General features: G+C 31.1%; 3 protein-coding genes across 4 annotated transcripts in view; 2 read left to right on the top strand and 1 right to left on the bottom strand.

Moving 5' to 3' along the window:
* Positions 1-1,097: 1,097 nt before the first annotated feature.
* Positions 1,098-12,368, top strand: LOC111699530 (carbohydrate sulfotransferase 11). The gene is made up of 13 exons (XM_023470221.1): positions 1,098-1,173; positions 1,897-2,089; positions 3,505-3,627; positions 4,001-4,058; positions 6,556-6,640; positions 7,475-7,528; positions 7,985-8,047; positions 8,971-9,054; positions 9,621-9,687; positions 10,338-10,409; positions 10,868-10,914; positions 11,110-11,169; positions 11,542-12,368. The coding sequence occupies exons 1-13, from the start codon at positions 1,160-1,162 to the stop codon at positions 11,597-11,599; spliced, it is 978 nt and encodes a 325-aa protein (XP_023325989.1). The 5' UTR covers positions 1,098-1,159; the 3' UTR covers positions 11,600-12,368.
* A 7,277-nt stretch (positions 12,369-19,645) lies between these two features.
* On the top strand, positions 19,646-33,125 carry LOC111699560 (probable glucan 1,3-beta-glucosidase A). Of its 2 annotated transcripts, none has more exons than XM_023470262.1 (13): positions 19,646-19,726; positions 20,946-20,986; positions 23,231-23,337; positions 23,803-23,917; positions 25,586-25,688; positions 26,106-26,222; positions 26,867-26,989; positions 27,889-27,998; positions 29,758-29,891; positions 30,691-30,771; positions 31,155-31,288; positions 31,564-31,655; positions 32,972-33,125. In XM_023470262.1, the coding sequence occupies exons 1-13, from the start codon at positions 19,695-19,697 to the stop codon at positions 33,094-33,096; spliced, it is 1,314 nt and encodes a 437-aa protein (XP_023326030.1). In that variant the 5' UTR covers positions 19,646-19,694; the 3' UTR covers positions 33,097-33,125. The 2 variants fall into 2 exon arrangements, with proteins under 2 accessions (XP_023326030.1, XP_023326029.1); XM_023470261.1 differs by lacking the exon at positions 32,972-33,125 and adding an exon at positions 31,913-32,066.
* Positions 33,126-51,211: 18,086 nt separating this feature from the next.
* Positions 51,212-61,461, bottom strand: part of LOC111699563 (irregular chiasm C-roughest protein) — a 23,240-nt gene continuing 12,990 nt past the window's right edge. The window contains exons 10-13 of the mRNA XM_023470264.1: positions 60,221-60,283; positions 58,131-58,233; positions 52,562-52,704; positions 51,212-52,214 (exon numbers count right to left, since the gene is read on the bottom strand). Coding sequence (XP_023326032.1) covers positions 51,572-52,214; positions 52,562-52,704; positions 58,131-58,233; positions 60,221-60,283 — 952 coding nt within the window. The 3' untranslated portion in view covers positions 51,212-51,571. The remainder of the gene's footprint in view (positions 52,215-52,561; positions 52,705-58,130; positions 58,234-60,220; positions 60,284-61,461) is intronic.

Genomic DNA, 61,461 nt, shown 5'->3' with positions numbered 1-61,461 from the left:
ATATATATATATCCTAATATAAAACAAATATATATATTTCCTAATATAAAACAAATATATATATTTCCTAATATAAAACAAATGATTCATTTTCTTTTTAAAGTAAGAATACCAATTACAAAATAAAAATTCAACCTCTCAAGTCTCAAGGTTTAATTTATAATCTTCTTTTTTGAGACAGTTTTATGTTGATCGGACATACCACTTGTACCATCCATTTAAAGAATACGATTGTTCATTTTATTGTTTAAAACTTTGCTTAAATAAAGACGACATTTAAAATTGAAGAAATTGAGTTTTAAACTCAGTACTCTCCCACAAGCTAAATTTTTTGAAAATCAAACCTTAAAGTCGTATGATATTGTATACCAAATCTACACTGTTCTCATAAAACTGTGGAATCAAAAGACGACGTTTAAATAATCTGATGTGCTTCTGATTAGGTTTTCAAACAAAAGGTTTTAAAAGTATTGTTTGAAAATAAACTTGTAAGAAGAAATGCACAATGGTCAATTACTGTTTCATGTTAATTGGATTCTTTGAAATCATACAACAGTTATCTTCCTATTCCATCGTTTAATTAAATAATGTGTAATCAAATAAAATTTTCAAGTCGTCATTCCTTTCTTTTTATTTTTGGTTAGCCTTGTATGATACAGCTGTTTATAAACACTTTCTTGAATTGTTGAAAAACTAAGGATTAAAATGTCCCCTAGGAAGTTCAGAGTTGCCTAAATCTGAACGAAATTCTTCTGTTACTTAAATACAAAGAAAATTGGCAGAATACATTTTGGAAATACCAAGACTAGGAGTATTTAAAATAATTATTTTAAGAATTCTACTTCTCAAACTAGGGTTAAGAAGACGATCTTTATGTCGTCTATCTCAACTGTCATGTGTCCATGGGACACCCTGTTTTTTAACAATCCGCTCATTAGAACAATAAACACAAGCTAACTTCTATTTATTTAGTGAATGTATTCTGTTAATACTGGTTGTGGTATGGACAACTCTTACTATACAGTACAGTACAGTACAGTACAGTACAGTACAGTACAGTACAGTACAGTACAGTACAGTATAGTACTTCTATTTATTTAGTGAATGTATTCTGTTCCTACTGGTTGTGGTTTGGACAACTCTTACAATACTTGATTTCATGCAGTTCCCAATGTAAGCTTATTCTACAAGGTTAACTAATAAGCATAGGAATTAATCCTATAAAGGCTGGGGGTCTTAATCTTAGTGCAAAGACCTACCCCCCTCCCGCAACCTCTAGAAAAAGAACCTGAGTCAAGATATAGGGTTGCAATGCATGATCATTTTGTTCTTAATTAATATTAAGATAACGCACATGTTTTTACAATCATTGTTCAAGGGCTTTACAAAAATGTAGGCTTTAGATCAATAGCAGAATGATAAAGGAGAGTAGCGAATTTTTAGTTACAGGGTTTCACATAAACATGGGAATTCAATGACGAATTTCAAAAAATTCTATGATTTAGTATAGTGATACCTACTGAGAAAGCTGTAATCTGTAAGAATTTTGTCTGCTTGTTCACATTTTGTTTGTTTATATTTTGACTGCATAAGGGTGTACTTAGTAAAACAAAAAATTGCAGTATACAAACAGAGTAAACTTGTCCGTCTTCACTGTTCATCTTGCGGATAAATTTTAGCAGACATAATAATATTATGGCTGCTGAATATAGGTATTACAATGCTAATTCATAACAAAAACGATATCGAATTCGGCACTGAATTCCAATGTTTTTTGGGACAGCCTGTACCTGAACATTTAATTTACAATGATGCATTTTTTATTCTTTTATATATTCGTTTTTTTAGTGCTTTTTATTATAAAGTTTTAGATAATTAAATTATCTTTTTTTTTAGTAGAGAATCAATGTTTCGGAGATATGTCCCAAATCAATCAGAGGAATCAATCAATGGGGAATTTAGAGCAAAATCAATCATTAAGCCAGCATCATTTGATCAGTCCAACAGATCAAATATTCAAACCAATGGATCAAATAATAAACCCAACACATTATCTGAATTTAATTTAGAGAGTTGGTTACGCACACAGGTATTTATGAATGTGGATCAACTACAGGGTGTTCAATGGAACATGACAATTGTTGAATAATTTTAGATGTACTAAAAAGAATAATACAAAATATCACATGGCTGTCATTATAGTAAATTTTATTTATAATAGAAATATTTATTTGAGTATAAGATTTTCTCATCAAAATAATCTGCAAAAAGTCTTTAATATCTTATATAGTACATATGAGACAACTATTTACCAACTCATGATTCGTGGGACACCCAGTATAACTAGCTTGTGAAACCTGGAAAGTGCCGTGGACAGTTTTTAAATCCACCTAGGTCCATAAGAAGAACAATTTATAAGAAAAAGCACTTCAAGAAATCCATTAAACAGTAAAATAGGAAGACGACATAATACCAATGCTTAGGGTAAAGGTTTTGATGTTGTTATGAATGCATCAAAATTTCCAAACCAAACCAAGGTCAGAAATCAACATGTTACGTGAAATTGATCTCTATTGCACAAAGAATTGCTGTGTTGGATCGCAGTTCGGTTTCAGGATTTTTGGACTGTTAAACGGTTCCACAAAAATATGAGAGATCATACAAACTTTAAAACTGTTTAGTCTCAACATTTATATTCAAAACAATTTAAAAAACGATTGTGTTCTAACGATCGTAATTGTATTGTTTTTCGTTTATATTTTCTCTTTAGATAAAAATATTGCAAAGTTTGATATAAAAGCAACTTAAACAGAAAACACTGTAATAACTTATTTTTAAATTAAAAAAAACGAACCAGAAATATCAAAAAACTAACCAGAAATATCAAAAAACGAACCAGAAATATCAAAAAACGAACCAGAAATATCAAAAAATCCTAATTGATGGTTTAATATTCTGCTCTTTGAACAAACCTATATTTCATGTTCATTGGACCATCTAAATCATAACTTTGGTAAAATTGTCTACTTCAAACAGTTTATGCAGGACCAACTAATTACTATACAACATCTCACTCATAAAGGAACTGAGTTATTGCCACAAATTTATAGAGGTCGTAAGGACGGAATCTAATAATACACAGCGATATCTTATACCAATACATATTTTCGTAAAACAAGAACAAGGGTTTGAACTACATCAATCTGTTTATATCTTGCACGAGGTAATAAAATGCTAGAAGCTCCGTCTTGATCCGAGTCTTGGCTGTGGAACTCTTCTAAGGAGGCCGATAGTCGTCTTCCCTAATCTATGCAACATAACCTTTGCTATTTTAAATTAGACTATTTAATCTGTATTGAATTATTTTAAATCATCAAAGATCTAAGACAGCGGGTTGCAAAGATATGGGGATAAAAACTCGGAGTTGGTGGCAAAAACTAAGTTCTGTTCCTTTCCTATTTGATGCCAAATTTCAAAACACAAATTATTTTTTGTTTTCTTTAGTCTGTTCGGACAAGTCTAATCCACGAAGTTTGTAAGAACCATTCTGATCTTATTTACATACTGTACAACGATAAGTTTATGTACGATGATAAGCACAATCTATTGTACTGCAGACAGGCAAAGGTAAAAGCTTTTCCGTTGAATTTTTTAAGGCGGAGAGTTCAGAGTCATTATTTGGGTTCAGTCGTGACATTGAGTATCCGGTTTGTGCAATAAACACTGTTTAAAATCTTTCTCTCCTGAACTTTGGAGGATTTTGTTTGATTTAACATTTTTGAAGATCCACTTAAATATAAAAAAACCATCAAAGCTATTTATTATTTTCTCAAATTTTATAACAAAAGAATAAAAAGTATATTACATGCTCTTAAAAAAACTGAAACAGGCTCAAGCGTTATATGAATTAGCAATGTCAAACAAAGGGTAAAAGCGCAGCGAAACTTTAAAGTCGGGCTCGTTACAAAATTTGCCGCGTTTGTAAATTGTTTTTGTTTAGGTTGGTACATCAACATGGTTAAGTTTATTTCTTGATCTTTCAGATAGTTTACAAGAAGGTAAGATAAACTCAATGATTCCCAAAATTTCCCTAATTTAAAATTTAGAAATAGATGTAGATTTTTGCGTCATTTTACGTATTGTTATTTTTCTTAATAAATAGCCAACTATTTATATAGAAGTTACAATTTCATTAAATGGTATATATGATTGAATATGTTTGTGTTTTTTTCTTAAAATCATGCTTATTAGATCGTTTTTTTTACCAATCGGTAACTCTAGTATCGTGACTCAGCCCTTAACAAGACCTGTGATTCTGCGTGATTGAAACTGTGGAATAGGAAGACGAATGTCAGTAAAAAAGGATGATTTTACATAAAAATCCAGGAATTGTTCATTGCAAACACTGCACACGTTAAATATCAATTTGACTTAATAAGTAAATTTTCTAGCTATTGCTTTAACTTTAAATTCTTTATTAGAACAATGGCTTGAAAACCCGGCTTTGCACGGAAGCTAAGTTTCCTTAAACCAAATTAAACCAAATTACTTTAGGATTTATAATCCATGCTGAAAACATTTCTAACTAGTTCCGAAAGCTAAATTTGTGGCAAATCGGTTAAGAGGTGTATGGGTTAAGATCGGATGTACAAGCAAAAACACAAACAGACAAAGAGAGATTGGTATCCACTGGAGGGATTCAGATATCCTTCCAAGGGGTTTATAATTCCACTGGAGGGATTCAGATATCCTTCCTGGGGGTTTATAATTCCACTGGAGGGATTCAGATATCCTTCCTGGGGGGTTATAATTCCACTGGAGGGATTCAGTTATCCTTCAAAGAGGTTTATAATTCCACTGGAGGGATTCAGATATCCAGGCTGAACAGGATGAAAAAAATGAGTATAAACTAGAAGGAAAGACGGATGAGAAGTATGGAAGGTTAACAAGAATGATAAACCCCCTGGAAAGATATCTATATCCCTCCAGTGGAATTATAAACCCCCTGGAAGATATCTAAATCCCTCCAGTGGAATTATAAACCCCTAGAAAGGATATTTGAATCCATCCAGTGGAATTATAAACCCATAGGAAGGATATCTCAATCCCTCCAGTAGATTTATAAACCCCCTGGAAAGATTTCTGAATCCCTCCAGTGAAATTATAATCCCCTTGGAAGGATATCTGAATCCCTCCATTTGAATTAAAAACCACCAGGAAGAATTTCTGAATCCCTTCAGTGGAATTAAAAACTCCTGGAAAGATATCTGAATCCCTCCAGTGGAATTATAACCCTCAGAAAGATATCTGAATCCCTCCAGTGGAGTTATAAACCCCTTGGAAGGATAACTGAATCCCTCCAGTGGAATTATAACCCCCCAGGAAGGATATCTGAATCCCTCCAGTGGAATTATAAACCCATAGGATGGATTTCTGAATCCCTTTCATTTTTCCTTTACAGTGCCTTTAAGAAAGTTGTTTAACATTAATCCTTGAAATATAATAACACAAATTGATGGGCTTTTGTGGCTTTTTTATCTTTTCTATTAAAAAATTACTAATAGCAAGTTTTCGAATACGAAAATCAGATGGATCTTGAATTTTACGAAAATTTGGACAATTTAGAGACCGGAAGCTTAGGAAAGGTTTTAGAGTAAGAAAAATCAATTTGTTGACTTTAAAAGTCACTAAAATAAAACAAAGATATCTGAAATGGATATTTCCTAACATTTATTTAAAAAACGAAATTGTTTTGAAATATAAAATAAATGTAACTAATGGGGTTTTAATTTAACAAAGAGTAAAACAAATTCGAAACTTCAAAATCCAACCAACCAAGATATAACCCGCCCAGATATCCATATTTCAAAATGTTGACTTTAAAAGTCACTATAATAAAACAAAGATATTTGAAATGGATATTTCTTAACATTTATTTAAAAAACGAAATTATTTTGAAATATTTGCATAGGACAAGGTTAAAATTGGTTGGTTCAGAAATTAACAAAGGAATAAATGATGAATATTTGTGGGCACTTCATGGGTGTGTTGTAGAGCTTCATGTTGGTGGAGCAGATCAACAGGAACTGGAACAACAGGGCTTATCCAACCTAGTAGGTAGAGATTGCGGCTTTATCATGCTGGATTTGAGCGATTATGTTGTCTCTGGAATGCATGATGAACTGGGAACCCTCGGGTAAGCACGCCTGCTGCTAGCTGAGTATCTGTATCATCATCATGAAGGAGTCAAGTGGCTCCTTGTGTCGGAGCTGTTACTAGCTCAACTCTCCTACTCTGACTGAGGGGCCGGGAGGTGTAGAGGTGTGGGGGGGAGGGGAAGGAAGGGCAGGGGTGACATGTGGGCGGAAAAGGATTCATGCATCTTGAAAACAAGCAACGGCATCGGAGTCGGTAAAATCGTCTTCCTTATATTTCGAATTTGTGTTAACACAATTATTCTTAAAATGGAAAAGTTATACTGTGAAGAGCGTTGCTTGTAGATAAATCCTTTCTCAAAAAATTCGACCTCACCTCATTATTTCAAATTTTTTCTAGAGAAAGATGATATTAGCTTTACAAGTAAAAGATTACATGCTAAAGTGCCGAATATGTTTCCCCTTCCACCAAACCTAGACGTCAGGTAAATAAAAAACAAAAAAATGATGAATAATTGTTCATATATCAAATAGAAAAGAATAACATTTTAGAAGAAAGGTCCAAATATTCCAATATAACAAGCCACCAATATTGCAATAATATTAGTATTTACTTTAACCCTACTGTCCCTATGATGATTGTGGGGGGTTGGGCGAGGGGGAGGTCCCCCTGAAGTTTTTTCTTAATAATTAAAAACTTCTTAACTTTTTCAACTTTATTCTTGGGAACAAATTTTGCTAATTTTTTGTGATGCATAAGGTAGGGTGAATAGTGGTTAATAAAGTAACAGATCGTAAATATATTCATTTGAAATGCTCTTGAAAATGGATGTTATACCCGTGTCACATATCAAAAGTAAAAATCAACATTTTTCCGACGCATCTTTTGAACTTTTTTTACACTCATATTAAAGTCTTTTTGTCAATGATCAGGCCTTGAAAAGTTGGACTATGGGCATGCATCAGTTTGTTATGGTTTATTTTTTAAAGGGGCTGTTTAAAAATTTCAAAGCGATCCAGCTTTTGAAGGATCACATGCCCAGTTAACAACGAAACCAGTTCAATCATAAATCTAAGTAACAATTTACTTTTACATAACCAGGAATGAAATTCGATCAATCGCATAGGTCTTCATTTATAATTCATTAATTTAAAAATTTACAGAGTTGTCTTATTAAACTTTATTATAAAAAACAAAGAAGAAAAGAAAAGAGAAAACCAATTTCAGTATAATAGGTCAAACTATAACTGTTATCATTAAGCTAGCTCGGATAAGGATCGAACTATTAACTATTAGACATAATTCATTTCTTTTTTAGTGATTTAAGTGAGATATCCGTCTCATTCTCCATGGTTCGACATCCGTTAGAAAGGTACTTTTCAAGCATCTAAAAATAAAATTTTAAAAGTGAGCAATTCACATATATTTACATCGAAAGTTTTTTTTGTCTAAAAAGTTATTTGTTTGAAAATCAAGGACGAAATTGTGAAAGTTAAAGTATCACATATTCATTATTCCGTGAAAGTCGTCTTCTCTCAGTCTGTTTAAGTTTATGTCTCTAATTGCAGATAAATGATTGTCAAAAAAGTTACAAAAACTTTTTCCATATATTAAATCAAATCATACATATTTCTGCAGTAATAAAGATCATAACTGCAGTTATCAACAAACATTAGTACATTAAATATAACATAAAACAACTGGACAGCTTTCACAGAGCTCTCCTGTGATCCTGTTAAGATATTCATTTTATAAGAAGGTTAAAGATATTCTTTTTTTTTTAAATTCATTATAGTTTTTTTCGATTCTGATGGATAATTTTTTTTAGGCTTGTGTCAGCATATTTGGATAAAATGGTCGACAAAACAGATTTAGGATTCTTAAATTTAAGGTTTTTTCAGAAACAACATATTATACTTCAAGCTTTTTCATTAGAAGAATTCAAAATTGTAAATGATATGCTTACTTACGAACAATTTTTTTTTGAACATTTTATAGATTTTAAAATTTTGTGTCATAAATTAAAGAAAAATAGAATTCTGGCCTGACTTAAACCTCTCAAAATTGGGTCAGCTGGGTGGTCTTTTTTGTATTCAATTGTTAGATTCTTGGGAATGATTTATTTTTCTGTTTCATAAAAATTTCTAGGTTATAGTTATAAAGCAATACAACCAGAGAGAAGGATGTGGGGTACTGTGGAGTATCAGGGGGGGGGGGCGGTCAGCCAAAATAAGTTTATTCCATAAACCTTGTATTTACGCCATATAAGGTTTGGCCGCTTAAGAATTTTTAAAGTTGTTTAGATTTTATGTTTTTGTTAAGAAGTTTAACCCGCTATTTCATTGGAAACTCTAAAAATATGATTTTTCAACACGCTCCTCTGACAAAATCAAGGTTATGGCGTGCTGCCGACGCGCCTAGATCTTTTTTATATGGGTGTTTATAGAATCGAATTTTTTTTCTTTTGCTATTAAATTAAATATATGTTTTTCTTCCCAAAAGCTCCCTGTAACAAAGACAACATCTATATATTATATCATTATAAATTGAAATCATTATAAAACAATGGAAGCTACAATTGCTACAATGTTTGTTTATAAAAAAAATTTCAGAATATATTCGTTTTGTCCATTCTCACCATGCATTAAAATTGCATTTTAAGAGGCGTATTTTGATAAAAACCAGTCAACGCCCCCCCCCCTTGATAACCTATAATACCCCACCGTGCAGGGGGCGCCAACACCCCCTTTTTAGGTTAGACTGAAGAAAATCAAGTCGTGATCTTTTAAGATTTTTCTTTATTTTTATATTTAGGGACAGAATTATTGAAAAATATGGAAATGTTAATTTTGAATCTTTTGTCAGACATATTGTGGACTCCAAATCCTTTTTGTGCAGGTAAGCATACAGTGAGAACCAGAAAACTCTGGATTGAATATCGTCTTAGTTCTGCGTTTTTATTAGAACTGAGAAATGTTGCAACTGATATATCAAACAAAGAATTAACTAAAAGGTTCTCAAATATGCGACCCCAAAAGCTGAATGTTATATCGTCTTGGGATACTAAAAGAAAAATTTATTTTCCTACAAACATTCGTGGATTTTTCAAAAATCTATTTCACAAATTCTAGGACGAAACCTTTTTTTCTGGCAAAAACTTATTAATTATTTTGACAGTTTGCATTTTTTTGAGCGGTGAGACCAAGGTTGTATAATAAGTAGGGTTGCTCTTTATGCGCTCCAATGTACGGAAATGTCGTCTTCTAAGATAGATAGATTAAAACCTCTATGACGTCACCCTCGACTCCATGATCAGTAACGCCATATGAGGTTTTTATTTATCTATCTTAGGATACGACATTTCCCGTACATTGGAGCGCATCAAAAGTAGCCAACTTATTATACTTATTATACAACCTTCGCTATAAGATTCAATTTAGGTAATAAATCTCTGATGATTTTAGATCGATCTCATCGTGTCATTATGATGTTCATTGGCTCCCTCAAGTAGCAAGATGCTTCTACTGTCAGGTATTTAATCAATCAATCAATCAAACAATCAATTAATCAATCAATCAATAAATCAAACAATCAAGCAATAATTCTTTTTAAATCAATCAATCAATTATTCTTTTTGCAACCAATCAAACAATCATTGAATCAATCGAAGATCCTTCGATTGCTTAATTAATCAATTTCTGTTCAATTAATAGATTATCAGTTATTTAGATAATCAATCAATCAGTTAATCATTTAATTAATCAGTCAATCAGTCATTCAAATAATCAATTAGTTCATGAATTTATAAATTAATCAAATCCTCAATAAATCAAATAATCAGGTAATAAATAAATCAATCAGTTATAAAATCAATCGATCAGGTAAACAATCAATTAATCAATGATTTATTAAAATGATCGAGCACACAATAAATCAATTAATCAATTAAAAAATCAGCTAATCTATCACTCAATCAAATAATAATTCAATCAATCAATTAATGAATAAATAAGTCATTGATCAATCAATTGATCCATCAATCAAATAATAATCAATAATAATAAGGCAATCAGTCAATTATTTAACCATTAATCAAATCATCAATCAATTGACCAATAAATCAAATGAATCAAACAACTTCTACTTTTTGAAATAAACAATACGTTTAAACTAACTTTTAGGTTCCGTATAAATACATTCTCAAACTTGAAACATTCAAAGACGATCTTCAAGGAATATCGTTAGTATCCAACGTAAGTAAACTTAGAAGGGATTATATCGATGTGTTAGACCTATCAAACACTCTGATACAAATTTCGAATGCAAAATTTCTCCATCTGATTTGTTAAAGGGCTGTATACACAATTTTGAATATCACAAAAGTTTCGAAAAAATCTCATTAAATTTTGTCAAAATGCTTGAACAGCTTAAACAATCCTTTCTAATGCATTTATGCTGCACAATAATTAAAAATTTTAATAAAAAAAAATCAATTTGTTCTAAAATGCTGCATAATAATTAATTACCATTTTGGGCATTCGATAACTGTTTTTTACTCATCTTTAGATGCACATTGCCATTTTTCGCAATCAAATTGAAACACATTTTTGCAACACATAGGAAGGTTGTAAATTATGATATAATTTACAACCTTTTTACAAGTTTGATATATCTTATAATTATATGTGAAAAATAAAAAAAATCTTTTTAGATAAAACTTCCATTAATAAGAAAACATGTGAGCAGTGGTAACACAAGGTAATTTTTTTTTTTAAATATATCATAAAAGATAACTTAATTAAGGGGCAGTAGGGTGTTTTCGTACAGGAGGGAGGGGGGGGGGGGCACTTCCCCCTTTTCAGGAAGCTAAAAAAAGACATCCCACCCCCCCCCCTTAGTTGCACCACCAAATATTTAGGTTATAAGTTTTAAGAACATTTAGTTTTTTTTCAGAGAATTGACAAAAAGATATATGAGATCTCTTCCTACTAATCTAACAGAAGAAATATTAAGGTTTAAAAAAGTTATAAAAATAAAAATATTGATCTTTAACTATTTAATTCATTACCACATTGAACTATTGAACTTTAACTGTTTAATTCATTACCACATTGAACTATTGATCTTTAACTGTTTAATTCATTACCACATTGAAATATTGCAGATCTTTAACTTGAACTATTGATTTTTAACTGTTTTATTCATAACCACATTGAACTATTGATCTTTAACTGTTTTATATTCATTACCACATTGAAAGAAGGTGTTTTATTAATAAGTAAACAATAATAAGTAATAATAAGTAAAGACAGAAAATGATCCATTTTTTCTTTCAAATAAAAATGTTGTTATTTCTGTAATATTTTATTTACAATTATATTTCAGGGTCTACCGGGAAGATTTTGAGATGTTTGATTATGATCCAAATTTATATTTAGATTAAGAAATTAGTTGATTCTTATACAGTGGTAGGCGATTATATCAATACAAGGAAGACGAATTTCGAATTCAATTTAGATATAAATTAAGCTGTTAAACAGCATGGATAGACAAAAACATAGAAGTCAAGAGAACTTGTCATTTAATAGATCTTCTCTTCGATTACATATAAACTTGTAATTCGAAAAAAGCGTGCTAATTGTCAAAACCTAAAAAAAAAAGTCGTTTTCATTGTAATGTATAATCGTTTACCACTGTACTATACCACAGCATTTCTTAATTTCTTAATATTTAGCTTATACAAACTTGCAAAGCGCTTCTCGCCCCGGTTTTTCTTCATTCAGTATCACATTTTTAAATGTTAACCCACCATTTAGGCACAAATTTTACTTATTGCATTTAAAATTATAACAAGTCAATATTTTGTAGATTTTTTGTTTATTTTAAATGGTGGAATTACAAAAAAGAAAAGGAACCTCTTCCATAAACTCTGAACTTCTAAATCCTTTTCTCTTTTTAACCTGATGTTGTATACCTTCCATATTTTAAACTATGAATGCGTTCGATCAAAGTGCTAAAGTAAAATAAATAATGATATACACCCCAATACATAATCTGGCAAAGATTAAAAAATTAGAGTTTGAGGCAGCCAAGCTCTCAGTTTCTTTTTAAGAAATGCTTCTCATAAAATAGAATAAAATATACGTACATGAATATAGTCAGATAAATGATCCTAAAGTGTCACCGTTAAAATAAATGTTTAATTTTCTAAATCCCAGTTGAAAACTTGGAGCAGAATAAAATCCTGAAATGGGTTCCTGTAAATTTCCCATTTTAAAAAGATTGGAGGGAATCAACACGGATTATGGTAATTTCTATTTTAAACAGATCTACACAATACAACACTACAAAGGAATAAAGGAACGAAAAGAAAATGTCCTCTTTGAAATATTTGAAGAAATAAATCAGGAACCTTAATGTGCATTGTGCATTTGGCATTAAGTGTTATTTCGATTTTTTTGTTTCATTTGCACAAATTTACATTTTCAATCTTTTGTGTTTTTCGTTGTACAGACTTTTTTTTAACATGCATGCACCCAATTCTAAATTTTGAAAATTAATATATTTGAATTACGGTGTTATTTGTTTACAGAAAATGACTTTCCGGAAGGAAATAAATTGAGTTTAAACCACAAACTAGAATTTCTTGATCGCTATTTCCAATTGTCGTGGATATTTCAATCAATAAATTCTCTCAGATTGCAAGGCTGAAGTTGGAGATGCCATGAGGCTTCGCACGGGGTTGAAAAGATATTAAGAGTTGAATGTTGCAACTTTCTCAATTTGAATGGATCGACGTTACGTTTTTAGGTACAAGAAGAACCTTGCGCCCATACAAATTCAGAAAGTTGCAACATTCAACTCGGATCGTAAATAAATCATTCAGATATTACAACCAATAATTATCGATAATTTTTCAAAGCATTCGTATACAGTTAATATTTCATAATATTTATTTTTTATATTTTATGAACTGATAGTTACTTTTGAAAACTTTATTCCTGTTTCGAGGATTTTTGATAATGAAGACGACATTTTTATATTTTCCAGGAATATCCTGCCTATTAAATTTCTTCTTTTTCCCATCTGAAATATCCTGTCTATGTAATATTCTGTCATTCTTTAAAATTTCCTGTCTATGAAATGTCTTGTCTATGAAATGAACTATCTATTAAATTTCCCGTCTATGAAATGTCTTTTATAAAGTCTTTCATGTAATGTCCTGTAATGCAATTTCCCATCTAGGAAATGTAATGTCTGTGAAATGTCCTTCGATGAAATGTTGTGTCTATGAAATGTCTTTTCTATGAAATATCGAGTCAATGAAATGTACTTTAAAATGTCCTTTCTTTGATATATCCTGTCCATGCAATATCATGCCTATGAAATGTCCTGTCTTTGAAATTTCCTGTCTGTGAAATATCTTGTCTATCAAATATCCTGTCTATGAAATGTCCTATTTATGAGATAATCTGTCTGTGAAATGCCTTCATAAAAAGTCCTGTCTGTGAAAGGTCTTGTCTCTGAAATATTCTGTCTATTCAATTTCTTTTATTTCAGAAATGTCCTGTCTATTAAATTTTCCATCTAGGAAATGTCTTATATAATATCTTTTATGAAATGTCCTGCATGTACTGAACATTGGCAACTTTTCATAGATATGAAGTGCTCCCCATGATAAAATGGTAGGGGAAGACAACTTTTCTATAGCTTACCAGCTTTTCGAGAAGCTCCGTATATGAAAAGTCGTCATCATTTAACATTAAATTTTGGGAAACACTGCATATTTTTGATAAGTTGTCTTCGTTAACCATTTTATTTTGGTGAGCACTGTAAATTTATGAGAACTGGTCTCTTCATTTTCATTTTATTTAGGGAAGAAAGTCTAAATTATAGTAATAGAAAAATACACATAAAAGATTGTATTATTAAAATGTGTTGATTGCGAATAGTTAAATATTATATTTTCGCACTTTTGTTTTGCTACTTATCTTATTTTGAGTAAAAAGTAGTTTTGCGGATTTTTTTAAAGGATCTGTCTGATTGTCTATCAAAAAAACAATTCAAAAATTTCACACATATTTATCAAAATGAAATTACCAAAAAAATGCTTTATTATATGCAAGATCTCGCTATTCCCTTTTTTTTACTATAGTGCTTTTTTGTGTGCATACTGGAAAGAATTAATTTAAAAACCCAATCACTTAGTGTTTTAAATGTTATTTACTAGACTTATTAGATAGTTTTTATTAGAAATAAAGGTGGATTTACTGACACTGCACAAACCTATAAAATGTGGTGTAAAACCAGACTGTTCAATGATTTAGACCAAATACAGGGGTGTCCCATATAACATGAAAATTAAAGACGATTCTACATCATCCTTGGTCCAAATCGCCTTTTTTATTTAACATACAATTGTGTTCATGATCAAATTGAAATTGAAAAATATATTTATATTTTAATTTAAAAAAAAACTAAATTTTTTCCTTGTCGACAAATATCGATAGTTTAAATTCATAGAAAATGTTATGAAGGCTTTAAATTGTAAACTTTATTTATTTGGACAGCCATGTATATGAGTTAGATCCAATTTTGGTCCAGACTTATAGTTCTCATTAAATACTTTAATGGATCATTTTCAATTTTGGAAGTGTGGAAAAGATAAAGAATGTTTAACTATCTCTGACAGTAAATAGAAAGGCCCATAGAAAAGAGAAAAGGAAGACGACTTTTGGACTCAATAGTTTATATATTCCACTGATCATAAAATCCAATGTACAATGGCTCATTTCACTGAAAAGGCTTATTTTCAAGTGAACAGTAAAGCTTTTTTTTCATAACAACTTTGAGTAGATACACATTATATTGCTGAAATGTTCAATTTCTATTCCAGATTTTTAAGGCCCCTTTAACCCTATTCCTTCTGGGGGGGGGTCAATTTGAAGCATATCCTGGTTTTCAAGTACCCCAGCAGAGATAGGGTTAAAAACTTCAAATTTTTTTCTGGCAATGAATTTATTTTGAAAACAGAAAGGTTACCTTCTTATATAATGAGAGAGAATTGGAGAAGGGAAAAAATATTCTAAAAAGTTTGAAATGTTTGAGAAGTTTATCCAGTTTTCCAGGCAGTCCAGACTAGGGCTGGCCAAACAAGTAATATAAAAAATGAAACGTAAAAAAATATGGAAAGTCATTTAAATGATCCATGGGTTATCAAATTTGCACAATTTTGCAATGGCAGCCCCCTTTTTTAAGTAAATTATCAAAATATGTATAATACAATAATGCGTTATAAAGACGTACACGTGATCGAGATTTTGAAAAGAGTTGTTTAGTTTCAAAGTATCTTACTGACTTTAGCAGAATTCTCGAAATTTTATGAGATTCCGCGAAATTTCAGTTATTACAAACATAGTCCAGTAAGCGGAACACAATTCTGTAATGCTACAGGAAATTGCTATCTTTAATTGCAGAACACTTCAACAATTATCTTGCAATATCGGATTACCATTTCGCGGGCACCCCAATCTAAAATTTGCACGATCTGTGCCGGTACAACCATATACTATATATGCAGTCCGTCATACTGTCCAGTCAGGCTACCCAGTGAAGAGTAGACCCACACCCAGCCCGTTTTATGCAACAAATGTAGTCTGGCAAGAATTCTGCGAGTTGTTTAACTGGTTTGCGGATTTTTGGTTGTTGTAAATTTAAAAAAAACTTCGGTTCGTCAATGGGACTTTCTTTACCCAGCCCTAGGTATTATAGAGTGCAGTTTACCCATCCCGAGGTATTATAGATTGAAGTTTACCCAGCCCTAGGTATTATAGAGTGAAGTTTACCCATCCCTAGGTATTATAGAATGAAGTTTACCCATCCCTAGGTATTATAGAATGAAGTTTACCCATCCCTAGGTATTATAGAGTGAAGTTTACCCATCCCTAGGTATTATAGAGTGAAGTTTGTCCAGAGACACATAGTATTCTCTTCCCTCTTCTATTCGTAGAATACTGATCATTCTTATAGTTATACTTTCAAATCATTCTATCTAAATATCTGTCTATCTTTCTATCTATCTATATATCTATATGTATATCTATCTATATCTTTTAAAAACATGAGAATCAGAAAAGTTTAAAAAATTATAAAATAAGTTCATATATTTTAACACCTATATAAATAAGATATATGTATTAAGTCAAAAACTACGTTGTCATCAAATTATAAATAGCAGAGGAAAAGTTTTCCTAGGAAAAACTTTTCCATTTACAGTGATGAGATTTTCTAGTGTAATACTTTCTCTTGTGTTATCAGGGGTGGACACTGGACATCCATGCCGCGTTATCTTTATGTTTGTCAGCTAGAAAAAAATGTTTGTACGTGTTAAATATATTTTAAGTGATCCTTCATACAAAGAGTGAATTGTCCCATTTACCCAATTTAAACCTTTGACTGTTCATGAAGGATTCTGTGCATTGATTTTGAACAGTGTGCAAATTCCCCCAAAACTGTAGTGTATCCTAGCGGGTGCTATGGAAATGCCTTACCACAGAAATGCCTCAAAAAAACGACTAATAAAACTAATTTAATGTCGTCTTCTCTCAAGCCTGTTTTAGCCGCAACGCACGGCCCCCTAGCCTGTACTATCCGCAGCGCTCGGCCCCGTCCGTAGCCTGTGGCGCTACCTAACCTATCTTAAATTGATGCTGAAAATTCGATGAGAGAAGACGACATAAAATTAGTTTTATGAGTATATGTTTTTTGAGGCATTTCTGTGGTGAGGCATTTCCATATCAATCAATAGTGTATTTTATAATATTTTATATTTTTTAGAAAACTGATTTAGAAAAATGTGAGTGGTCCGGTGCATTCTTAGATAGTTGTGCAAGCCGCAAGAGAAATATTCAAATTCAAAACAAATTAATTAAAAATATTATAAAATATAAACTATATACAAATGTGGCGAAAGATATCGATGACTTTAGGTTGTAATATCTGAATGATTTGTTTGAAATTAAATTGTTTTTTTTTTACGGTCTAAGTCGTATGTTACAAATTTCTCAATTATAATTCCCTACGTTTTCTCCAGAAACTTTTATCTTTATATTTATTTTTTATTTGACTTTTGAAGTTTATTTATTTCTTTACTCGCAAAATGCATTTAATTGCAATTAAAGTTAGACTTATCCTACATTATTACATACCAAGCTTTATTCCAGGCTTACTTGTCATTTCAAAATGTAATATTAATAATAAAAGATAAAACATTTTGCCAATTAGTTCTGAAAAACAAAAGCTAAAACAAAATGAACATGCTAGGCCTACAAAAAAAAACATAGGTAAGTTAGAGAAGTTAAATAAAAGTTCAAGGCTTTGCGACACTTCAAAACTGACCAGGTCATGAAACTTTTTGAGGCTGCAGTCTGGATCTAAATATGTATTATAAATAACCCGGTAATCGGAATAATATAAATTGATTGACAACTTTAAAAACCTTCCAATTAGCTTTTAGCATTTATTATAGGTAACCTGCTTTTTAAATAACACTAATTTTTAAAAACAATAATAAAAAAATAGCCCAAAACCTGCTCCTTCAAAATTATGGTCTTCCATGGTTTGCTATTAAAAATGCCAGAGATATAAAGAACTTTGCTTAAACTTCAGTTTATTGAATAAAACCATGAAAAAATCTGATTCTGAACAATATAATTCAAATCTACGGTACTTTGAAAGCACAAAGTTTGCAGACCACATTTTGGAAATAGCAGGATTTGTGATATTTTGTGATTATTGTTTCATAAAAAATATTGTATAATAATGTTAATTAGAATAAGATTGTTTATAGAATAGTGATCTCTGTATGTTTGTTTTTGTGTCTGTTTGTTTGGATGTCCGATCATAACTCATGAAACCGTTGACCAATTGGCCTCAAATTTTGAACTCGGTAAAAATGTTTTAGCTTGTTCAGAGTGGGTACTAGGTAGCCTTTATACAAAAGTTTAGTTTCCAGGCAAAGCTGGGTTTTGTAAATTCTTAATTGATTTTTTTAATAAAAGCCCATTAGGATTCGTTGCGGTTTATAGAAAAGTAGCCTATCCTAAATAGCAAAACCAAAATATAGAGCATCACTTTATGATATTCAACAAAAATTTAAATATTTAGATTATGAATATTATACAATATTAAATACCAAATTTATCATATAAATTAACTGTACAATGTCAATATGTAAATATTTTTTATTTACTTTCTCAAAATAAATGATTAACAAGTTTTGTAATTTTCAGATATTTTATCTTTATTCCAAATATGAAAATCACAGTTAAATATATTCAGAGCAGAAGGTTTTACATTAAACACATTTTTAACAATTATCAAGACTCTAAATTACACATTTTTTTCATTATTATTAAAGTATCTTTATATAAATTTAGCTTGTCTGGGTGTGTTTGTTTGTATCCAATAAACGTCAAAACGGCTGAACCGATCGGGCCCAAATTTTGTGTAGGACATCACGTGACCCCATTCAGGGAAGGTTTATGAATGATCAAAATTTGAAAAATTGGAGTTTTTTTATTTTTGTAAAATTTTGAAAAAGCGCGAAAAAATATTATGAAATCCGCAAACTTTTTTTTTTGATTTTGTTTTATACTGTACTGTACAATTAAAAGTTGAAAAAAAAGATGGGCGCGAAAGCCTTGTATTTCTATATTTTGAAAATTAACAAAAAGACACATTTATCATTAAAACATGTCTCTAATGTATAAAATTAAAACTCTTATCTTTTAAACAGAATTATCTTCCTGCAGTATAATTTAAACAAAATTTTTTTTGGAAAACATATATATTTACTCAAAGAAAAGGATTATGTTTAATAAATGCATTATAGAGTGTTTTATTTCTTTTAGAAATATTATTTCTTTTTAGTTAGTAATTGTTTAAAGCATGACAAAAAAAATTTTCTTTTTTAATATTTAACATTTTTTATTTTATTTGAAAACTTGTCCTTTGCGAGTATACAGTCTATACGTTTATCTTCCTTCGCGCCCTCCGTGTCTGGAACTTTTGAAATAATCAGATTTAATAAACCGAGTTTTGGAGATCTCATTTTAAAATCATACTCCTCTCAATTAAAAGCTATAAAAAGATAAAGTTGATAAATTTGCTTGAAACATAAACTAAAGAAGCTACGAGTTTAGAAAGTGCTACCATGCAGTGATGTCTGCAATGAGATTTCCTAATAATGTCGACGAATTACATCTCCAATAGTTTCCATTTTATATAAGAATCTCCATATTTTGGACTGAATGCTTAATAGAAATTTCTGAAACCAGTGTTTTAAAACTGTTTATCCATGTTTTGAAACTGAATCTGTACTTTGTAGACTGTATCAGATTTACGAAACCGAGTTTAGATCGCTGTACCTGACATAAGTTTCCGCCACAACTGATAGATTATATAAAAGAGAGATAAGTTTTCTACATATAAACAATTCTAACCTATATATTAGCAGCTTTAGAGTGACTTCTGGAGGCATGCTGAAAATAGGTTTTATTCTCTTACTTAGGTAATTAAAGCATGCATGCAGGGGGGGGATTTAATCCAATTCTGTACTCTCAAAAAAGATAAAACTTAATTTGGGATTAAACTTTGAGATAAATTATAATGTAAAAGGATTATTTACTGTATTTTACAATCCATTAAATGACACACAACATTTGGATTTTCAATTTTCCTTCTTTCATCTTAGTCAAATTATACATCGCTGTAAGAGGTAAATTTGTTAAGTAAAATGTTGAAAAGACAAAATGAGTAAATTTTTTTTAATTCTTAAATCTTACAGAGATAAATTCTGTTAATGTAATGTTAAACCACACATGCAGTGGAGAGAAACCTCTGTTCGTTTGTTTGGATGTCTGATCATAACTCATGAATCACTCGACCAATCTACCACGGGTTTTGGCATAGCTTGGCTTTGAGATTCTAAGTTGAGTGGGTCTACTTTTATATGGAAAACTAGCTAAATTCGACAAAGCGCGGGTAAACGGCGGGATTTACTATTAGTTGGGTTCTCAAGCTAATACTGTATAAAGTATAATAGGAAAGATAAGAAAAAGTGCACCTTACAAGCTGGCCATTAAACGTGGATTAAGGGAATTTAAATTATTTTTTGATATATCTTTAAAACGTAAAGAAATTCTACTATTTTTTACCCCAAATAATATTCTCTGCTCTGTGGGTTAGATATTATAACCTGAAGATTTAAATTATTTGAAAAATAAATAGGATTTTCTATTAGTTTTCTCTTAATGCCAGTAAAAGTGTTTTTCATTCCTTTAGCTTGATGTTGCTCTATTAAACTGCGAAATTAAATGAATGACACAATGAAAATCGTTGGTGCAATAGGGCTGGACTTAGTGATGTAAGTGCAATAAATTCGGAATATTCGGAACAAAATATGGCTGGACTTAGTGATGTATGTGCAATAAGTTCGGAATATTCGGAACAAAATAGGGCTGAACTTACTGATTTAAGAATAAATTCGGAATATTCGGAACAAAAACTTTTAAAAAATTATTCACTAGGCCAAATTTTTACCTTGACAGATAATGATACAAAAAAAACTATCTTAAAACGATCCAAAAACGAAAGTGTCATTTTTTGTATAAGCAAACTTTAACAGAATACAAGTTACCGAACCAACTCCAATACTATACGATGCAAGAGTAGAGAAGATAACATGACTTTTAAGTTTCTAATTTTATAATTTATTTTTCGTGTTTCAGCACAGCACTGGTGCTCAGTAACACTGCTAAATCTTCAGCAGGTATTATATAACAAAAGTGTAATAAAATAACTTTAAAGGGACTGTAAGCGTAAAGTGGCCCTCCATGAAGAGAGGGCAATGCCTGATTTTACAACCGTACCCTTTAACTCTTTGTGTACACGTCGTACACGGGCAGACGTAGTACATTTGAATTTTCGAGCCGGGTCAACCGACGCGTTACGGTCCCGGTGTATGTACTGTATCGACGGGACATAGGGTAAATAAAGCAGACACTCAATAGCACTAGCCGATGCAACAAGGTTGACGCGGTTAGACTTTAGGTTGAATTTACTTTTACTAGAGGGTCATAAGTGCTTACAAATCTCTGTACACGGGTACGGTGGTAAGTCAGGCATTGTCGTCTTTGAATTAGAGGTCACTTAAACTTACGTTTACAGTCCCAAAAAGTAAACTTTTTTAGTCCTTGACCATAAATCAACTTCTGGTTCTCAATGCTTTAAAGTTTTGGACAGAAATTTTCTCTTATTTAGAAGGTTCAAGCTTTTCCCGATTACAACTTGGAGACAAATAAATTCTAAAAAGGCGAGAACCTTCGGAGAAAATAATAGTTTTATAGATATATCTATGGGATGTTTGTCTTTCTAATAAAGTTTTCTTAATATTATTAGATATTTAGAAGTACAAATAAAAAACAAACGTTAATTTCGATTTAATTTTCATTTTAATTGAAAAATAAATATAGAAATAATATCTTTATTTAAATTTGAATATAAAAGGCGACAAGAAGGAGATACATTTATTCAGATGGAATGAATACAATGTACAAATATATAAATATTCATCTTATTCTGCATCAGTTAAAGCACTTTATGTGCAAACCCTTCCTTTTAAAGGATTATACCGAAATAGGATCGGTATCTTAGCTTTCATAAATTATAAATATTCTTTAACTTTATGCAATAGACTGCTTTGCATGTTTTTTCTAAAGACATTAATTAAAAACTTAAACCACTCGATCTGAGGTCTGAGCTGAAAACTTTAGAATGGCGGAAATTGAGATTAATCCTTGATCCTCTCTTTTTATTGATATCGAGACTAACCTAATCTTGTACTTGTATCCTGAAAAATGTATAAAATCCATCCAATCATGGAGTCGCGTATACGATGCCGATAAATTTGAAATTTTGCGCGCCATTTAAGATTAATATACAGAAACAGGAGAGACTCTCTTATTTAAAAAAAAACTGGTTTTTGGTTTTTCTCTACTACACCCAAGAAAGAACGGTTTAAGAAGAACATCAAAAGTGTGTCCGTTGGGTACTCAGATTAAGTAATCGAGATTAAGGATATCTCATTCTAAAGTTTTCAGCTCTGGGCACTTTTGATTTGAAGACACATGCTTGATATCTTCATATGTTGATCTGCACTAGATAGATATCAATGCTTGATCTGAATATTCACAATACAAGAGTTCAAACCCCTGATCAAAAAAGAATTCAATATGATCTTGTTAGTGTGGCATAGCACACTGTAAACCAAGATGTGCACGATGGCACACAAACATCGAGAAATATTTTTCCAATTTCTCTTTTCAATCTTTATAATCTAGAAACAAGACCGTTGCATTTGTGAAATGAATATGCCAAAAATGCCAAAATATGAAAAAATAAGTGAGTGGGTTTAGAACAAAATCAATTATTAAACTAGGATGTGGAGATGGGAAGGTGAGGGGAGTGAATCTAGGAGGTTGGATAATCAACTATTAAACTAGGATGTGGAGATGGGAAGGTGAGAGGAGTGAATCTAGGAGGTTGGATAATCAACTATTAAACTAGGATGTGGAGATGGGAAGGTGAGAGGAGTGAATCTAGGAGGTTGAATAATCAACTATTAAACTAGGATGTGGAGATGGGAAGGTGAGAGGAGTGAATCTAGGCGGTTGAATAATCAACTATTAAACTAGGAAGTGGAGATGGGAAGGTGAGTGGAGTGAATCTAGGAGGTTGGATAATCAACTATTAAACTAGGATGTGGCGATGGGAAGGTGAGAGGAGTGAATCTAGGAGGTTGAATAATCAACTATTAAACTAGGATGTGGAGATGGGAAGGTGAGGGGAGTGAATCTAGGAGGTTGAATAATCATCTATTAAACTAGGATGTGGAGATGGTAAGGTGAGAGGAGTGAATCTAGGAGGTTGGATAATCAACTATTAAACTAGGATGTGGAGATGGGAAGGTGAGAGGAGTGAATCTAGGAGGTTGAATAATCAACTATTAAACTAGGATGTGGAGATGGGAAGGTGAGGGGAGTGAATCTAGGAGGTTGGCTGGTTCTTGAACCTTGGATCACACCAAAGTTCTTTGAGGAAGTTAATGATGGTGGAGATAAGGTAAATTATATTAATTCAAAGTATTTTAGTATTCTAATGTTAAGAATTAGGGCGGTTTAATGTATGTGACACAGCTTCCCCTGAGAAATCAAAAATAAATCATTATTTAAAGAGACTGTAAGCGATTTACAACGTTATTCTTAAAACCTGAATCGGAGAAAAAATGTGAAAGATACATAAAAATATTACTTTCTGTGAATTTCTCCATTTTTATTCTGATAAGCAAGAAATGCGCAAGTCACTTTTGAAGAGAAACCACAGATCAAATTTAACATTTAAACAAACAAAAACATGGATATCTAATTCATACTAGATCACACAAAGCTTTTAAGGATACTGTTGTAAATCGGGCAGTGCCATCTTTGCATGGTGGGTCACTTGAAATTCCGCTTACAGTCCCTTTAAAAAAGTAACTACCACAAAATATCCCTTTATCTTTTGTTGACATATTTTCTGTACTTTCAGATTGTGGATGAATACACCTATGCCCAATACTTGGACCCTGCGGTGTACAAGGAACGCATGGTCAAACATTGGGATACTTTCTACACTAAAGAGGAGTTTGCTAAACTAGCAGCCTGTAAGCTATCACATCTAAATGGGAAGGGGGGTAGGGCTGGGCACGATCCAACTTTTCTAAACGTTTTGTTAACGGTTAGTTCCAACCGTTAAAAAAAGGTCAGGTGGCTGGGTTTTAAACATAAGAACAGAGCGTTAACGATTTAAAAGATAACGGTTTTTGCCGTTCGTTCAAGAACTCTTTCGTTAATTTTCTGTTTCCTAAGCGATACTTTGGCCAGCCCTTGGTAAAGGGGGGGATGTAATTCAGGGGAAGAAAATTCCAATACGTGCTTATGTTCCAAACCTGCACACTGAGTGTCAGGTTTGGGCACAAATATTATGATTAACGTTTTAGTAATTCTCCCTGTCCCGAGTGAATATATCAGTAAGATAAACTATTTTAAACATATTATTAAGCACAACGAGAACTAAAAATAACATTTTTCACTTCTATTCTAGAATTAAAACTGTAAGCGTTTGTTCATTTTTAATAAAAACCCAAACCATGTTCGAAACAATTCATGGTTTTTCATTTTCCCACATGTCACGAATTTGAATCTTGGACGCATTTTGAAACATTAACAAACTTACATAACAATCCATGATTTGAGAATATTTAATAATTCAGAACAAAACGGACTTTCATAATTTACAGAATAGTAAGTATCACCGAAAATATTTCTATCTACTAATTTATTCTAAACTTTGTTTCCACATTATACTTTTTAATACAAAGAGTAAAGATGACTTCAAGTTTCATCCATTTTTAATAACAAATTTCCCGCATATTTTGTTAAATTTAATTGCAAAAACAATATACTATTAATTATGGAAATTTTCAAAATTATATGATGTTTTTAATTACAGGGAACATTAGTTCCAAAACAAACCAACATTTAATCTTGTTTTGTAATGTAAGTGCGTAAATGCTGGGGGGGGGGGGTCAAATTGACCCCCCCCAGCGTATCCTGGTTTTCAAGTACCCCAGCAGGGATAGGGTTAAAAATTGACACTGATATAAATTCCGGTAATTGTCTCAAAAACACCTTATTATTAGTTTAAAATTGACATTTGCTCTTTTTATATATAGTTTAGTAATTTTTATAAATACATGGTGTAATTTTGTTCTACTGTCGTTTTAAGATATATACTCTTGAAAAAGATAACTTTGCAAATTTGTTAGTTTTGGAACTAATTTCCCCTGAAATAAAAGAATATATTTTTTTACATTTTTATTGTTTTATTATATAAATTCTACTTTTTACAAAAATATGTGTGTTACCAAATTGTGTAAACTGTAAATGCTTGAACATATTATTGACTTAAATCTGTAAAATATTTTAAAATCTCGACATGTTCTTTCTAAAACATGTTTTGTGCGCGCCCAAACTTCCTATTTGTTTCAGAAATTTGACATGTTCAAAATAAAATCTAATCATCAAAAATTGAAATTTCTTTATTTTCAGGGGTTTGCTATTTAAGATTTTGTTATAAAAATGTAAATTAAAGTTTGCAGACGGTTTTTTCTTCTCGACCTAAATTAAAAAATAAACCGTTAAAAAAGATAACTTTGCACATTTGGCCAAACAATGGCACTCAGTGTCAGCTCCGGGCCAAATCAAGGTTTGGAATTTCTTCCCCTGTAATGAGAATATGAAAATCTAAAAAATGACAATTCAAATTTTAGCTGGAATAGAGATTCTCCGTATTCCTATTGCATACTGGTATTGGGATGTTATCGAAGGGGAACCATTTCCTCAACCTAACATGGACGATATGGACCCTGAGAGGTAAGAACATCAAACATGCAAAATTATAAATGCCCGATTTACAAGTTACCCTAGAAAATGTGGAATTTAATCTAATCTTTCTAAACTCACAAGTGTTTAGTTCTAATAAGATCTCCATTGTTTCTTATAAGTAATGTTAATTTCACTACCTTAGAATAATTTTCTAACCATAAAACTGTTCATAAAATAATAACATAATAACATAAAGTACCATTCTTAACATAAAGTAACATTCAATTTTGATGGTTATTATATCGTTAGAAAGAACTGACGAGGGTCAACCCAGACCGAAATATATTTTCAATAAATGTGGAACTAACATCTACTTCTGATCTTATTCTTAGGTTAGCCATGAGGAAACAAGCAAATAGAGGCATGTAGACTGTAGCATCCTCTTTTTATAGCTATTTGTTTCAGTCCTTTGTTTTACCTGCGCCGAGCTCTGGGCTGGATGGAAGAATATGGACTTAAAGCAAGTTTTGACCTTCACACTGGACCTGAATCTCAGAATGGATATGATAACAGCGGTAGAAGGTAGAAACAACACATTCATGGTTTCTACTACTATGAATTTATTGTACACAAGAGAATAATTGAAGTTTAAATCCGATATTGGCGTAGATGCTCGGATTGGAAACTGGGTTTAAAATGGGTAAAGTTTGGTATAGGATGGTGTTAAACCTGAGAGAGTTGTAAAATTTTCAACTTGAAGCAAATATGAATTAAGTCTAACAACTTGGAAAACTTTATAAACTGAGAAATATAATCTTGAGATCAGAAACCTGGAGGTTGAAAAGTTTTTAAGTTCAGTAGAGAAATCTGGAGGGGGAAACAATAGGTTGGTAATTGGTAAGGGGGAGGACTAGGTTTAAGAAAAGGGGGATGTCAATTTGGAGGTGAAACTCAGAGGGTTGTGAAAGTGGCATAGTGGGTTATATACAGCAATGAAAATTCCAGTTTATTTCAAGTATAGTGTAACTTTGAACCTGCAAGTGCAAGCGGTGCAGTACACATACAGACAATAAAAGGCAAAACGGGACAGTACGCCAAATAAACTATCCCCTTCTAATGAAATTTACGTATATGTATACAGAAGTTGGTGATCAGGTGACTGCCAATTTTCTCACTTTGGTGACATTTATCAACAGAACGTAATGACTAATGTCTACTTTATCCAGGGGAGAAATCCACTGGGTGGATGGATCTTATCCTGGAAACAGGATGAACTTGGACAGAACTGTGAGTATTGTGGATCAGTATGCACAGACCATCAGGAACTGGGTTGATTCTGGTGTTATCAGGTATGCTTTGGAAATAACAGTTATCAGTTTAAAATATGAATTCAGCTCTGTACTAGCTACGTCCATACAGTACATTGAATAAATAGAGTTTTGGCAAGTATTGTTTATACTCAATACAAATGTATCTAGTGTTTTGTTTTGTTTGGAAAACCAATAATACACAATTAAGATTGACAAGATGCTGATCAGTTAAAAATTGTTTTCTACAGACTGATCCCAAGAAGTATAACGTTTTCTTTGGCCTTTTTGTATGAAGAGCTCATGATGTACAAGGGGTTGTACAATTTATAGCTTTACAGAGCCCAACACTTAAGACAGGGTATCGTTATGATAACCAGTTTTGAAACCCGGGTTTCATGAATGGGGTCAGGCAGTTTTGTGAAAATAAATATTTTTATTATGAACTATATTTTATTTAGTTTCTTTATACTCTCCATTTTTTCGAATCCCTTAGAATAGATCAAAATCTACAGATATATTAAGACCCCAAAAAGAAAACTAGGGAGTTTCGTTCAATGATGCTCTTTTAATTAAAGAACTGCAAAGTTTTTTTTTCTTCTAAAAATTCCAATTTTTCTATTCCTTTTATCTTTAAAACCTGTCAGTATAAACCTTTAATCATACATATACTATTCGATATATCATAATTCCTAGTTTGAGAAGTCTACGACATTGTGGGAGACATAGCGATTAGAAAATTAGAGTTTGTGGCTAAAACTTAGTTCCATAAGAACAAAAAGCACCACAGTTTTGCCACAATGTTGTACTTTTAAATACCACATTACAGAAAATTTTCCATTTTTGAAAAAAAGAATTTTAAAAAAAAGTTGTCGGCCTTGATAAATTATTAGTTGATAATCTTAGAATGGCAATTTTTTCAGATCATTTTTTTTGTTAAGCATTGATACCGTTTACGGCATTGGAATCCTGAATGAGCCACATGTCTGCGGGGGATGGAACTTTGATGGAGTTCTTTGGCCAGCCTGTATAGATGATTTCTACCCTAAAGGTAAAGGTCTACAGCCTGTATAGATGATTTCTGCCCTAAAGGAAAAGGTCTCCCGCCTGTATAGATGATTTCTACCCTAAAGGTAAAGGTCTACAGCCTGAACAGATGATTTCTACCCTAAAGGTAAAGGTCTACAGCCTGTATAGATGATTTCCACCCTAAAGGTAAAGGTCTACAGCCTGTATAGATGATTTCTACCCTTAAATGAACAAATGAATTTAATCAATACAATAGAGTTTGATATTATCTAACAAATACAATCATTAATTATTTCATTTTAGTGAAGTAAAAATCTGAACTTTTAAATAAATTGTTTGAATTTATCAAAAAAGAACAAAAACCTTTGAAACTTGTTAATTAAAATCAAACCAATATTGAGTAGTTCAAAGGATAATTTAAAGAGTGGGGGGGGGATAAGCATTATGATAATTTTTATGGATGATGGTCAAGTGAAAACCAAAAAACACTAGAGTAATGTTGTTCTTTAATTTGTTCCTGAGAAATCTTGTGGTTGTAACGTCCTTTTAAATTTCTAAAGATTTAGTTTTGAATTTCAATCTTTCAATGCAGTGTTGCAGAAAGAAAAGATATTTAATTTGTTGGTTTTCAGTCATTATAGAAGATTTAGCTGAAATCAGTTCTAACCCTATAAAGGTTGAGGGGTCTGAATATATGAATCTATGTAAAGCCTGGGGGGGAGAAGGCCTTAGAGTATAGGTATATAATTGAAATGGATGTGCATAGCTCAATTTTTCAAGGCCAGCTAATTGAAAAAAAATAAAATGATAACTTAATTAGTTTAGGTGCTAGGGAGGGTTGAAAAAAATGCCAAAAACAGACTTGTGTTTTGAACATCCATTTTTCAAGGGCCTTTCAAAAATAAAGTCACAAGTTATGGGCTATTTTAGATTTTTTTAACATTGACCGGACTATGCATGAAAAACAAATTCTGTTACAAAAATCCTTTAAATTTCTATTCATTAAAAGTAAAAAAAATGCATGGGTATATATGTCAAAAATGTGAGTGCTAGGTAAAAACAACTAAAGGGGGTAGGGTTTAGGGTTAAGTAGAAATATTTTCATATAATAACAGACTCACTGCAAAAATAACCGCTATTGAACATTCAACAGGACAATCACAGTTAGATATATCGCACAATCTGTGCAATATAAACATATAAATATAGACATGTATATATATGCACATCTTTCATCATATTTTGGCTAAATTTGAAAAAAAAATTTGGGACATCCTAGCAGTTGCCATGCTGCTAGATTAGAAGTATGTTGAGAGGCGCCACCTTTCCTTTATTCTTAACTCTGTTTTGTTTCGTGTTTTCTTTATATCTGTCTCATTGCTGATTCAATTAAAGAATTTATTGCTTTAAACATTAGCCTAGACTATAAAATAGCTGCTTTAGCAAAATCTAATAAATTGGATGCCTGTTCTACTTCAATCATTATATCTGTAAGGAAAAATTAATTTTAAATGCTAAGGTGAATCCTATATTGAAAAAAGCAATTCGAAAGAATATAAAATGTCGTCTTGAAAGTTTGTTAGTGAGCAATGCCGCTAAACCTTATGTAAACAAAAGGATTATAGAAGTTGTCTTGTATTTTTCCAAGATTGGGAAAGGTTTCTGCTCACTGCTTCACAGGGATATGTGTGATTTACTTTAACATAATTAAAACTTCTGCATTCAAAGTTAATGAAGGATAAATAAAATTTTCTAATTTTATAACAAATTATTTCATTCAGCCCATGATGCTGTGAGGAAACACTTCAGCGGAGAGGAAGCAAAGGTTGTTGTTGATGTTGCTGGACGAGCTCTAAGTGATTTTGATGGACAGCTTACTGGGGGTGATGTTGATATTGATGCTCATAACTATCAGGTAACTAATTATATTACATATGTTGATTCTTAAAGACTAGAACCAATTCCTCCCTTAGGAATTTTATTGGCAGCCAGATTTTTTTTGATTTTAAATTGTTAGAAATAGCTACTACATCAATTGAAAACTCTAATAAAATAAAAAAGTTAAAATATGAAATTGTTATTGTTTGAAAATATACAGAAGAAAAAGTTTCCATGCCAAAGATGTAATGAAAATGAAAATAGGGGTGGGGTAAAAGCAGAGTTAAAGCTAAGTTAATGCCAATTAAAATTAGGCAATGACAGACATTAACATGAAAAACAAAATAGCAATTTCTGTTGTAGTTTAAACAGTGGTAGGCGATTATACCAATATAATGAAGACAAATTTTGATTTAAATTTTGATTTATATCAGGCTTTTAAAGAACATGGATACACAACAAAATGGAAACAAAGGGAAGTTTTCAATTAAAAAGGCTTCTCTTTATTTACCAGTAAACTTGTAATTTGAAAAAAATCTTGCTAATACTTAAATAAAAAGGTCGTCTTCATTTAAATAATATAATCGCCTACCACCGTATATATTTCATATGTGTTTTTATAATTGGAGGATGGGACCAAATTTGATGAATTTGAGTTTTGCTACCTGCTGGTGGTTCAAATTTGAACTACCTACTTAAAGAAGGTTTAGAATTCGAACAGGCGATAGGCACTTCAGGTTCAATAAACCAAGTACTGGTTGGTTTTATGTGAACCCTGTGACAAAGAAAAAAATTAAAATGTCACAGTAAAAATAATCATTTAATTTTTTTTCCAGTGTTTTGGTGGATACTGGAATGAGGTGGCATTATCTGCTGATGGATGGGGTACTCATATTTCTGCTTCCTGTCAAATACAGGTGAGGCTATTATTCAGTTTTTTAGTAAACAATTTTAATCTCTCGCAAGGCTTGGATTTTAAATATTTTAAATTATTTTCTTTTATCACCCTTAATAAAATTGGGGATTTCTGATTTTGCTTTTAATCAGGGGTATTTATTTTGTAGAAATATTTCAACATTTTAAAGATGTGTAAAATAGTTCAGAAGATTTTGGAGGAAATTCATTTATTTTCCTGTCATACAGTCTACAGACAGCGCTAAAAATCTTTAAACCCAACTTAAACTTTTCCCACAAATTTTGGGAATGGTTTGGGGAATGTGTCTTAAGCAAAATTTAGTTTAGACTAAAGTAGCTATACTGTATTAACATCTGACCTCCTTTGAAGAATGACACTGTTTAGAATGATCTAGCTACCAGCTCTCTACCAGTTTGGGTTGGAGAATTCTCTCTAGCTGTCACAGAATGTCAGAAATATTTGAGTGGAGGTTACCAGGTTGAATACCATCCTCCAGATAGCCCAGATTATCTGTGCGAGTAAGTGTCTTGAAAACAGGGTTTTTTTTAATATTATAATTTTGGGACATTTTTTTCTGAATGCAATAAAAGGAACACTTTTTTACTTCGGGCATAAGCACAAATTTGCTCTCTATAAAAAGATCCAAACTTATTTGGAAATATTTGTGCACAATTTAAATACTGCAACTTAATGTGTTGACAGTTGTGGGAAATTTTAGAACATGTTTAGTGATCAGAGCTTTTTTCAGTGACGTTTTTGCTATTTTGGTAATTCTCATAATTTCTTATTTCAGTTATTACAATTCTGATTTCTCTACCTACTCTGAACAGTACAAGGACTTCCTCAAACAGTTTTTCCTTGCTCAGATTGACAGCTTTGAATCAGGTCAGTCAGAGGAGACTTTGCCCTGTTTGTTTTATTTACAACCTTGGTATCCTACAACTTATTTACTTATTTGCTTCATTATTTTTTTTATTTTGCAACATATTGAAATCAACAATCTGATTTTCCTATTTGATGAGTTTCAGGTTGTCATTAATGACATATGTTGTTTAAAGCTATTAATAATTTGAAATTGAAATTTTAAACCAAATTTTATTACAATCGTTTGTGGCAAGTTGCATTGATAATGTTTTTCTTAGCGGCTGGATGGGTGTTCTGGACTGCTAAAACTGAAGATCACTGTGCTCCAGAATGGGATTATCTGTTCCTTCTGGAGAATGGCATTGTTCCTGCAGATCTCTGTAACAGAGACACTGTTTGTTGAATAATTTTAAATATATCTTTATAGAACAATCTGTTTTAATCATTTAAAACACACTGTCCATGCAACTTAAATCTTGGATTGCATGGAAAGACAGCTTATAAATGTTTTCAATGATCCTAAGTTAGTGAAATAGATCCCCTAAACTTGCAACCCCCAGCCCCTTCCACAGAGCCAGAGGCAGGCTCTATTTATTAAACAATAAACTTGCATATATATTCAGATTTTTTACTTTTCTTATTAATCGACAATGTCACAATTTGTCCATTTTATGATTATTTCTCAAATTCTTTCATGTACTTTAATCTTATTTACAATATTTTTTCGCGGGGTTTTATTTAATGATAAAATGATTGGTAGTTATGGTCAGATGACAAATAGTCAGGTAGATTATTATATATTTTAAACTTTATTTTTTCCTAATACCGGTTTTTAGGGTGGTGCACCTCAACCGTTAGAAGGTGCACAAAAAAATTTTGGCCTTCTTACGAACGCCAAAAGTGCATCCCCTAGGCTGAACCTACACTACGCGCCTGGCTTTAAACTGTTTTCTTTCTGTCAAATCATTAATTTTATCTTTAAAAGACATTATTCAAAAAGCAAATACCAAAATCAGAACCAGATCATTATATTTGAAGAGTTTCAGGTCGATCATTAATGTCTGGTCCTTTGTGGGTCTTAAGAACAATTATCAGCCATAAAAGATATTTCTGATATTCAATAATTCTTATTTAATAGTTTTCAGCCATAAAAGATTTTTCTAGATATTCAATAATTTTTATTTAATAGTTTTCCGCCATAAAAGATATTTCTAGATATCAAATAATTTTTATGACAATAATTGTATTATAGTGGGCCAACTTAAAGGTCTGATGCTGTAAAATAGAGTTGTAATATTTATTTTACACAATTCTGTGATAATTTTTTTTATTTCTAGCGGCTGGATGGGTGTTTTGGACTGCTAAGACTGAAGATCACTGTGCTCCAGAATGGGATTATCTGTTCCTTCTGGAGAATGGTATTGTTCCTGCAGATCTCTGTAACAGAGACACTATTTGTTGAATAATTTCAAATATATCTTTATAGAACAATCTTTTTTAATCATTTAAAACACACTGTTCATGTGTAAAAAAAGTAAAAATTATTAATTCATGAAATATAACAAAAGCATACAAAATTAAGTGTTTCAGGAGAAAATATTTAAAAACCTCTAAAGTAGAGGTTGTGGGAATATTTCCCCCCATTCTACAAAATTTAAAAATAGAAATAAAAGGAAAAGGAAAGGAAAGGATAAGGAAAGTTACATATTTATTGTTTACACTATATTTAATATAAATTGGTGGTGGATTGTTAGTATTTTTTGACGATGAACTAAAAACTTTTAGAAATAAAAATTATAGATTTATTTGTAAAGTTAAAAAAATAAATAAAAAGAAGCTTTATCGAGTGTGAAAGAGATATAGGTTCTATGAAAACCGGACATTTTTAAGCATCTTTTTAATTTGCGCTGTTTTTGACATCTTTTATGTTTGATTATATCTTTTACTCTTTTTAATCTTTTTATTCTTTTCTTTGTAAAGTAGGTAAATATTGGATTGCATGGAATGAACCGGTGTTTTCATCTAACAGCTTTTCTTATAAATGTTTTCAATGATCCTAAGTTAGTGAAATAGATGATTCCAATGGGACTATCTGTTCCTCCTGAAGAATGGGATTTTTCCTACAGAGACAATATATTTTAAATATAAATAACACTCAGTTTTTTATCGTATAAAACACACAGCTTTGCTTATCAATGAGCCTATTTGCAACCCTAAAAATAAAAGACTTTTCTTCATCGATCATTGAAAATGTATTTTGTTTGAAATTTTATTCAAGATTCAGACCTTTTTTACATTAGGTAAAATCGAATGGTATAAACTTAGGAGTTTGCTAAATCTTTCTTTTAATGTATTTAATGAATTAACTCTTTGAAGCGAACATTTTAAGTAATTACCAATTTTGAAAGTGTGAAACTAATGAGTTTGTACTTTTTAGACCCAATTATTTCTTTAAGTTTTGGAACCCCTGTAGTATAATTAGTCTAAAATTAGAAATTTTATTATTTTGTAAATCTATTTGCTTATCGTAACATCAAATACCTCTGTTAATGCAAAATTGAGATTAATTTGATATTTAATTAATTTTTGATCTTTCAGAATCAAAACAAACTTTTTATCAAAAATCACATTGATCCAGCTATCTTACATTCCAACAATTAAACTGGGGCGAAATATGCTCAGCTCTTTGGAGGAGAAGGTAGGGATATTTATTTTGCAAGGTTTGATCCCCGGCCAACTAAAGATTCTCAAGGTTCCAAGTGTTCATAGGCTTCCCAAAAATTCTCTCTAATCCATAGTTGATAATACCAGAAATACATGTATTTCAATTCTATAAATAAGTACGATTAACAATGGTTATAATTATGAATTAGGAAATACTGATTTAAAATTCAGTGATGGTGATGGACCAAACCTCTGTAGAGTAAAAAAGTAGATGTTAGTTCCACATTTATTGAAAATATATTTCGGTCTGGGTTGACCCTCGCCAGTTCTTGAGATTGTTTCTTCACAAAGATTAAAGATTAAATATTCATACTATTGAAGGGAATATGCTATAAAACAGTGCTAAAACAACGTTTTTAACTTCTGAAATAAAATGACCGTTTGGTTACAAAAATGTGTTGTTCAATGCAAAATACGAGTTTTAAGCGTTTACAATTTTTTGAAACGTGATCACTGCACGAGAAGATGTCTATGTTTTGCCGGAGCTAGGAAATGTTGGTTTGACCAGCGGAGAAAATTTTGGTCAAAGACGACCTTACGGCGGAGTTTTTAGGTTTTATGGTTTACAAAATTTATTGTAAAAAATTGAGTTCTTTTCACCAACTCAAATTTGTAGTCCGTACATCTTTCAAAACCAATTCCGTATACCTTCGATATTTCAAACTGGCAGATCAAATAATCAGGTTGCAAATGGATTAAAAAATTCAGTTCCTTTGCCGGTTGAAAAGAGTTAGAACTTCATGCTTGTCTTCTATGTTCTTGGATTAAAATTAAATGATTTTAGACTTACATTTGGCGCTCAAAAATGTGTAAGTCCCACACAATTTAAAATATTATTCTCTTACAAGTTTGCTTTATCATAGTATGTAACATATTATTCTCTACAAGTTTGCTTTATCATATCATGTACAATTTTATTCTCTACAAGTTTGCTTTATCATATTATGTAAAATATTTTTCTCTACAAGTTTGCTTTATCATATTATGTAAAATATTATTCTCTTACAAGTTTGCTTTATCATATTATGTAAAATATTATTCTCTACAAGTTTGCTTTATCATATTATGTAAAATATTATTCTCTACAAGGTTGCTCTATCATATTATGTAAAATATTATTCTCTACAAGTTTGCTTTATTATAGTATGTAAAATTTTATTCTCTACAAGTTTGCTTTATCATATTATGTAAAATATTATTCTCTACAGGTTTGCTTTATAGTACATTATGTAAAATATTATTCTCTACAAGTTTGCTTTATTATAGTTTGTAAAATTTAATTCTCTACAAGTTTGCTTTATCATAATATGTAAAATATTATTCTCTACGTGTTTGCTTTTTCATATTATGTAAAATGCTGACGACAATAGAATGTATAATCCTAAACAAAGCAAAATGAAACTAGGGTTTCCATTCGCAAAACTTTTGCGCAATTTTTGCGAAAGATAGCTAACATTTTTGCTTTTGTTGCGCATTGTTTTTTCGCAAATTTCATTTTGCGCAAAACTGCGCTATTCCACTTTTGCGTTATTCTGTTCTGCGCAATTTTGCGAAACATATTTTCATTAAAAGGTTGATTAAAGTGAAAATTGTACGGAGTAAAATTGATTTAGATATCATCTATTTGTTAATTAAGATAGAATATGTGTCCGTGCTAGGAATGGATTGTTTATTCTTTTCAAAATAACATTCTAATCATTTCGTAAACGACCACCTCTATACACCTCTATACACCTTTATACACCTCTATACACCTCTATACACCTCTATACACCTCTATACACCTCTATACACCTCTATACACCTATATACACCCCCCATTTACAGAACAAACATTAGGTCAGAAAACACTGATGAAAACCTATGAAAACAACATGAACCTTTTTTTAATTAAAAATTGAAATAAAATGTCAAAACTTATTTTCATTAAGGGAATTTTTGTTTAAACGCTAACGTTTTTAATAAAACGAATATTTCGTCATTTCGTTTTTCGTTTTTCAAAAGTTTAAAATGAATGGTTTTTTTCCTTTTTACATATTGTTTTTTTTAAATCGACGGTATCATCATTTTAGAAAAATTAAAAACGAAACGAAAAATTATCTGTTTTTCGATTGTTTTAAAAAAATGATTAACAACCCTAGACTCTGTTTATTTTTTCTTCAAGAACAGTCCCTTTCTCAAAGTTTCATAATATTACTGCAGTATTTGAAAGGATCAGTAAGTAAGTCTCTCATTTAATGCATTACCTTGGTAGATAGATAGATAGATAGATAAATATATAGATGGATAGATAAATAGATAGATACTGAGACATTTAATTTAATTTAAGTTTGTGAGTAGTGATATTTCATTACTATTCTTCAAGAGTTGGAATTAAATTGAATATTCTGGAAGTCAGCAGAAATAGGACCATACTCTAACAATCTATATTTAGTATATAGTACCTTGATATTTTATTGTACAGCAGGAATAGGACCATACTCTAACAATCCATATTCAGTATATAGTACAGGGATATTATATTGTACAGCAGGAATAGGACCATACTCTAACAATCTATATTCAGTATATAGCACAGTGATATTATATTGTACAGCAGGAATAGGACCATACTCTAACAATCCATATTATGTACATGGTATATTGTACATGATACGGAGTACATGATACAAAGTTCATTATACAGAGAACATAGCCAATGCTTGTAAATACAGAAATCCATACATGACCATAGGCTTTGCAAATATTTATATACATTAGCCAGACATACAAATACTCTTCCATACATACAAACATGTATGCACCATGATCTATAAATATATGTACACAGCAATATTTCATAAACCTTACATACATACATAAATACACCCTAACGTGTAATGATAAAGGTTAATATCGACCTTCTCCCCCTTCCCCTATCCTTAGGAAACATATTAAAATGTTTAAAGATCTGTAAATCCTGAGTTTGAGCGCAAATTCGATGTTCAAAACTCCTACTTTGGGGGTGGATAGGCTTTCAGAATTAGTTTTTTTTTAATTATCAAATAACGACGACATAAAATGTAATAAAGTTCTACAATAAACTATAGACGTCATGCATAGGAACATGTTGAGAAAATAAAAATTAATCTGATCATGGAAAATAAGTAATCTTGTTCAATTATTAGTTTCTATTATCTCATTCTTCTGGTTTCTCATTATTCGCAAAGATTTTCGCAGAATTATTATTGAAAAGACGACATTTTGAGAATTTGAAGAAATCTGCGAATAAATTCAAAGAAAATTAGAAATTCAATATAATAATGAAAACGAAATAATCGATTTTCGCTTTGATTCATTGACAAATTTCTTTTGAGAAAGATGTTCCTAACCATCTATTAGATTATTGCATAATTTTTACTTTATTTTTCGTTGTCGTTATTTAATAATTTAAAAAAAANCTGTTCTATTCTATTTTACATATTCTATAAGATTCCTTTCGCTTTTATTCGGTTATATTATATTCTTTTATATTCTATTTTGTTATATTCTATGCTATTCTATTCTATTTTATTCTATTTAATTCTATTCTATTCTTTTCTGTTCTATTTTATTATCATTTTCTATTTTAGTTTACCTTATCTTATTCTCTTGGATTCTATTCTAATCTATATTATTTATCCCTTTCTATGCTTTCCTTTTTGTTGTCTTCTCATTTCAATCTATTCTATCTAATCCTTTTCTTTCTATTCTTTTATATCTTTCTCATTTTATTCTAATAGTAGGATATCAGAGGGCTTTGCGCCCATCTTCTAATTAAACTTTTTTATTGTTGCTCAATCTTTCAGCATTTTTTTCATCGATGAAACAAACAAAAATATTTAAATATTTGAATATTTTTTTGTAATTCTGCGCATCCGCAAAACACTCCTGGGTTTATGTGAAGTCCCACAAAAAAATTGGGACGGATTGGTTCAGCTTTTTGACGAACAGACAGACAGACAAGCAAAGTATGAGGTGTGATCAATAAGTTTCGCTAAAATTTTCTTAGGGGTACATCTTAGGGGTATTCTGATTTTTTAAACTTTACTATATCTTAATCGGATACATTTTTGGACAGGTTAGCGTCAACCAGATTGTTGTTGTGATGATAGTGCCTTAATTTTATCAAGTATTAATCTTGATACTACTGTCGACATTCCCTTCAACCCATCCAATGAACCTTGATATTTTAATCTTGATACTACTGACAGTCCCAATTTAACCCATCCTCTGAACCTGGATATTTTATCAAGTATTAATCTTGATACAGCTGACAGTTCATGTAACCCATTCTCTGAGCCTGAATATTTTATCAAGTATTAATCTTGATACTGCTGACAGTTCATTTAACCCATTCTCTGAGCCTGGATATTTTATCAAGTATTAATCTTGATATTGCTGACAGTTCCTTAAACCCATCCTCTGAGCCTGGATATTGCATCAAGTATTAATCTTGATATTGCTAACAGTTCCTTTAACCCATCCTCTGAGCCTGGATATTTTATCATTGTATTAGTCTTGATATTGCTGACACATATTTATACTTTTCCAATCTTTCACATCTACACCCGCCATACTCAAAATTAAATTCAACAAAATCTACAAAAAAAATTTAAAATATGCTGCTCTATACAGCATTTTCAGCATTTTCATCAATCACCAAAAATATCCAGCTGTATATATGTTTATGCATATTCCTATATATACTGAGCTTTCAGGGTGCTTCGCGCGCATCTTCTATTTCAAATTTCATGGCTTTATCTGTGAGCATCATCTCTTTAATAAAACAATAACAAAAAAGATTTGCGGATTTAATAATATGTTTTAAACATTTTCAAAATTTTATAAAAATCAAAAACTCATAAACAATTTTTTTTGTAATTTCTGGCATCCTTCTCTGGGGGTCATGTGAGGTCCAACAAAAATATGTGCCCGATCGGTTTAGCTGTTTTTACGTTTATCGGATACAAACGGACAGACAGACATACAAGCATAGTATTTTGAATATTTGAATATCTGGCTGATAAGATTTAACGAATTCTTTAGAATATTTTAGATCTTTAATTTTTTTCTGATTGGATACGAGTAACAGGAGAGGAAATATCGATTCATAGAAAAGGGAAATATTTAGAATATATAACACATGTATGTAAAAAAACTAAAAAAAGAGTTTAAGATTTGCAAAATGAAACAGAGCAGATGTTAAATAATTAAATAAATGAAATACACTGTTAACCAAAAAACTCTGGAATAAGAATTTGACTTTTAGACTCAATTGTTAATAGTTCACACTGCTGAAAAGGACCAGCAGGTTTCAAGTCAAAACAAGTCAGGCAGTTGACTTTGTACTTCGATTTTTTACTACAATGTGTCTTTGGACTGTTCATAAAAAGTTACAAAATTTTAGGACCATGTCATTAATATTTCAAAAAATATTGTAAAAACCCCGAAGATTAAAGTCTTAAAAAGATTAATTACGTTTGATTTTAGACCTGTAAATGTACTTGATTTCTGAGATATCTTTAAAATAGATTCGTAAAAAATTCCCTTGCTGACATTTACAGAAGATTCAAATTATAACTCAGTAATTGACTGCGGCTGCACTTCTTCTAAAGAAAAAGTTTAGGTGTTTTTATTTGATACCTGATGGTCCATTTATAGCAGTGTAAATTATAATAGTTTTCGATTTCCAACAGGGAGGGGGGGGGGGGGGGGGGGCGCCCCACTGTTAGACACACCGCCAAACTATTTCTGAACCAATAGAAATAGTTTGGCGGTTACATCTATCTTTTTATCTATCTTATTATCCAATCAGAGGTATGAATCCTTCATTCGGCACTACCACTAAATTGAAATATTTACTTCTACTGTAACTATAGTGAAGGGGTATCCCATATTCTGTATCCTGTATATCCTGTATCCTGCATATCCTGTACCCAGGGGTATCCCATATTCTGTATCCTGTATATCCTGGTATCATGCATATCCTGTACCCTTGGGGTATCCCATATCCTGTATCCTATATCCTAGTTGTCTGTATCCTGTATTCTGTATTCTGTGAATATAAAGTTACAATATAAGTTCTAAATTAAATTCAGAATTCAGTTTAGAATATTAATACTTCCGTGAAACCTTACTAAAGAAAGTTTCTTCAGTTTATAACTAGTTTATCATCACCTTGCATATTCATGTTGGGACTCTAATCTTGAAGGGGTTGTTCAAAAATTTCAAAGATTATTTATTTTTAAAAATGACAAAATGANTACGGAGGGAGGGGGGGAGGTTGCAGGGCTTTAGAGGGTAAAAAAATGTAGAAAGACAAAAAGCAGGCTAGACTATTAATAGTTTAAAGGAAAAAAGGTAAACAAGCATAGAAGTCCATTTTATCTTTATTCCGACTGAGGGGGAAGGGGGTCACCGTGACCCCCCCCCATATAGTTTTTTTATGATAATCAAAAAGTATTGGTCTCAGGCTGTTCAAACTTTTTGAACTTTCTAACTTTTAACCTGCGCTGCCTGAGTTGTCAGGCACACTGTCTGAATGCCTTATTGTACCTTTACCAGACTAAATAGATATACTTCTGTTTATTGGATTTCAAAATTGTACAGCTATTAAGAAGCCTACAGCACAAGGAAGCAGATTGCACAATTTCTGCAATGAAATTTTGCGTTGATTTTTGCACTTTCGCCTTAAAAGAGAATTTTCACAATTTGTGAATACACATTTAAATTTTAAAAATTTTGCACATATTTCTGCATATTTGAATTTTCACTTTTGATTTTGCAAAAAAGTATTAAATTTTTAGCAAATTTGCAAAAAAAAGATTTATTTTATTAAAGTATCATGTATCATGTGTAAAAGATTTGTATTACACTAAGAAAATAAAAGTGGGTACCGTCAGTCGGAAAAGGGTTAAAGCATGTTTGTTTCTATCGAATAAACGTTAAAACGATTTTTGAATCAGTTTTTAAGTTTTAACCGAACATTTTTGTTTATTGGAGAAGGATGAAATATTACGACTTGAAAAGCAGCAGTTAAAATTGCTAAAATTGTTACAAGAAAAGCAACAGTTACAATTGCTAAAATTGTTACAAGAAAAGCATCAATTAAAATTGCTAAAATTGTTACAAGAAAAGCAGCAGTTACAATTGCTAAAATTGTTACAAGAAAAGCATCAATTAAAATTGCTAAAATTGTTACAAGAAAAGCAACAGTTACAATTGATAAAAATGTTACAAGAAAAGCAGAAGTTTCAATTGCTAGAAATTGTTACAAGAAAAGAAACAGTTACAATTGCTAAAATTGTTACAAGAAAAGCAACAGTTACAATTGCTAAAAATGTTACAATAAAAGCAAAATTTACAATGATGAAACAAAAACAAAATGAAACAAAATAGAATGATGAAAAGATAAAAGTTGTATAGGCAAAACTTGAGCAAATGGTGAATAGCTTGATAGTAAAAGACATAATAGTAGGAAGAAAAAAGAATAAGAATAGAAAGATAATTAAAAAAATAGTTTGAAATGGGTAAAATAGAAAAAGAATATTTGATGATGGTTTGGAATAAAACTTAGAAACGGAAAAGTATAATAAGCATTCAATGATGATAAATAATAGTTCAAAGGAATAAATAAATTAAGACTAGGATGATATTAAAATAATAATTTAAGAAGTTAAAAAAGTTAAAAAAAGAAAGATAGTCGAAAAAACAGATAGATGATTGCAAGAAAAAACAGAATAATTAAAGGATAATAGTTTAAAGCTAGTTTTGCAAGAAAAAACAGAATAATTAAAGGATAATAGTTTAAAGGTAGTTTTGCAAGAAAAAAACAGAATAATTAAAGGACAATAGTTTAAAGCTAGTTTTGCAAGAAAAAAACAGAATAATTAAAGGATAATAGTTTAAAGCTAGTTTTGCAAGAAAAAAAACAGAATAATTAAAGGATAATAGTTTAAAGCTAGTTTTGCAAGAAAAAAAAACTGAATAATTTGCAAGAGAAAACAGAATAATTAAAGGATAATAGTTTAAAGCTAGTTTTGCAAGAAAAAAAAACAGAATAATTTGCAAGAAAAAACTAAATAATTAAAGGATAATAGTTTAAAGCTAGTTTTGCAAGAAAAAAAAACAGAATAATTTGCAAGAGAAAACAGAATAATTAAAGAATAATAGTTTAAAGCTAGTTTTGCAAGAAAAAAAAACTGAATAATTTGCAAGAAAAAACTAAATAATCAAAGGATAATAGTTTAAAGCTAGTTTTGCAAGAAAAAAAACTGAATAATTTGCAAGAAAAAACTAAATAATTAAAGCATAATAGTTTAAAGCTAGTTTTGCAAGAAAAAAACTGAATAATTTGCAAGAAAAAACTAAATAATTAAAGGATGATAGTTTAAAGCTAGTTTTGCAAGAATAAAACAGAATAATTAAAGGATAATAGTTTAAAGCTAGTTTTGCAAGAAAAAAACAAAATGATTTGCAAGAAAAAACTAAATAATTAAAGGATGATAGTTTAAAGATAGTTTGAAGAAAAAAAAAAAATAATTAAAGAATGATAGTTTAAAGATAGTTTGCAAGAAAAACTAAATAATTAAAGGATGATAGTTTAAAGATAGTTCGCAAGAAAAAACTAAATAATTAAAGGATGATAAATTAAAGATAGTTTGCAAGAAAAAACTAAATAATTAAAGGATGATAAATTAAAGATAGTTTGCAAGAAAAAACTATAAAATTAAAGGATGATAGTTTAAAGATGGTTTGCAAGAAAAAACTATATAATTAAAGTGTGATAGTTTGATAATTCAAAGAAAACAGATAAGACAATATTTGTCAATTATTAGTAGAAATTAAGAGGAAAATTAAAAAGGAAAGGAAAAGGAGAAATAGTTAATTTTGAAATACTTTAAAACATAAAATAATTGATCTTTATTGTTTTTCCTTTTTTCAAAGTATTTAAAATATCAACGATAAAAATATCAAAACAATTATTCTTTTGGCTTTTATATCTAACCCTTTTGTATGGATCGTTTTTCTACTTCCGGTTTCATTTTCCCATATCCGGTTTCAATCCTTCCTCTTTGAAAATCCCCCCCCCCGGAAAAGTTTTTATTTCCCCCTCTAGTGAACGTTGACAAAGTTAATAACATTATAAAAACTGTTAAAAAAGTTTTAGAGTTTTTACAAGTTTATTATTCTCTCCTAGTTCTGCACACTTCAGAGTATAACAACATTATTTGTAATAAGCAATATGAAAATCTAAATACTTTTTATTTATCAGTTTGTTAAAAAGGGACTTTAATTGTAGACGTTATTTCAAGCAATCCCTTTTTAGAAAAATGTTATTGCCCAATCAGCAAGGTTATAATGCAAGGAAAGTTAATTGTAGTTGCATATACTCTGCGTACATATTAAAACCAGTTCTCTCTGGGCGGAATTTGTAAACAAGAATAGATGCATCAGTGTTCGTTCAGTATCCGTTGAATTTGGAAAATTTTGATAATTACATAATAGTTTTCTATGACCAAAATATTTCATTGATTTTTTAAGTGAAAGATAGATCCCATGTTAGGCTTCGAAATCCGTCTTGTGTTTACATTACCGCCCAGAGACAGTACACTGAAGATCAAAAAAGAATGTGTGGCTTATTTTTTCTAAGATACAAATTTTGAAAAACAATTAAAATTATTTTTACAGTTCCTTTGAGTTAGATTTGGTTGTTTTTTCTTTTATAGGGTTTCGCAGATTCAGCTAACAACTAAACATTCCGCTTTTTAGCGGTTTTTTTTCGTTTTTTCAAGTTACTGATATTCTTATCCCAAGTATCATTGCAACACAATGTCGTATTCTGTAGATATTAATCTTTGGATTATAATAAATAGTAAACTATAACAAAATAAACTCTGTTTGAAATATCAAAGGTTTAAACCGTCAGGTTACAAAGACATAGGGATTGGAAAAGAAAAGAAATCACAAAACTGTTTTAAACCTTTTTAAATCTTTTGAAACTTCAATATTTTGTAATTTCCAGAGTTGTCTATTATTGTTTAAATCTGAATTCAGGCAAGCATGAGATATGATCCAGAGGGGAATAAAATATTTTTATAGAAAATAGAATTTCAATTGAGGTATGGCGGCATTCAACGTTGAAAATGTATCAATCTGGAGAAACAAAAATAATTCTATTACATATTTGGATTTACAGAGAGATTTCAAATACTACAACATGTCAGATGATCTTTATAAATATGGATTCACAATTAGTTGTCGTTCCTTGTACAAAAGTTGATCGATAAAATATTTAAGGTAAAAATTGGTTTAGGTGTCTTGAATATAAAGGAATAGAGTTTTTGCCACAAACTATGAATTTTAAATCCTGTATCTTAACAACCCAATGATATAGACCTTAGATATTTCAAACTATGACTTCTGTTATATCATTTGGTTGTAGAAATATAGGTATTAGAAAATTGGGATTTGTGGCAAAGACTCAATCCATTTGTATTATCCGATTGAAGTATTTGTTACCTTACATTGTGACTCTCACGACCATATAGACATGTAATTTGACATCTTCTTGTCAGTTTAAGAAACAACTGTGTAACTTTAAACATTATTTAATTATAAGCTTAGCATGTAGAAATAATTTTGTAACCTGTTCACGTGATTTTGTGACTCGATGACAAGATTTGTTAACTTGTCGACATTATTTTGTGACATGTAGACATTAGTGTTAGGACTCGTAGACATGTGTTTGTGACTTGTAGACATGATTTTGTGACTTGAACGTGATTTTGTGACTATTATAGATGATTTTGTGACTTGTATACGTGATTTTGGTACTAGTATACATGATGTTGTGACTTGTAGTCATGATTTTGTGATTTGAACGTGATTTTGTGACTAGAATAGATGATTTTGTGACTTGTATACGTGATTTTGTGAATTGTAGACATGATTTTGTCACTTGTAGTCATGTTTTAGTGACTTGGACGTGATTTTGTGACTTGAACGGGATTTTGTGACTAGTATACATGATTTTGTAAATTGTAGACATGATTTTGTGACTTGAACGTGATTTTGTGACTAGTATACATGATTTTGTGACTTGTATACGTGTACACTTGTACAAATGATCATGTGACGTTTACACGTAATTTTAAAGACTTTTAGCCATGATATTTTGACTTGTGTACGCGAATGATTTTGTGTCTTATAGACATAATTTTGTGACGTGCAAACAGGATTTTGGGACTTGGCATAATTTAGTGACTTGCAGGTATGATTTTGTGACTTGTGCAGTTGAATGATTTTGTGATTTGTAGGCATTATTATGTGACTTGTAGACATGATTTTGTTACCTGCAGTAGACATGATTTTGTTACCTGCAGTAGGCATGATTTTGGAACTTGAAGACATGTTTTTTTAAATGAAGACATATTTTTGTGACAAGTATATAAAGCTTTTTGAAAGTTGTTTTTATTACCTTTAAGGGATGTCTTACAGCTTGTGAACCCAGCTTTGCGGTGTAAACTAAATTTTTATCTTTTATGAATCAACCCACTCAACTTTTGAAACCAAGCTAAGATCTTTTCCTTGGTTCTCCCGAGTACCCCAATCAAAATTTTAGGCAATTCGGTTAACAAATAAAAAACAGAGATTGCTATTTTATAGAAAACATACATAACAATTTTTTCAAACGTTAAGTGAAGATTTTTCACATTTGCTATTTTTTACTTTTTTGTTTGACTATTATATTTTAAATATTTAAGTATAAAATCTTTAATACTATTCTAAACTAGAGATAAAAATGTGACTGAAAATATCTGGATATAGATAGGATGTATGCAAATAATATTATTTGTAATATTTTCTAATATTCTCGAATATTTCCTTTCAACTTATTTTACAACAATTATACGAAAATTAAATGTTATATCTTGTAATAATGAAAATCTTTGATTATTTAAAATATCAACAGTTGTCTCTGAATATTTTTAAACTTGGGATTTCAACAGATGTCAAATTTCGGTTTTAAAATGGTTTAAAATGGTTTAAAATGGTTTAAAATGGTTTAAGCCAGAAATATAATTTTATTTTATGTGTACTTTTACATCGAAATTAAATATAATAAAACGGATTGAGATATTCGCCTATTAATATAAGTTTCTACCTTGAGTCCAAAAGTTCAATTCTTACCTCTTCCATATTATAAATCTTGTGAACAGTCCTCTCTAATTCTGCGGGGTAATGAAAGATGTTAAATACAGTGAGAGCTAGAAAAATCTGTCAAAGCAAGACGACTTTTAGACTAATTTTATGACTTTAAATAGTCCAGTTGGCATGAAAATGTGTGTAGTATGCATTGACCATTTTTTTCATTTTTAAGCTTCAAATAAAACTATATCCATGTAACAAATACAAATTAAATAAACTTTAAACATTGCTTTAATGTCGTCTTCCTATTCTTCAGTTTTCTGGTTTTCACTGTACTTAATTTCTAAAATGTGTTTTTGTTTTTTAAACTCTACATATATCCTAGATGTATCCTATGCAAACTGTTCCAGATGGATCATCAAATATTTGAGAACTTAAGATTAGGAGATGTAAAGAGACACTTTGCCTTTTTGTAATAAAGACAAATTCTAATTGTACTTTTCCTTTAATTGAACTTTATTCAATAGAAAATTTCCCTTTACACGTATATCATGCTACGCTTTAAACTACGATTCATACATCTCTCTAGACAGAGGGGTAGGTTATATTTATGCAACATTGCTGGTAACACTTATTTACCTCGTAGCTCCAACAGTTTCAATTTTTCTTCTCAAAAATTTTTTTAAAAAAGAGAGTTTTTTTTTAATCTCAGCGGTAGCGGTTTAACGAACGTTTGAGATCAAACCTGGGTTAACTTTTTTGTTAAATATGTTGGCAAATTTAATAAACAACACTTTGCTTTGAACAATTCCAAACAACCTTATTGGATTTTTTCAAAAAAAATTAGCCTTTGCGGTACAGCCTTTCGGCCAGCTTTAGCTAACATATATGAATATAAAATACCCCTCCCGCCCCCCGCGCCGAAAAACCAGTTCTTGCCAACATCAGTATATGATTGGTTTTATGTTGTCTGCTACAAATATATGCGGGTGTAGTTAAAAAACTCAAAAGAGAAAATCCGCCAGCTAGAAATTTTTGAAGCGTGGATATGAACTTTTGAAATCTAAAGATTAATTCTGAGTCTTTATTCGATATTCCATGGAGTGCTGTCTCTGGAAAAAGAAAACAGCCAATCAGAAGCCAGAAAATGCTGTACTTCTAATATAGATTCTCAAACGCTAGCTCTGTAGTTTTGAGTGCCTGAATTGTGTTCTCAATGGTTTGAATTGAAATCTAGATAAAATCACATTATTTGTCCAAGCTCATAACTTACTGTCAACTGCAGGGGTACTAAAATTCCTGTTATAAATTGCTGCAGGTTTGGTTTCAGAGGCGTACACAGGGTGCATACGGGAGGTGGGCAGGAAGGAAGAGGGAGGGATGATATAATATATTAAATGGAGAGGAGAAGGGGATGCAAACTATAAAATCTGGGCGGGAAGAAACAGGTAGGGATGGGAACTTTCAATCTATAGTAAATCTATCTAACTATCTATCTAAACAAAACCTATCTATATTTTGTATTTTAAAAGAAGTTTATAGTCTCTACACTTGAATTCTAGAAATATTCTTCTTCTAAGGAAAAGTTTAAAATATATTTCCAGTTTTCTATGGATTTAGAGCAAAGCAAAAAGTTGCCACTTCTCGCCAAGGTTTTGTACAGGGTTTCCATCAGAAATATTCCTTTTCAATTTCGCCAATTTCAAACCATTTTCGTAAAATATCAGAGCATTTTTGCAGAACCTCACTTTAAGATAAAATGTTCAAGATGTCTTAAAAATTTCACAAAAAATTTGGTAGAAATATTTTCACAATTTTAAATTCAAAATTTTTTAGTTTTAATTTTTTAGTGCTTTAAATACATAAAAACAGATTTTTTTAGTACTGTAGAATTGTTAACTTGAATTTTCTAAGATTTACTAAATTGTAAATTCAACAGTCCAGACAAAATTGATTAAATTTACAGACAAATGAATAATTTACAGAGAGATAGAATCCCCCAGTTTTCTCTTGTATTTTAATTCATCAACTCCAGCCCTTTCTTACTTTTTGTGAACTCCTTTTCTCCGTTCTGATAACTTTATTTTTCATTTTCTTTAAGTCATAATTAACATTAATAATTATTACTTCATTTTTTTATTTTCATTACTTTATTTTTCAAACTAATGAATGATTTTTATAATTGGGTTTCATCCTTGGCCTGCAGTAATCAGTATTTTCGTTAATATATGAATCATGTTTGAACATAAAAAATTCTTTATCTTTTTTTATATTCTGCTCTGTAACTAGAGGTAACCTATCAAGACATTGTTTTAGGAACGCACCTTGTAAAAAATAGTTTTTTTGACAACCTTTACATAGTGTTTTTCTTGAACTGGCTATGTGATATTTTTCGACTCTTTGAATAATCAAATAAAAAATCCCAAATCGTACAGTGAAACCCTTAATAACGGAAGAATTTATCAAATGTCGCCTTGACAATTATTTAATGAGTTTTATACTTTATTACGTAAATTTCAGTATTTGCGAAAATAAATAAATAGCCATGAATATGCGGGAACAGTTTTAAAGAGTTCCATATTATCATTTAATTAAGAAACTAAATATCTACAACATTTCATTATCAGAAAGTAAAGAATACGACATTTGATGAATTCTTTCAATGTATTCGTTATTAAGGGTTTCACTGTAGCTTTTCCGCAATCCGACCCCGAATGAATAAAACAAAAAAGTTAATACATTTGCCCCTTCTACGTGGATGATTTTTCCAAATTATGTTTCATGACTTTTAGAAAATCAAGTTTTTTTTACAAAAATAAATAATTTACAAATGTGCAGACCTCTAAGACATACTTTTTGCCAAGAAGGAGAAATATTTAAATAAATTAAAAAGTTTTTAATCATTTATTAGTTTATTTCATCATTTTATTTAAAACGGCTTAAACACAGAGTATAGATATAGATAGAGAGGAATTAATTATAAGTGTAAATCAGCCCCGGGTATCTTTCAGAGAAACGAGGGTGGGCCTTTTATTTGCTATTTATATATTTCCACTCTGTAAGTTTAAACTATATATACTACAGATAAATTAACATATAGGAAGATATCGGAAGAATTTTTAAAATGTCGTCTTATTATTTTTCATTGGGTTTTGCCGCTGGTAATTTTTTATAACATATATGATTTTATACAGAAATAAACGCCCAAATACGGTAGTAGGCAATTATATCAATAAAATAAAGACGGGTTTCGATTTCAATTTTGATTAATATCAAGCTTTTAATTAGTATAAATACACAAACATGGAAACAAAGGGAAGCCGTCAATTAATAAAGCTTCACTTTATTTACTTGTACTAGTTTAATTCTAAAAAAGCTTTTTAGCAATTAAAACTTACATAAAAAGTTGTCTTTATTATATTGATAAAACCGCCTACCCCTCTATTATATGAAGCTGTTGGATAACGTGGACAAATTCCAATTCAAGGCGACATTATATAAATTCTTCCGATGTCTTCTTAAATATGAGTTTAACTGTAGTTGAACAATATACAATGCAGCAATCTGAATGAATTTTCATTTATTTAGTTGAATTTAATTGAAAGCAACTATTAAGGAAATTCATCAATTTTGCAAACAAAAATGGTGCACCTTTGAAATGCATCCTAAAATCATAAAATGTACTTTTCATTCTGACAAATTTAAACCTTCCCAAATCTTCGAAAGTAGTCACAAACATGTTAAATAAAATTTTTGGCGATGACATTAAATATACTAATTCTAAAAATATGTTTGCAAACTTTCTTATTATGCATTTTACGGATATAGATTAGATTATTTAAATTATGAAAACATAAAGTTTTTATAATTACAAAGTTGAGATTTGACAGTTTACTAACTTTTAAAATTGGGTGAAGGCCACTTGAATAATAATAAACATAATTAGTTTTTAAATTTTGATGGATGAGTTAAAGTCAAAGAGAATAGAATATATATTACAGGGGAATTTAGAGAATCTCTCGGTATGAATTTTTTCAGTCCCTTTCAGCCTGAAAGGGAGTTTAAAGTTTAAAGTACATTAATACAGTATGTTCCCTAGACTATCCATTTCAATTTCGAATTTTTTAAAGCTGTTAAATAAACTTTATAAATGAATTAAGTGAATAAAAAACATCATTTGCTTTATAGTTATAACGGAAAATCATCGTTTGTAAAAGAAAAGGCATAGAGTCTATGTGAAATGATCATTGGTCAATTATGAAACCAGCCTATTTCATAATTTGGTTTTCTTTTAATATTAATTTTAGATTTTCTATAAAATGAAAAGGTTATATAGCATAAATATGTGAAGTACACCTGCAGTATGGAAACAGTACAACAAAATGGCCGTTTTACACTTTTTTCTAGTAAATTCCCCTCTAATAGATATTCTATTCGCTTTGGTAAAAATGTTAGAGAAAACGGATTATAATTTAATGACGACCAAAACTTTGGAATCAATGAAAATATATGATTAGGGGAAATAAAAAAGCTAATTTGCACATAGTGTACTGAACACAGAGCGGAGAGAAAAAAGTTGATGGACATGGTCGTACCTTTAGCCCCATCCTTCCTACAGTCAGACCCATAAAATAGCAAGACGACAGTTAGACTTCAGTTGAACATGAAATACAGGAATTGTGGTGTTATCACATTCCCATTTAACTTATAACGTTGGTTTACTAGAAACTGTAAAAGCTGTTTGTGTTAAAACACAATCATGATTGACAAGATTGCTTTTTTACCGTAATTCTTGTTCACTGTTTTATGAGACTCACTGTACGTAATCCTCGCAGTCCAAATCGGATGTTCTAAATTTAAAGGATATTTTTAGGTATTTAGGATGGATTGTTTACTCCCCTTATAAATAATATTTTGTTTAATGTATTAATTTATATAAATATCATGACAATTTGTACATTGTTTGTTGATATATATCAGCAGGAGAGGAACAGAAATATCTTCTTTGTTCTTTTGGTCTCGGCAAGTTCACTTTTTAATGTTTAAACATGAGTTCCCATATCATTTTTATCAACTGATATAAATATGTTTGATTGATTGATTGGGAGCGGGCTGGAATCTGCAGAATCTCGTGCAGGACTTGTGCTTATACTTGTACTAAACTGATTTGGTTTGGTTACAGTGGCGTACAGATCTCCGGAAACAAGACTTGGTTTAGAGACTGCAGCATAAAGATCTCCAGATACATGGCGTCGAATTTGCTGAGACCCAATTCCCATAATGGATCCCATGGGTCGCCCTTGATCTCCCAACCTTCCATTTTCAAACAACCGCCCGTTTTCAAATAATCTACCATTCTCTGGTCCTCTACGATTCTCACGTCCGTTTTCATTTCCTCTTTGATTTTCAAAACTCAATTCATTTTCAATCCCTCGATTACTATCCATTCCTAAGCTGCTTGAATCCATACCAAATCCTCGGCTTGACTCTGATCCGTATCCCCGTCCAGAATCTCCGGTCCGGGTACTTTCCGGACTCCTTAAACTAAACTCGCTCAAGGGTTGTAGACTGATTCTCTGGTGGGGGGCTAAGACAGGACTAGATGAGTCCGGTGGAGTAAAGGTTGAGTATTGGGGTAGGGTTGGGGGAGATCGGAGATATGGATTTCCATAAGCTGCTGAGAACCTGAACAATGAACATATATTGAACAAAATCCTCGAGATTTTATTGGAAAGATGTAAATTTTATATGAAAGTTTAAACTACTAGAATATCAGGGAACACTTCATATTTTATTAGATATTCTTGAAAATATTTGACATTGATTACATTGCAGGTGTGATCTAATAGGTCACAATTTACACTTCTTCATTATTTAGATATAAAATAATTTCCCAATAAATTATGGAAGAATGTCATCTTTGTTTACAAAACAACTGTACAACTGTTTCTGGGAGAAATGTAAATAGAACACAGCAAACTCAGCTCTGAGTTTGTTTACATCTCCCCCGGAAGGGCAGTACACTTGTTTACCTGGGATCAGTAACCAGGAGAGTTGAATGCCTAGGGTTGAGTTGACCAGCAGACTGAAGGGAGGTTTGGCTAGCACTTACAGGGAAGTTTGGATAATCCCGTACATAACTTCCATACGGTACATAACCAGTAGCTATCAGGTCCTGCAATATTATTCAATATAATTATTTAAGTTTGTATAATCCTGTTCAGAACTTCATTACGGTACATAACCCGTAGCTATCAGGTCTTTCATGTCTTTTCATGTATTTCTTAGTGTCTGTTAGTCCCAGACTTAGTCATATTCACTATGTATATAAAGTCCCCTATTACAGTCGGTCTACAGCAGTTTTTTGTTTTTTAGTCCCTTAATCGTAGGTCCATGGCCCTGAGTAGTAAGTATATTCCTTGCATTATTTGACTTTATTTTGTCTGTTCATAATCCAAAATAGTCTTTCTGATTGAAGTCCTTCGATGTCCATGTTTGCCAGTAAGGGGCTTATCCCTGTTTTACTCTTATAGTCTGCAAAAGTCCTAACAGTCCGATATAATCCTTATTTAATTTCTTGTTCTTCTTAGGTTGTCAGGTTCTGTGTAACCTTGAATTGTATATGTACTGTAATACTCATGAGAAGTAATATATATGCAGGTGTGTGTGAGAGGTTAAATTAAGAATGACTGTCGACGTTCTTTGAATCGAAAACAAGTAAATAATTGGAAATTCTATTAGAAATGATGCGTGTAGCGTTAAACCTAAATGTTGGTATTTTTCTTAATTGACAAAATTTGAAAAAAGATGGTTCACAATCATAATTATGCTGGAGTTAAGTGAGGAGCCCCTCCAAAGGCCAAGGGGGCCAAATATGCTGGAGGGGGGGGGGGGAAACTGGGTTCTCCCCGCCCCTAGTTGCGCTTGTAGTATTATAATTTAATCAAGATAGTCCTGTACAAAATTATACGTGGTACATTATTGGATAATGCAATTTTTAATCGATATTAACAAAAAGAGATTTTGATTTGTGGGGATTAATAAACAGCTAACATTTATTTTCCTTATCCTATAAGCTTTTTATGCTATTCATTGGACCACATTCAATAGGAATCAACCTAATACAAATTATGCTTTATGAATGGATTAACGATACAATAAGTTCCATTATCAGGCAACATTTTTACACTGTGTGTACTTAAGCATAGATTAAAATGCTTAGTTCAGCTTGGATATATTTATAATCCCCCAATACTTGTTTATTATACCAGGGTACAGGTATACTAGAGCAGATTTATAGCCTAGTAAAGTAATATCAAGTCTATTGTTAAAAGTGTTGAAACAGCTTGAAGATCGTCCTTGATCTTTGAAATAATTTGCGGCATTCATGAGAGTCCGAATTAATTAATTTGAGCCGCGTATTTAATCCTCCAAAAACCGGTTTCAATTGAGCGCCGGCTTAAATCTTGAAACATTAAATACAATTTTAAGTGAACCAACCATATATGAGCCGCGTCTCAATTTTAAGCTTCGGCTCAAATTCTTTAAATTCGGCCTCAGGTTGCATACTATTTATTAGATAAAAAACGGTCTACATGTTTGAACACCTTGTGTACTTTGAATTGGGACACCTTGTTTACTTCGTGTTGGGACACCTTGTTTACTTCGTGTTGGGACACATTGTTTACTTGGTGTTGGGACACCTTGTTTACTAGGTGTTGGAACACCTTGTTTACTTGGTGTTGGGACAAATTGTTTACTTGGTGATGGGACACCTTGTTTACTTGGTGTTGGGACACCTTGTTTACTTGGTGTTGGGACACCTTGTTTACTTGGTGTTGGGACACCTTGTTTACTTGGTGTTGGGACAAATTGTTTACTTGGTGATGGGACACCTTGTTTACTTGGTGTTGGGACACCTTGTTTACTTGGTGTTGGGACACCTTGTTTACTTGGTGTTGGGACACCCTGTGTATTCCCTTTCTAATTTTATTCCTCGGAAGACTATACGTCTTGTCTCTGACAGGTCTAATTTCTATATATGATAAATAGAAACTCAAACTAGTTTTACAATTAAACAGACACTAATTATACTCTCCTTTCAATATTATCCGTTATTATTCTGTCATGTTTATATACTTTATTAATATACTCACTACCCTACCCTATTCTATTATTTATAATATTCGGTCAGTAAATATATAGGCAAAAATAATATTAATTGGTTTCGTGTTGTAAAAATATTCATATTTGATTTCATATCTCGTATCATTATTATCATTATTATCATAAGGGCAAAAATCGGGGCTCTTTAAAATTAGAATCTTTTTATAAAATAAATTTGTTGAATATTTCACAATTTTCATCGTATTTTCTAGTGCTCCTGCATGCCAAGATTATCCTTAAAATCTTTATCTAATCAACTATGTTGTTTTTCTAGACTTACAAGTATTTAATTCTTATAATTCCTTTATGTTATTCTGCAGTAGTAATGCGCAAGTAACTTGTATACAAAAAGAATTATTAAAATAGTTCGTTTTTGAAATATATAAACATTGATATATTTTCATACTTCATCAAACAAAGGGTACATGTTGTGAATCGGGCATTGCCAACGCTGCATAAAGGTTCACAATCGAAATTACGCTTACAGTCCCTTTAATGCAATTATTTTGAGAAAATAAGCAATATAAGTTCCCTAAATTTGGAGGCATAGTTTGACTTAAAAGTTTGAATTGAATTTAAAGCATTTAAAAGTTAATCCCGACTTTAATCCTTTGAATGCATCACAATCTAATACTATTTAAATCCAATAAAATAAAGAAGAAAAATTTTTTCATCTCACGAAATCAAAAAGTTTAATAATATTTCAAATTTAAATAAGAAAAGAAATTCAAAGAAGGAAAAGTTTAAATCTAATTTCGAAATGAAATAAATAAAATATTTTTAACAAAATTTCTCATTCATTGATACATAAACATTAGTCATGTTTTGTCAGTTTTTTATTTTAGTTAAAGGGACTGATAAAGTAATTTCAAGTGTCCTCTTTGCAATGGCAATGCCGGATTCACAACGGTACCTTTATAAGTTTTGTCTAATCAAGTATGAATTAGATATCAATGTTTATAATTTCGAACAATTATTTTTTCAATTGTGGTTTCTCACTAAAAGTGACATAGTACATTCCTATGTAATGCAGAAAACATAAAGGAATAAACAGAATTAAACACTCTAACACCTGGTCTCCAAACAGATAAGGGTTTCAAGGGCACCGTTATATATTAGACAGTGTCATCTTTGCATAGAGGTTCACTTGAAATTATCCTTTCTGTCCCTTTAAGGATTTTAACGTTTCTGTCCCTTTAAAGATTTATCCTTTCTGTCCCTTTAAGGATTGTATCCTTTCAGACCCATAAGGATTTTATCCTTTCTGTCCCTTTAATGATTTTTTCCTTTCTGTCCCTTTAAGGATTTTATCCTTTCTGTCCCTTTAAGGATTTTATCCTTTCTGTCCTTTAAGGATTTTATCCTTTCTGTTCCTTTAAGGATTTTATCCTTTCTGTCCCTTTAAGGATTTTATCCTTTCTGTTCCTTTAAGAATTTTATCCTTTCTGTTCCTTTCAGAATTTTATCCTTACTGTCCCTTTAATAATTTTATCCTTCCTGTCCCTTTAAAGATTTTATCCTTTCTGTCCTTTTAAGGATTTTATCCTTTCTGTCCCTTTAAGGATTTGATTACAAAAGAGGACCCTCTTCTATTTCAGTCGTGAACGTTACGAATTTTAAGGTGTTTTGACGCATTTCTGATCAAGATTTTAACAAAATGACAATGCCAAATAAACTGACAAATAAACTGTAAAGGAATTGAGTCTTTGAAACAAACAAAATTTTCTAATCCCAAGATTTTTCCACCTGTTCATGTCAGCCTTTGATTTCAAAGATATTAGGATTCTAAATCAGAGTAGGCCTTGGACCATTGTACATGTTTGAAATTATAAAAAGGGCCCTTGAAAATAAGGAATATCATGCAGGCGCGTATACAGGGGGTGGCACTTGTCCTCTTGTCCCCCCGTGGGCGTCCCAGGGGACATGTCCCCCCTTTGGGATTTATGGGCAACAGTTAAAATCAGGTGTGGTAGGTAAGAATGAGATTGTACCCATTTGTAAAGGGGTGTTTTCCCCTCAAAAAGTAGTTTTAAAAAAATCTGTTTTAAACATTTAACCTTAGTCTAAGTCTTTCCCTTTCATCTTAAATTTCATCTTAGCTATACGCATTATGCAAGTGTTTACCATGTCTTTCCGCAACCCCATGAAGACCAGGGGGAGATTACATTACGAGAGGAGGGGTGGGGAAGTATAAAGAGGACGGAGGACTAATAATAGTATTTAGGACACTTCCCAGGACTTCAAAGATTGATACAGAAATATACAGAGGGATACATTATAATATATAGTCCTCGAATCGGGACTACTGTGGGCTACAATTAGTAATCAGGAGACTACTCAGGACTTCAGAGAGTAATACAAAACTATACAAAGGGAAACATTATAATATATAGTCCTGAATTTGAATTTCAATGGGCTGTAGGGGACATGTAGTAGATTTACTATAAAATAACAGTATTGGCAGTTTAAATCCAGGGACCCCTGATGTATCAATTAATCATAGGCCCTTGATTAAATACATAATCAAAGCCCTGATTTAGTCTATTTGCCCGCTAATACCATAAATTGAGTTTGTCTTCCATGAATCTGTGGAAAATGTAAAATATATAATCAACATATTGGTTCTGGAGACAAGATTGAAAATAGTTTAATCTACATTTACTAGACTCATAGTATGCCTTCACTCAGTCTAATTTAATGTTTAGATTTACCATCAATTCTACCAATATGTATAGTATATGTACAGTAAGAATTGTATTTGCGCATTTATTAATTCTTGACATTCATATTTGTGCATTTTAGAATCCTATAGTTTACATACTTTCGTTACTCAAATCTTTGACAGATAAATTCTACCCAAAAATTGCATAATTAAAGGGACTAAAAGTGTAATTAAAGGGACAAAAAGTGAAATTAAAGGGACTAGAAGTGAAATTAAAGGTACTAGAAGTGAAATTAAAGGGACTAGAAGTGAAATTAAAGGGACTAGAAGTGAAATTAAAGGGACTAAAAGTGAAATTAAAGGGACTAAAAGTGTAATTAAAGGGACTGAAAGTGTAATTAAAGGGACTAAAACTGTTATTAAAGGGACTAAAAGTGCAATTAAAGGAACAAAAAAGTTTAATTAAAGGGACTAAAAGTGAAATTAAAGGGACTAAAAGTGTAACTAAAGGGACAAAAGTGTAATTAAAGGGACTAAAAGTGTAATTAAAGGGACAAAAAGTGTAATTAAAGGGACTAAAACTGTTATTAAAGGGACTAAAACTGTTATTAAAGGGACTAAAAGTGTAATTAAAGGGACTAAAAGTGTAAATTAAAGTGTTTTTTTTGTATCGTAAAAAACAGGCCAGTGACGAGAAGTTTTTGCGGGGGGGGGGGTGTACGTGTTCTTTAGTTACGACCATGAAACCAAATTTTATTATTTAAAAAAAATACCGGTTTGGGTGAGAATTCCATTGCATTGTTTGTGTTTACATCCTGAGTAGTGTACAGGTCGTCTTCCTGATTCCATTCCCCCCGCTCATCCTCAGAGGAGCATCTACAATAGATATAGGGATCACCTTGCTAGATATAGGGATCAACTTGATAGATATAGGCTCAACTTGATAGATATATGGATCAACTTATGTAAACAGGGGTCAACTTGATAGATATAAGGATCAACTAAAAAGATATAGGAATCAAATTGAGAGATAAAAGTTTCAAATCGATGATAGATATAGGAATCAAATAGATAGATATAGAGAAAAATTGATAGGGCAACTTGATAAATATAGGGATAAATTTGATAGTTATATGGATTAACTTGATAAACATATTGAATGTGTAAATACATATATGAAATAAATTTAAAGATATTTAGAACATTTCATTAGATACATTGGATTTACATTACATGCTATTTTAGATATATTTACAGAAATATCTTGAACTATCACTGTCTTCACTGTACAATACAATTTGAAGTATAGCCCAAGAGCTTTCTAAAAAACATTCAATTTGTAATTGCACAGATTGAAATGAGCACAGATTGAACATAGCACAGAGATAGGATTAAGAGAAGAAAATTAATTAAAGAGCAAGGCAGTCCTAATTTTGCAAAAGGTAAATAAAAGAAATGAAGAAAATCAGTGAACCCTGGAGTTGGAAAGATATAAAAGACAATTCTTCAAATAAAGAGGAAAGTTAGACATTTAATATTTTGAAAATTTCCAAAATATTTTACACATATTGACAATGATTAAAGTTAGAATATATGATCCTAGTTCGACAGCAGAATAATTCCTCATTTCTAAACTTTCACATTTTAGGAAATAGAATTCTAGCCTAATGTGATAGTGATACAAGAAACACAAGGAACACTATATCAGGAACACATGGAACACTATACCAGGAACACATGGAACACTTTACCAGGAACACAAGGAACAATATAATAGGGAACACGTGGAACAATATACCAGGAACACATGGAACACTATATCAGGAACACAAGGAACAATATACTAGGATACACATGGAACAATATACCAGGTACACATGGAACACTATACCTGGAACACATGGAACACTATACCTCGAACACCATGGAACCCTTTACCAGGAACACATAGCTAGAACACTATACCAGGAACACATGTAACACTATACCAGGAATACATTGAACAATATACCAGGAACACATTTAACACTATACCAGTAACACATGGAACACTAAACCAGGAACACTTTGAACCCATACCAGGAACAAAATGGACCATTTTACCACGATTACATAGAATAGTATACCAGGGAACACATAGAACCTATTCTACGGAACACATGAGACACTATGCCAGAAACACATGGATTACCATACCAGGAACGCATGGAATACTATACCAGGAACACGTGGAACCTTAAGTATACAAAAAAAGAGCAACCAACATAAATTTGATGAAAAGAATTTCTAATATATAAATATATAGAAAAATGGAAAATGCACTAAAGCATTTATCCGATTGTAGCCGTGGCATAGCTACATATTACATGCAAGCTTAGAAAATGAAGAATACATAAACATATTTCTTCCTCTTGTATATTTCCTGCAAAGCGGAAACCAAGATATATCTTAAATTTTTCTCAATAGAATATAAAATAAAAAAAAATTTTAAATATTTTTTGCTGTTAAAAAATATATGGTTTGGCACAGTTTTTATATCAATTTTTAAACATTTAAGGAATTCAGGGTGTCAAAAATAAGATTGCAAAAAAATAGAACGCTGTCAGTCATAGTCAACATTTCATGAAAAGAAAGATTAACAGTAAAAATACAATTCAAATTTAGACTTCATAGATTTGTTTCGGTAGAATCTTAGTAAAAAAAACCTAATTTCGAAAGTACAATTTTGATGAGAACGAACCTAGAACAAACGAAAACAAACAATTCAACTGACGGTCCTCGTTAAAAAATGTAAATTCAAGAGGATAGAAAAGAATACGTTCTTTGTTCAATCAAATCTAATTATGTTCCTGGAAGGCTCTACCTGGGCATATTGTTAGGTTTGAATGGTTTCTCAGATATCTGATTCCCAGCAGATCTCATCCTTCTATATCCAACACTATTATTAAAGGGACTGTTTCAAGTGCAGCCATCGATTGTCAGATTTCCAAATGTACCATTAGGCCTTATTTGACCAAGAAAAAACAAGATAGCAGTAGATTAACTTTGAAATTTGATAATTTTCAATTTTGGCTATTCTCTGAAAAGGACTTGTGGATTTTAGTTACAAGAAACATTGAAGGAGATTGACAGAATTCCACACTTTTCAAGCTAGAAAAACGTTATTGATTAGGCTAGGAATTAGAGGGTCCTGTCTTAAATTGGGCATGCCCCTATTACAATTCTGGCTTATAAAATGTCATGGACAAAAAAAAAACAGAAATAAGAAGTGTCTAGAACAAAAAAAAACAGAAATAAGAAGTGTCTAGGACAAAAAAAAACAGAAATAAGAAGTGTCTAGGACAAAAAAACGGTAATAAGAAGTGTCTAGGACAAAAAAACGGTAATAAGAAGTGTCTAAAAAACGGTAATAAGAAGTGTCTAGGACAAAAAACGGTAATAAGAAGTATAAAGGACAAAAAACAGAAATAAGAAGTGTCTAGGACAAAAAAACAGAAATAAGAAGTGTCTAGGACAAAAAAAACAGAAATAAGAAGTGTCTAGAACAAAAAAAAACAGAAATAAGAAGTGTCTAGGACAAAAAAAAACAGAAATAAGAAGTGTCTAGAACAAAAAAAAACAGAAATAAGAAGTGTCTAGAACAAAAAAAAACAGAAATAAGAAGTGTCTAGGACAAAAAAAAACAGAAATAAGAAGTGTCTAGGACAAAAAAAGGTAATAAGAAGTGTCAAGGACGAAAAACGGTTATTAGAAGTGTCTAAGCCAACAATACAGCCGTAAGAAGCGTTTAGGACAATAAACGGTCATAATAAGTGTCAACGACCATAAAAGGTTCATAAGAAGTGTCTAAGTCAACAATACAGTCACAAGAAAATTCTAGGAAAATAAAACAGTCATGAATAAGAAGTGTCTAGGAGTAGGACAATAAAACAATCATGATTAAGAAGTATCAAGGAATAGGACAATAAACAATTTTAAGAAAGGTCTAAAAATATTAAACAGTCATTATTGAAGTGTCTACGCCTATAAAGCAGCTGTTAGGATGGTCAAGAACAATTAAATTAAGCAGCATAAAAAAGGGTCCCCGACAATAAAACAGTCATA

This window comes from Eurytemora carolleeae, unplaced genomic scaffold (genome assembly GCF_000591075.1).
Source record: "Eurytemora carolleeae unplaced genomic scaffold, Eaff_2.0 scaffold27, whole genome shotgun sequence".
In the NCBI taxonomy this organism is placed as follows: Eukaryota; Metazoa; Arthropoda; class Copepoda; order Calanoida; family Temoridae; genus Eurytemora; species Eurytemora carolleeae.
Note: the sequence above shows the minus strand (reverse complement) of the source record. Positions and strands in the feature narration are given on the sequence as shown.

What these genes read in the sequence shown, in the direction of transcription:
- LOC111699530 (XM_023470221.1), top strand. An exon ending in CAAGATGCTTCTACTGTCAG is followed by an intron (nt 9,688 to 10,337) that starts GTATTTAATCAA and finishes ACTAACTTTTAG; the next exon opens with GTTCCGTATAAATACATTCT. An exon ending in GTGAGCAGTGGTAACACAAG is followed by an intron (nt 10,915 to 11,109) that starts GTAATTTTTTTT and finishes GTTTTTTTTCAG; the next exon opens with AGAATTGACAAAAAGATATA.
- LOC111699560 (XM_023470262.1), top strand. Translation starts at nt 19,695, where the DNA reads ATGCTGAAAATAGGTTTTATTCTCTTACTTAG. An exon ending in GGTTTTATTCTCTTACTTAG is followed by an intron (nt 19,727 to 20,945) that starts GTAATTAAAGCA and finishes TTCGTGTTTCAG; the next exon opens with CACAGCACTGGTGCTCAGTA. An exon ending in AGATGATTTCTACCCTAAAG is followed by an intron (nt 27,999 to 29,757) that starts GTAAAGGTCTAC and finishes TATTTCATTCAG; the next exon opens with CCCATGATGCTGTGAGGAAA.